Source organism: Asparagus officinalis, chromosome 5, assembly GCF_001876935.1.
Source record: "Asparagus officinalis chromosome 5, Aspof.V1, whole genome shotgun sequence".
NCBI lineage: Eukaryota > Viridiplantae > Streptophyta > Magnoliopsida > Asparagales > Asparagaceae > Asparagus > Asparagus officinalis.
In genome coordinates, this window is record NC_033798.1 from 51,012,891 (window position 1) to 51,084,979 (window position 72,089).

Genomic DNA, 72,089 nt, shown 5'->3' on the forward strand with positions numbered 1-72,089 from the left:
AAAAGGTTTTCTAGTCATTTTACCAGTTAAACAATGTTCACATAGTGGCAATTGAACATTAGATAGTGCAGGAAGCAAGTTCATTCTGATAATTTCTTTCATTTTTGAAATACTAGCATGTCCTAGTCTAGAATGCCACAATTTAGATTCAGAAATATAACAAGACAAGTAGTTCAAATTCGAAATTTTATTATCAGAATTATTAAAAACTACTGGAAGAATGCATAATTCATGCTCGGGCACATATTTACCCATAGCATACACTTTATTATTCTTGCCTATAGAAACCCTATTATTATAGAACGAACCTCACTTCCAGTCCTTTCTTCATCAAGCTGGGAACAGAGATCAGATTGCGTCGAATTCCTGGCGCATAGAACACATCTTTGAGGACAAGAATGCTGTCCCCAAGATCCAATCTATATAAACCGACACCTTCTACATAGAGATATGTATTATTTTTCATATAGATTCTCTGTTCTCCTTTCTTCAGCTCGGTGAATTCTACGACTCCATTCTTGTCCTTTGCAATATGCCTAGTCGCACCGGAGTCGATCCACCAACCACTGATATCCGTCATCACAGCATTACATTCCGTCACACCGACGAATTCTCTTTTGCTAGTACCCCCTTGTTCTGGATGCTTATAGCCTCCTTTATTCTCCTGCTTTTCACCTTGTGGGCAATTGGGTTTGAAATGCCCGAACTTTCCACAATTGTAGCAGGCTCCGCGGGGTACTTTCTTTCTCTTGAACTGCTGCGATTTCGGTCATCGTGGTTGTGGTTTACTAGAACCAGGGTTTTTATAGCTTCCAGCATTAAGCCACTGGCGGACATAATTCAGCTCTTGCTGCACCATATTCAGTTCTGGTTCCTTCCTACTGGCTATTAAGTCCTGTTCTATCGCTAGGTGCATAGGAAGATCAGTGACAGACTTAATGGCAGGATTCATTCTTAATGTGGTGGCAAAGTGAAGGGGAAAGACTATTCAAAATGGTTGCTACTTGCATTCTTTCCTGGATTTCGGTCCCAGCAGTGGATAAGTCCTTAGCCATGACAATCATTTTATTTATATGCTCTACGACATTGTCTCCCTCTTGCATACGACAAGAATTATACTTATGCAAGAGTAGTTGAATGTTAACTTCAGAAGCAGTGTCGTATTTTTCTTTTATTGCATTCCACATGTCCATGGAAGTCTTATAAGTTTCAAAAACTTTGATTAAGTTATCTTCCATGAACATGAGCATAAGACTTTTCGCCTTTTTATCTTTTGACTTCCACTGTTCAAACCCTTTCTTTTCTTCAGGTGTAGATTTATCAGTAAGGGTTGGAGCAGTGGTTTCGATTATATCATCAATGTTGTCATGAATAAGAGCATATCCTATTTTTCTATGCTACATATCATAATTACTGCCATTAAATTTGTCAATTTTACCTAGTTCTGATAGAACGAGTTTACTAGCCATTCGGTAAAGAACTAAAACTAAATTCAATTTTAAATATTTGTATAAGGTTGATATTTTGACAATAATACTAAATAATAATAAAGTTAGATAATAAATAAATAAATAAATAAAAAGAACCTGATTGTTCCGAATTGATGAAAGAAGTTCCAATTTGAGCGAAATTGTCACTCAACGGTGTTGATTGGATCAGCACTTGTCGAAGATTCGGCGTCGTTTCTGACTAGATTTTGAAGAAGGTCCACTATGTGAAAACCCAACAGCAACCTTGATTTTCTCCTCACGCTCACTGATATCAAACCAACAGCAAGCCTTTTTTTTTATTTTAACAACCCAAAACAGGCCCAACAAGAAAAGGCCCAAGTCCAACAACTTTACAATCCGTGAGCTGGCTCACTTGATCTCAATTTCCTTTTATTATTCCCTCTTCTCCCCCAAAAAATAAATTTCTTTTCTATCTCAAAAATCAACCCAGATCTAATCGCTCAAAAAAAAATTTCGTCTTCACCTTGATCTCAAGCTTCCAATGGCCTCCGATCTCCACTTTCTCGAGCTCCAGCTTCACCTTCGATCACCTCTGGACTCCGATCTACTTCAGTTGCTGCAGTCTCGTCGTCACCATCGTTGATCGCAGTGGAGTCGTTGAGTCATCTTCATCGTCGATCGAAGCAGTAGAATCACAGCAGAGTCATCGTCGATCGTCGAGGCAGCCGTTGAGCGAAGCAGTTGACGTCGACGTTCGAACGCAGAGCTCGAGATGGCGACGCTCAGGGAGTTGAGGATCGAAGCGAGCTCTGATACCAGTGTTTGAAACAGAGAAGAAGAATAGATTTTGAGGGGCTCCGGTAATGGGTAAGGGTTTGATTTTGTTTCTGTGTTGCTGTGTATTTCTCAAGGAGATTACTCCTCTTTATATAGGAGCCAGAACCCATTAGTGAGGGCTTGAATGAGTCGGAGGTGTCGTCCTGCATGAGTCGAGACGATTGTTTTTTGGTCTAGTCTTGAGTGGGTGAGGGCAGGGGATGTTTGGTTTGCTTGCGGATCCGCTGGTGTAGGGGCAGATTGGTGCCATGATGCTGGTGGTGCATGGGCAGATTAATCAGCGGTGGTGGAGTTGTGATGCGCTCGGTGTTGTGCTGGCGGTCGAGGACCCAATTTTTCTCCACGTTCTTCTCAAACAAACGTTGATTTGGTCATCTTAGACCAGGTCAAGCTAACAATAATTTGGACTTTTGGGGATTTGTAGGATAGTTTTGGGGTTTAGTGGGGCAAAACAAAGTTCATGTGGGTCGTCTGGTACAATGTGGAAAAGGTTTGGGGGTGTTGTGAAGTTATACCGATTTGGAAATTATAAGCGATATAACTATATACGAAAGTGTCAAGTTCACTTATCCCCTTAAACTTCAGGAAATTTGCATACATGTTCCGCATGACTCATGAGCCACGTTTATTCCTTATAATCCTCCTCAACTGTCTCAGTTTGTGAGCTTTGATGGGTCACGTGAAGCATGTGATCGAAAAGGACATAAATATCTCTCCCTCAGTTTATTAAAATTGCTCGTGTGTCTTTTTTTTTCTTAATACCCCCCCCACCCCCACCCCACCCCACACACACACACATTCTTTGGTTATATTCCAATATGGTCAAGTGTGGTACACTCCAAAATCTAGGGGGTTAAGTGAAAGAAGCAGAGCCCAAGAATGCTATATTTAAAACCCTCAAAAAGTTAGCCAAATGGATTTATCCCTTTCCTTTTGGCTGAATGGCAGCACTACAATTTAAGCTTCTTTTTCCTCTCCTATATTTTTCCTGTTAGTGCGTGTTTGGTTTTTAAAAAAAGGCCCGAAATCCATTTCCCTCTCCTGACTCGACCTCGGACGTTTCACTTTCTTTCGTTTCTTTGTGCGGGTTTGGTTCGCAGAGAGTTCTAGGGTTTGTAGCAGCGGAAAACATCTTCACCTCAGCCAAATCGCTCTTAGCGATTTCCTCCAAAAACGAGCGGAAAACCCACGAAAACCCTCCTATTGTGTCCTTTTGTTAGATCTACAATATTTTCGGGAAATTTCTTGGTTGGCTAGGGTTACTGCCAAGTCCTGCCATTTCTTCTCTCTTCGCGCGTCGAATCTACAAAAGCTGGGGCTTGATGTTGTCCGATTTGTGCTGATTGCTTCTAATTTTGGGGAAATCACTGTGTTTCCTCAGATCTCTGTTGATTTCTAATCGGATTTTTCCTCAGATCTCTATTGCTTCTAATTTTGGGGAAATCACTGCGTTTTCTCATATCTTTGTTGATTTCTAATCGGATTTTTGTTGGATCTAGTAAAAAGGGGATTTCATCGGATTTTGGGGAAATCTCTGTCCGATTTGTGCTGGTTGCTTCTGATTTTGGGGAAATCACTGCCTTTCTTAGGAGATTTCATCGGATTTTTGCTTGATTTGTTGAATTTCGACAGTTACAGGTATAATTTCACCATGTTATTCGCTTTGTTTCTTTTTCACTTGGTTTCAAAACAAGTTAGAATTATTTAAACGCTATGATACTAAATCAATTCAAAACCTTGGATTTTACAAACATAATGGATACTTTATAGATCAAACTAGGACTTTTGTTGGAGGGGGAAATTAATATAGAACATATAAGAAATATAAATATGCAAGTTTGAATATTTTTCTCGCACAAACAATGTTAGTTTTGAATTGGACCTCATTTACATTACAAATATCTCATATTCATAAATTTATGACTAAACATTAGTAGTGGATGGAAGTTATGGGTTTTTGAAGTTATGGGTTTTTACGAACAAATCGTATGTTCATGAATTTTCTTCCTTTTCTTCTAATTTATGTGCTTTCTTAGACAATTCACTAGAAGTAGATAATGTAGACATTGTTAGTTAAGCTATCTTCTTGACGAGCATAAACATAGCTTGCACAAACAAAACATATACAAGTGTTACTTAGAAATATTGAAAGACTAGTCAATATGAAGAATGCAAACGCTCGGTGAAAATTTGAAGGTCATGTTCATGCATATGTGAGAAGATGAAATGGTGAATGTCCATGGTATTAATAGCCAGATTCTAACACTTGTCGTGCAATGAGAATACATTTCTAGCAATAAATATTGTAAATCCAATTGTTTCTAACCACTAACCAAACATTTGGATGAATTGGAAATTTGTTTCACAATAAAATGTAAATATCCAAATGACGGCTTTGAGATTAGTTTACTTTCGTTTTGAGTATGATGTTTTTTATGCTTACTAAATGTAAGGCGGAAGACAAGCTACGTCGCCATAACACCAGAAGGACTAAATGTGATTAAACCCCGACGCATCACCATGTAACTAGTAATTTTTTAGTTTTAATTTTGTATGATTTGAGGTAGTGAAACAAAAATAGTAGGATTATAATTTTGTTTGGTATTTTTTGCTATTTCTTAATTATGAGTTTGTGAATGATATTTGACTTGTTTATATCTATTTGTCGTACTTTTTAGCCATATTACTTATTTCATTTTGGTGTTTGTATCGTAGATGGATGGTGATGAGGATTGTATGGATGAACAAAGTTTTGTTAACATGATTCAAGGGGCTGCATTTGATACGAGTTGCCGTGCGAGCATCCTTTGGTCGCGGAATTACCAAAAGGTGGGTTGAGAAGAGGATGACAAAAACACAAGAACAAATCAGTTTGGCGAAGGAAAATACCTTCTCTAGATTATGAAGAACAAAAGATTACAATCTCTCCCTCACAATCTCACTCTAGAATTGAAGAACAAGCTCTCCAAATCTCAATCTAGAATCTAATCTCTCTTGATTAAACTCTCTGATCTAAAAGATGTTTAGAAACCCTAAAACAATCCCTTATATATGTGTACAAACGTGGATGGCAGTTTGGTAAATAACCATACCCAAAACCAACAGGAAAACGCGTGAACAGAATCCCAAACGAACCAGGAAACCATCGATGAGTCGACTCATGACTGAGATGAGTCGACTCGACAGAAACTGGAGAAATCTCAATAACCAGCGATGAGTCGACTCATGACAGTCATGAGTCGACTCAACCTGATGAGTCGACTCATAACAGTCATGAGTCGACTCACAGGCTGAAAACTGGGTACTCGATTCTTCTGCTCGTCGTCTCGTTCCACGCTTTTCTCCTGTGTTCCCTTATACTGTTTGACACCTCTATTCTCATGCTAGAATGAGAATCATCTATCCTTAAGCTCCCATGAGGATCGCTAAGTTCCGAAGAGAAGATACACCCGTATCATGTGTCCCCTCTTTAAGAACTTGAAGTCCCGTTCAAGTTAGAACTTCAGCTGAGGAAACTCTCGAGCTCCTCCATCTTTTATGCACCACCTGGCCTTGCTAGGAATCCGGTGTTGACGTCCGATCGGAAACAACTCACTCGTCCCGCGTCTCGTCATAGTCACCGTTCGCTCGAAGTTGCAATCCTTTGTCGATGGTTTTTCTGGAAATCTAATGCACAGCGAGACAAACTTCTTGCTTGCATTCACTAGTCTCTTCGCTCGCGTCACCGTCCCCAAGCTTATTTCCTTCGGAAGAGATGCTGAACGAAATATGAACTTTACACCATCCTTAGTGAAGGTGTACTTCTGAGCCAGCCTCTCGTAGATCGCATATCTATCCCATAAGTACGGATTACCCAGTATAATATGACAAACATCCAATGGAACGACATCGCATGTGACCTCGTCAATATACGACTCGTGGAGCGCAAATCTGACAGTGCATTGATCAACTACACTCAGTTTCTCCTCCTTCTGAATCCACCCCAATGGATAGGGCTTCGGATGCTTGACCGTCTTCAGACCCAGCTTCTGAACCAATGCCTCGGATATCAAATTCTTCTTGCTGCCCGAATCAACAATGGCATCAACCAAACTGGTCTTCACTTGCAACTTAAGAACAAAGAGTTGCTCTCTCGGGTCGTCGTCCTCTTTCGTGGCCTGCTTTCCCGTCATAAGATTGAGACTGCTGTTGGGCTCTGTCATCCCCGGGACTTTCTTCGGACCTTGAGCTATCATGTATGCCTTTTTCTCCTCCTTCCTCTTTAACACTCTTGGTTTCAGATGAGGATACTTCTCCCAGCACCGATCAGCTTCGTGCCCTGTCTTCTCGCAGTGACTACAAATCAGTCCTGCTTTCCCTGGATCACCCTTTTTCTTCTCCTCCTTAGATTGAGAACCACTAGACTCGCCTCACATATGTTTGGAGTCTCCCTTAGCCTCGTTGCCCTTCTTTTGCCTACCCTCAATGGCAATTGCCTTCACGCTCGCCTCTGCAATTGATTCCACCGTGAATAGCCTCATCTCCTTTCGGATATGATCGCTCAATCCCGCCATATACTTCATAAACACGGAATATTCCTCTGTCACAATGTTGAGGACCATCGCCTGCTGCTGGAACTCCGTAGTGTAATCTTGAACGGTTTGATTGACCCTTTGGCGCAAGCCGTACCACTTGTACCAACGTTCTTCAAGGAATCCCACCGGATAGAACTGCTTCCTAAGTAGCTCCTTGAACTTGTTCCACGACACCGCCTTCTTCTCCTGCTTGCAGTAAGATTTCCACCACGTCAACGCGTGCCATGAAAGCTTCAAAGTCGCGAACACAATCTTCTATTTCGACGAATAACCATAAAGAGTAAAATACGTCTCCATCCGCTCGATCCAGTCATCAAGCCTCTCAACGTCAACACTCCCATCATAAACAGGAATCTCCACCTTAAAGTCAATCTTCAGGTTCTGATAAGAATTCTTACCACCTTGATGCAATACAGTCTTAATGGTCTTCTCCTCCTCGTCGGAATCTAAATCTACCCTTTCCACATCGGACTCAACAATTTTCTTCGAAGAAGATTCACCTTGTTTGCCACCTCCATGGATAAGACTGACGAGTTGTGTGAGAGTCGAACCTATCGTCTCGATCTGCTTCTCCAATGCATCAATCCTCGTTGAATTGTCTCCTTCAGCCATCTTCTTCTTCCTTAAAACTCGGACTCCTTCCAATGAAATAAGGATCTCGCCAAGCTCCTTGTATTGCGAACGAGTCAGGACCATGCACAGGATGCCCCCTTCGTAGGATCTGTTCGCTCTGATACCAATAACCAGACCCAAAACCAACAGGAATTCGTGTGAACAGAATCCCAAACGAACCAGGAAACCCTCGATGAGTCGACTCATGACTGAGATGAGTCGACTCGACAGAAACTGGAGAAATCTCAATAACCAGCGATGAGTCGACTCATGACAGTCATGAGTCGACTCAACCTGATGAGTCGACTCATAACAGTCATGAGTCGACTCACAGGCTAAAAACTGGGTACTTCGATTCTTCTGCTCGTCGTCTCGTTCCACGCTTTTCTCCTGTGTTCCCTTATACTGTTTGACACCTCTATTCTCATGCTAGAATGAGAATCATCTATCCTCAAGCTCCCATGAGGATCGCTAAGTTCCAAAGAGAAGATACCCCAGTATCAGCATTATCTGTATTTATTAAAATATTTATGTTCATAAGAAGAATGCAAGCTGGATGTAAATCAATTCGTAATGGTCCAAGTGAGGAAAAAACAATACAAGAAAAGGCTAGAATTGAACATATAGAGCATATTTATAATGATTTTAGTGATAGTTGTGTAAACTACATTAGAATGCGGAGTGGTGTTTTTGTTAAATTAGCAAGTATAATGAGGAACAATATGCTGCTATTAGAAAGTATAATGAAGAACAATAGGATGCTAAAAGACTTAAGGAATGTAACAGTAGAAGAGCAGCTTATCATGACACTAAGCATTCTGGGTCATAAATCTAAAAACCGCATTGTGAGGTCTCATTTTATAAGATCAGGCGAGACAGTCAGTAGATATTTTAACAAGATATTACAAGCAATTATTTTCCTACGTGGATGCTACACGAGACAAGCTCCTAATGACGTTCCCAAGAGATCAGTAACAACCCGTTATACTACCCTTATTTTAAGGTATATCTACACTTTAAGCACATGAGTCTGTAAATTTAATGAAAATGAATGTTAACTTAGTAATGTGATACACGTATTATAGGATTGCATTGGTATGATAGATGGGACTCATGTTGAAGTAATTCTACCGATTAATCTTGTTGCATGATTTAGAAGCCGCAAAGGTGTTACACAGAATATGCTTGCAGCTTGCACCCCAAAAAACCTGTTCACTTATGTTTTAGTAGGTTGGGAGGGGTCTGTAAATAATTATAGGATTCTCTAGGATGTATTATCTAGACCACAACTTCATGGATTAAGAGTCTATGATGCATTAATTATCTATGCATTGGACTGAGAAGTTATCCACGGTCCTATATACTCAATCATAAGACTTTAGCATTGATAAGCTAGATGCATATTACCGTCATCTCTTTTTGAGCGAGAATGAATCAAGACTTTTTATGGGCATATATTCAGTTAGTCAAAAAGAGATGATCAATGCATTCCTCAATAATGAGGGTTGAAGAACAATATGAATATGGGCTCATGTGGTATTTTCTGATTCATACTTCTAACATACTTGTTAAATCAACTTACTTTTGGTGCAAGACAAGTCTTGCTTAATTTAGGGAAGTTTCATTTGATTTTGTACTATATATTGATATTATTTTATGTGCATGTGGAACATTATAATGATGAACATATTATTGTAATAGGTAGTAATTATTTGTATGACTTTAATATTAGTTGTGCTTCAACTATAAACCTATGGTTTCATGTGCAGATTTACCAACATTATGTGATGATTGTAGAATACTAATTTTACATTAAACTTAAGTTTGCAGGAACTTTATAAGTCACCATATACATGACAACTAAAAAAATTATATGTAAGCAACTTACAATGTATCTACATTGTATTAGATGGCTACTAATGTGGGTTATTAATGAAAATATTGTTATGTCATGAGTTTAGTTGGTGATTTTTTTACTTTTAGGTTATGATGATTGTCAAATATTCTGAGATTAGCAACCTACAATATTTATTGATATTGCATTAGATGGCTAACAATGATGATATTAACTAAGTTCTGAGCCCTCAGCAATAGAATTCATAAACATGTGGCTGGTATATTTTATGTGATATCAACAAATATTGCCACATGATTTTTTAGTCATGAAGTTCATTCAAATTAAAACATGCATAAAATAGCATAGTAGTACATGATAATAGCAAAGTAGTACATGTCATTGCTTTTATTTTAGCGATTGTAAATAGATTTCTAGTCCACGATGCTCTTCAATACAATCCTTACTCAGATTGCCAACAGTTTCATTGTAACCAACATCATGCGCATGTGTTAGGAGTTGATTTTTGTTCCAGTACATGTAGGGTATATCTTTACAGTAAGTACACTTCCAATTTTCGTTTCCATCTATAACTTTTACAGCATTAGCTCTTAACATAATTTCTGCTAATTTCATGATATCACACATCTCATTTTTCTCTCGATCTGCATCTGTATAGGCAATCCATTCTTCAAAGGTTCGTTTAGGTTTACAAATCCTTACACGCTAATAAAAAATATAGTAAATTGATATTTTAAAATAAATAACTCTAATTTAATCATAAAAAATATATATATTCTTACCTTTGCTAATGGTGCAGATGAAGATTCATCAATATCTTTACTTTTCTTACTCAATTTTTTTCCTGGTTAACATTTTGTATAGAAACATTGCGTTTTATAGATGTATATGGAGTGGTACATTTATTTGGTCGTTGGATGTTGAATTTGATAGTATTAATTTGGATCAGTAAATTTTCTGCAGGTTTTGCCCATAGTTTTATAGCGCTCATGGTTTCGAAACCTAACTGGTTTTGTTTCTTGTAGTACAGTCCCTAATTATCTACATGTATGGTATTTCCAGGTTTGAAGTGATTTTCAATGTCATATAAATATTTATGACTAATCAGGTTGATTATAGGTTTTTACAGGTCTCATAAGAAATTTTCGCTAATTCAGGTGCGTATTTCATAAATTTATGAATAATCATGTTATCACAGGTTTCGTGTGTATTTTTATTCCTGTCAAACATGTATTTTTTATGTCAATCAGGTACGTAGTTCATAACAATTAAAATAATTATGTTATTACATGTTTTGTTTGATTTTTTATGTCAATCAGATATTTTTGATGAATTTGGTTATTTACTGGTTTTTCATGTTATTATTTGCACTTTTATTTTTTGGTAAGATTACCTCCATTAACGATCACAAACAAATTTATCTTTACTTAGCGATAAANCCCACACACTTTAATACCAACCAAACACAAGAAAAGTGAGAAATGTCTAATCACTAAAAGTTTTCCTCTTTTTTATGCCAACTAAATACAAAAAGTGTATACATTGGTTTGCCATCATGTTTTATGTGTGAAACAAAACCAAACAATCTATTTCTTGAAAAAGTGAAAAAAAACCCAAAACTTGAGTTTCTTTACATAGAATGGTATTTTCCAATACATGGGAAACGAACCAAACAGCCCCTAGCAGAGAAATATTTAGGGGCTGTTTGTTTTACTTCTTTTGCTCCTGATTCCCTTGCTGTCAGTTTTGACAGCTTTTTTGTCAAAACGCCCCTAAAAAAAGTATTTTGACAAGAAAGCTGTCAAAACTGACAGCAAACTGTTAGTTTTGACTGGGAATAAAATAAACCAACCAAACAGTTTGACCGGGAATAAAAGAAACCAACCAAACAGCCCCTTGATTCTCGCCCTCTTCTCTTGTATCTTGTAACGTCCAATCCGCATCGCCCTTTCTACCCGCTGTCAGTAGCTTTGGTGCGCGTAGACCCTCCGGATCGATATCCGAGAGCGGTGGCTGGTGTGGTAATTAAGAAGAAAGAGCGGGTGCCTAATTAAGCGGAGAGCAATAAAATGGAGCCGCCCAAGCTGACCGTCCTAATACAGAGTAGCGTGCCACAAAAGGTAAAATAAGAGTCACGGGTGCGCTGGTCGAATGGGACGATGGGATAAGGATGCGGATGGGGTCTGCCGTGGCTCCGCCAGCGTCACCTCCTGCGCGTTGACAGCTCGGATGGCTGATAACAACGTTTGCCCGGTCTTCTGCCAAAAAAAAATTGCCGATTTTGTCCGTGTACTTTTTTTGACACGTTTCCTTTCAGATGCATGCACGCTGTTTTATTAAGCGTATTCGTACGTACCTGCGGAATCCTGATGGCCACCGAAATAAAGCTACCCTCCATATGGTGCACGAACCCATCTCTTTACGCGTGTCCTAGCTAGCTATGTGCGTTGTTGCAGATTTAGCTCTGGCATGATTTATCGACCTAAAACACTTCTACTAATCAAAAAAGATTTTTTTAATTAAATGCGTAAATATGTCGTGTCACCGTACGTACGTGTTGCTGGTTCCACACAGAGCTAATTATAAAATGGGACCTGGACTACTCCTCCCCGTTCATAACTTTCAAGTTTTGATGTAGGGGTTTTCGAAAAGAATTTTTAACATGATTTCAGGTCAACTTAGATTGAAATTTTACTGATCACAAGTTTAACACCAAATTTTAGAACTATATATACAGTTGTGTCAGTCCATAATTTGTTATATGAGAAGGACTTTCTGTTGGATTTAATCTAATAAATCTATTTGTGGGCACATATGATTAATCAATGTGTATTGCTATCTTTCAGGATAACCCAATAAAGTGATCAATTAAGTTGGGTTAATGGGTATTTAAATATAATCATGGGGTTATATGTGCAGATACCAGGTTGTAATTGTGATTTATTGAGGGGCTAAATTACAAAGTACAACATCTATAAATAAGGGGTTATGGTCCCTAACTTAGGGTTACATTCTCTAATTTTCTTCACCCCCATCTAAGAGAGAAATTCGGATTTAGAGAAACCCTAAGGTTAGAAGATCCAAAACTCATCTCAAGGTTCATCCATGGATTCAGGTATAAGCTTTCGCTCTTTTGATTATTGTTAATCTCTTTGAACTAATCATGGCTATATGGTTTTAGATCTCAAGTTTTATGATTAAGATCTAACAAGTGGTATCAGAGCCAGGTTGATTAATTCCTAGGGATTTAAGTTTTATTGGGTTTTTTATCTTAAATCTCTAGTTAAAGATTCAATTTTTTGTTCGGATGAACAGTAAAGTTTTTTTTGTTCGGATGAACAGTGGCGAAAATTTTTCAGGAGAACAGTAAAGTTTTTTTCGGATGAACAGTAACTAAAAAATCTCCGGTAAACAGTAACTTTTTGGAATTTTTTGGATTTTTTCTTCGATTTTTCCTTTAATTTTTTGGGATCTGGAACAAGAAATCATCTTTTACTTTTCCGATTCTGGATCTGATTTTGAAAATAAAAATCGAGGAATTTTTTGGGTTTGGCGGCGGCGGTTTCAGTTTGAAACCCTAAAGGGTTCATGGCGAAAATTAAGGTGGTGGTTACTTCAAACGAACCTCGCGTTCGTTCTCAAACTTAACCGAACTTCGCGTTCAGTTCTCAGTTGAGCATCGCGCTCAAGTTTAACGAACCTCGCGTTCGTTCTTAAGGTAAGCCTCGCGCTCAGAATTAAGGTGAGCCTCGCGCTCAAGTTTAACGAACCTCGCGTTCGTACTTCAGACGAACCTCGCGTTCGTACTTCAGTCGAACCTCGCGTTCATTTTTTAAACGAACCTCGCGTTCGTTCCCAAGTTGAACATCGCGTTCTTTTATCAAACGAACCTCGCGTTCGTTCATTTTCAGACGAACATCGCGTTCGTGCTTAAGTGAGTCTCGTACTCAATACAGTCGAACCTCGCGTTCGAAGTTAAGGGAACTTCGTGTTCATTATGGTTAAGCCTCGGCTTTTCATGGGTCCACTTTGGTATACTTAATTTATTCAATTAAGTTATGGGCCCTAATTAAGCTGTGAGACCCCAATTAAGTTTTTGGAAATTCAGTTGATTTAAATTTTTTAATTTAAATCTAATTCGGTTTTTAATCAATTATTTAATTCAAATATTATGACACTAAGGTATTAAGGTTGTCTCTCACTCCAATTGATTAATTGAAACAAGAAGTTGCCAAAGTAACCTCTCTTGTGTAGATTGTTCATGAGGAATGTGAGATGTTTGTGTATATGCTTTCGTGTAAATATTTAATCGGCCCAAAGGAAGGTTAATATTTATTTAGACTGTATACACATCTGCGATGATAAGCGTGTGACAATTATAAGGTTTACATGTGAATAATGAATCGATCCAAAGATAGTTTCATTATTTGACATGAGTTATTGTCAATGTTTGATCATTGCAACAATGTATCACTTATAAGTTAATATTACAGTCCAAAGACTTGATATTAATGTTGTGCCCGATATCTTGGATGAGGATTGTCATTATTTGAATTTTATTGATTATGGTTATTGATGTGAGCATTTTTTGTTTTATTTCAGCTAATGCACTGCTTCAAACAATTTCTGCTAACATCAACTCAATTCCCATGCTAAATGGGACAAACTTTAAGGTTTGGAAAGAGAACATATTAATTGTTCTTGGCTGCATGGATCTTGACTATGCATTAAGAACTGAACAACCCCAACCTCTCAATGCGGAAAATACTCCTGATGCAAAGAAGGAGCATGAGAAGTGGGAGCGTTCAAATCGCATGAGTATTATGATCATTAAGCGCGGCGTTCCGGAAGCCTTCAGAGGCATAAAATCCGAAGGGATTACTAAGGCTAAAGATTTCCTTGCCGAAATTGAGAAGTGTTTTGCGAAAAACGATAAGGTAGAAACAAGCACGCTTTTAGCTCGCTTGATTTCAATGAAGTATAAGGGCAAAGGAAATATCAGGGAGTACATTATGGAAATGTCTCATATTGCTTCAAAGCTTAAGGCACTTAAACTCGATCTTTGTGACGAGTTATTAGTGCATCTGGTTTTGTTGTCTCTTCCTGCACAGTTTAACCAATTTAAGGTCAGTTATAACTGTCAAAAGAAGAAATGGACTCTAAATGAGCTCATTTCATACTGTGTGCAAGAAGAAGACAGGTTGAAGCAAGATAAGACAGAAAGTGCTCATTTGGCCTATGCCTCTAAGGATAAGGGAAAGAAAAGGAAGAATGATAAGGAAGCTGCTAATGGTCCAGTACAACATAAGGATAATCAGGGTTGTTTCTTCTGTAAGAAGCCTGGACATGTAAAGAAGGACTGTACAAAATATCACGCCTGGCGTGATAATAAGGGTACGTTCCTTGCTTTGGTCTGTTCTGAGGTTAATTTAGCTTCAGTACCTAGAAACGCTTGGTGGTTAGACTCTGGTGCTACTACTCACATAAGTGTTTCTATGCAGGGTTGCCTGAACTACCGAAAGCCAAGTGACGTTGAAAGACACATCTTTGTGGGTGACGGACAATCGGTAGATGTGGAAGCAATTGGGCACTTTAGGTTGTTGTTAGGAACTGGTTATTATTTGGATTTAAAAGATACTTTTGTAGTACCGTCTTTTAGACGGAATTTGGTTTCTGTTTCTGTATTGGACAAATCAGGTTATTCTTGTTCATTTGGAAACAGTCAATTCAGTTTATCTTTTAATTCAAATGTTGTGGGAACCGGTTACTTGAGTATTTATGACAACCTATATTTGCTTGATACAATTGCTTCTTACAATGAATCCTTGCATGTGGAATCACGTGGTACTAAGCGTAAATTAAATAAGGAAAATTCGGCGACATTATGGCATAAGCGCTTAGGTCATATCTCAAAAGGTAGAGTTGAGCGTCTTGTGTCTGATGGCATTTTGGATTCCCTTGATTTTTCGGACTTCGACGTATGTGTTGAATGTATCAAGGGAAAACAGACCAAAGTGAAGAGATTAGGTGCCAACAGATCTTCGGATGTCTTAGAATTGATACATACGGATATTTGTGGGCCATTCCCTACGGAATCCTGGAATGGTCAACAATATTTTATATCATTCATAGACGATTACTCACGTTATGGGCACCTATATCTTATTCATGAAAAATCTGAGTCTCTGGACATGTTCAAAGCCTATAAAGCTGAAGTTGAGAATCAACTCAACAGAAGAATTAAAACCGTCAGATCTGATCGTGGTGGTGAGTACTACGGTAGATATGATGGTTCAGGTGAACAACGTCCAGGACCATTTGCTAGATACCTAGAGGAATGCGGTATCGTCCCACAGTACACTATGCCGGGTTCACCTAGCATGAATGGTGTAGCTGAAAGACGAAACAGGACTCTTAAGGATATGGTAAGAAGTATGATTGCTCATTCTTCTTTACCAGAGTCACTCTGGGGAGAAGCACTTAAGACAGCAGCTTACATTCTGAATAGAGTACCAAGTAAAGCAGTTGCTAAAACACCTTATGAGCTTTGGACTGGTCGAAAGCCCAGTTTAAAGCATTTACATATTTGGGGATGTCCAGCTGAGGCAAGGCCTTATAGGCCAAATGAAAAGAAATTGGACTCCAAAACAGTTAGCAGCTACTTTATTGGGTACCCTGATCGCTCTAGGGGCTATAAGTTTTATGATCCCACTATAAGGAATATTTTTGAGACGGGAACAGCAACATTCTTTGAGGATGTTGAGTTTGGGGGGAGAAATAAGGTTAGAGACATTAGTTTTGAGGAGGAATTGGCTTCAGATCCAATCCATACAGTTACTTTTGACAATATTCAGGTTCCTATACCTGTTGTTGCTCAAGAAGTAAATCCGGAACCTCAAGATGATAATGTTGAACAACTCCCTGTTCCAGAAGAACAAACTCAACAACCTCAAGAACCAGTGCCACTAAGGAGATCCACGAGAGAAAGGAGAAATGCTATTCCAGATGATTATATTGTATTTCTCCAAGAACATGAGGAAAGTAGTGGAATGTTGGAAGATGATCCAATCAACTTCTCTCAGGCGATGAAAAGTTCTAACTCTCAACAGTGAATTGATGCCATGAATGAAGAGTACAAGTCTATGCAAGACAATAAGGTTTGGGAACTTGTCCCATTACCAGAAGGTGCAAAACCAATTGGTTGTAAATGGATTTTTAAAACCAAGCGGGATGCAAACGGTAATGTGGAGAGGTATAAGTAAATGGATTTTTAAAACCAAGCAGGATGCAAACGGTAATGTGGAAAGGTATAAGGCACGTTTTGTGGCTAAAGGCTATACTCAAAAGGAAGGCATTGATTATACAGAGACTTTCTCTCCGGTTTTATCGAAAGACTCTTTCAGAATAATCATGGCACTTGTTGCTCATTATGATCTTGAGTTACATCAGATGGATGTTAAGACTGCATTTCTCAATGGAGACATTGATGAGATGATTTATATGGTGCAACCAGAAAACTTTGTGTCAGGAGACCCAAAGAATATGGTTTGCAAATTAAGGAAATCCATCTATGGACTCAAGCAAGCTCCTCGTCAATGGTATCATAAGTTTCAACAAATAGTTATCTCGTTCGGTTTTGAGATGAACATTGTTGATGACTGTGTATATCACAAGTTCAGTGGGAGTAAGTATATTTTTCTGGTTCTGTATGTCGATGACATCTTGCTCGCCACTAATGATATAGGCATGTTGCACGAAACCAATAGATTTCTATCAAAAAATTTTGAGATGAAAGATCCTGGGGACGCCTCTTTTATATTAGGGATCCAGATACATCGAGATCGCTCTCGGGGTATTCTTGGATTATCACAAAAGAGCTATATCGATAAGGTACTTAAAAGGTTTGGCATGCAAGATTGCAGACCAGGTGACACCCCTGTTGCTAAAGGAGACAAGTTTAGTCTCAATCAGTGCCCTAAAGGTAACCTTGAAATTCAGGAAATGCAGAAGATTCCTTATGCTTCGGCTGTAGGAAGTCTAATGTATGCTCAGGTATGTACGCGTCCGGATATTGCGTACATTGTTGGGATGTTAGGCAGATACTTAAGCAACCCTGGTATGGATCATTGGATAGCAGTCAAAAGGGTTATGAGGTATCTTCAGAAAACAAAAGATTACATGCTCACATACAGAAAATCAGAGAAATTAGAGGTCATTGGGTATTCGGACTCTGATTTTGCTGGATGCCAAGATAGCAGGAAGTCTACATCAGGCTACATTTATATGTTAGCAGGAGGAGCTATATCATGGAAAAGTGTCAAACAAACACTAGTAGCTTCCTCCACTATGGCAGCAGAATTTGTAGCTTGCTATGAGGCATCCAATCAGGGAATATGGCTGCGAAATTTTGTCACGGGACTGCGCATTTTGGAAAATGTTGAAAGACCACTAAGGTTATATTGTGACAATAAATCTGCAGTAATGTATTCCAATAACAACAGGAGCTCAACTAAGTCAAAACATATTGACATTAAGTTCCTGGTTGTGAAAGAAAGGGTACAGAGTGGACAGATATCCATAGAGCACATTGGGACAAACTCCATGATAGCTGATCCTCTTACTAAGGGACTGCCACCTAAGGTCTTTCATGAGCATACTGCTCATATGGGTGTGGTATTATTTGAGGATATTATGTTTTAGTGGGAGTTTGTAATTGTGGTGCTTTATGTTTGGTTGTATTGTCTGATCAGAATAAAGTATTCAGTTAAGACACTCTATTACATTATGTTTGGTTTTGACCTCACTAAGGAGGACCAGTTGAAAATAGACATGTACTGATCACATTGCATGTAATTTTCATGCTGCACATCCATGATTGATCTATGTCATTTGATTATATTGGTATATGTGACCATTGATGGGTCGAGTCACGATAAATGTGACGAAGACCGCTTTGATCCTATATTGATATAGTCAATGGACGAGATTGTTCGGAAATACTCTTTCAGTGATAGTATTTTTTGAGCTCATAAGGTTATACACAATTTAAGGAATCATATGGTGCCCAAGTGGGAGATTGTTAGATTTAATCTAATAAATTTATTTGTGGGCACATATGATTAATCAATGTGTATTGCTATCTTTCAGGATAACCCACTAACGTGATCAATTAAGTTGGGTTAATGGGTATTTAAATATAATCATGGGGTTATATGTACAGATACCAGGTTGTAATTGTGATTTATTGAGGGGCTAAATTACAAAAGTACAACATCTATAAATAAGGGGTTATGGTCCCTAACCTAGGGTTACATTCTCTAATTCTCTTCACCCCCATCTAAGAGAGAAATTCGGATTTAGAGAAACCCTAAGGTTAGAAGATCCAAAACCCATCTCAAGGTTCATCCATGGATTCAGGTATAAGCTTCCGCTCTTTTGATTATTGTTAATCTCTTTGAATTAATCATGGCTATATGGTTTTAGATCTCAAGTTTTATGATTAAGATCTAACACTTTCAACTTGCGAAAGATGTTATTATGTAAAGTTATTATAAATTTGTGAAAATTTTAGCCTTTTAGATCTTTCGTATGTAATTAATGAATGAGATGTTCACCGCCATCGATGAGTCTGCTTTGATTCCGCACTATCATACACTTCTGTCATGAAAAAGTCAATCAAGAATGGGATTCACACACATACATAGAGTATTTTGAGTGGACTTCGAGCAAATTAATTGCTAAAGAACGAAATATACGCAAAATAAATGTTGTTCTCATGAAAATGAAACTAGTGAAAAACAATACTGAAGTATAATTTACCAGGTAATTACAAAGTACAACTAGCAGGCTGTTAGAGTAGGTAGAGATCCTCTACACCCTCGCTCGTGAAGAAACCTTACAATTCACCTCTTAAATTTTCTCAATCAATGACGATGAATGATATTAACGAACTAAATTATATAAAAACTTTAGATTGTGGGAGTCATTTAGATAAATAAAACATTTGTCCATGTAACTAATTGTAGGCTTTCACTGCAATCAAGATTATAGAGAATCCGGACCCAGCCTCATCCAGGCAAATTATCATTGTGGTCGTGAGCTAATTAAAGAGAACAACGGGAGTGAAACACCTCTGATCGGTATATCTTCTTTGATGTTGATGCGGCACCGACTGGCACGATCAATCAAGCACGCACCAAAGAATTTTTTAAATAGAAGAGACTCTACACAAGCACCATTTTCATGCAAATTAATCTATACACATGAAGAATAGACGGTGATCGGTAGGATTATTTTCCAACATCACACCTCTGATTCTTAAGCCAAGATATTGGAGAGATTTTCAGGGTTATAGTTGTGCATATCCTCTTCTCCGGGCGGAGAGTTCTTTTTTATTTATTTAAATATACGTCTTAATGGGTGAATGCTTTCGCATTATCGTTATATCGAGCTCATTGTGAATGACTAAAAATTCGAAGCTCATATTGCTTTGTTAATCCACATGGTAATGGCTATGTTTGAATGCATGTAGTTATTGTTTAAGTATCAAAAGTTATAGGTTAATATTCAAATTTTCTGAAGTGCACATGCAACATCTTTCTTCCATGTATTGTTATGTTGGGGATTATGAGATGGAATTGAAACTCAAACACGAAAGAATCAATCTTCTCCTTTTATGAAAGTTTCTTCACAAAACAAATTTGAAACCGCTTAAAAACTCTTAAACAAACTTAAACCCCTTTGTAACTGTTGGGGATTCGAAACAATCAAATCGAACCATTGCCCTTCCGAACCTTATGTTGAAAGTAGGAAAGTAGGAAAATTCACCTCAAATAAAGATCAAAAAACTTGTAGAAATAATAAAGTAGACGAACACACAGATTTAATGAGGTTCGGCAACGTGCCTACGTCCTCGAGAGCCACACCACACAATTCTTTTGATTAATTGAAGAAGAAATACAAGATCTCAAACTAGGATTTTATCTCTCTGAGATTCTCTCTTTTTCTGCTGTCAAAAACTCTCTTTTTCCGTGCGTATACAAATACAAACCCTAAAAACGTTTAGGTATATATAGAGTCCTGAAAGAAACAGAATCCAAAACAGTTTAGGAAACTGTTTGACTGCGTCGTGGTCGACCGTGGCGGTCAACCGCGCAGGTATCGCGGTCAACTGCGGTGGTCGACCGAACCACTTTCCCGAGAGCAGAAAACATTACAGTGTTGGCGCGATCGACCGTCACGGTCGACCGAACTGATTCCCGAGACCAAAAATCCCTACAGGGTTGGTGCGGTCGGCCGCCTTCAGCTTCAGCCTCTTGTCAGCTTCTGTGCACGTTCGCGGTCGACCGTCACGGTCAACCGGTGCAGGCCTCCTCCTGTTTTTCTCGATTTTCTCCCTCGTTTTGATTCCAAATTTGGCTTCAACTTTGGGTCTATACTTTAGACTAATAATCTCCCACTTGGAGACCAAAATGCCATCAACAAGTTCACCCCAACTCTCCCATTCTTCACATGTATCTTCTCCTCCCTGGAAAAAAAAAATCCTTTCTTCAATCAACAATATCCCGACGATTTCGCCGATCCTCGTAGTGTGGCTCCGCCTTCGTCTTCTACTCGTGAAGACCAACTGAAGTTACGCATAACTCCAGTTTCTCAATGGTGACTTCCTTTGTCAACATGTCCACTTGATTTTGACTCCCCAAAATCTTCATTAAGTGTAACTTTCCGTCTTTAACTAGCGAGCGTATAAAATGATATTTGACGTCGATGTGCTTCGTTCTGGCATGATATACCGGATTCTTAGCAAGATATATAACGCTCTAGCTATCACAATAAAGAACTCCTCTTCCTTGCTTCAGATCCAATTCTTCCAATCACCCGTTCAACCAGATCATCTCCTTACTTGCTTCGATCACCGCGACATACTCAGCCTCGGTAGTAGATAAAGTCATAATCTTCTACAGACGTGAGATCCAGCTCACTGCTGTCGACGCTAAGGTATAAACATACCCCGTGGTGTTTTGCCTCGTATCATGATTACCGACGAAGTTCGCATCCACGTATCCCTACAGCACCAACTCCTTTCTCCTGAAACATAGTGGTTTGTTCGTTGTTCCCCTCAAGTACTGCAATATCCACTTCACGGCCTCTCAATGCTGCTTCCCTGGATTGCTTACAAACCTGCTCACAGCTCCCACTACATGGACGATGTCCGGTCTCGTGCAAACCATCACGTACATGAGACTCCTAATGGCCGAAGAATATGGCACACTGCTCATATACTCTCTATCTGCATCTGTCTTAGGTGATTGATCATCAGATAGCTTGAACTGACTTCCAAGGGGCGTACTAACAACTTTAGCACTCTGCATGTTGAACCTCTGAAGTACCTTCTCAATGTATTCAGCTTGGCTCAATCTCAACGTTCCTTTAACTTCATCCATACTGATTTGTATCCCTAGAATTTGTTTTGCTACACCCAGATCCTTCATTACAAACTTCTTAAAATTGTTTATATCTTCTAAACACGGTCCTGCTACCAACATGTCATCAACATATAATAACAAGATAATGAAGCAGGACTCAAACCTTTTGAAATAACAGCAATGATCCGAATTGTATCTTTTGTAGCCATTGTTTTGTATGAAGTTATCAAACTTCTTGTACCACTGTCTCGGAGCCTCTTTTAAACCATATAAGCTCTTCTTGAGCTTGCACATCATCTCTTCCTTTCCTTCTTCAATGAAGCCAACATGCTGCTTCATGTAGATTTCTTCATCCAAGTCACCATGAAGAAAGGTAGTCTTCCAATCTAATTGCTCAAGAAAGAGGTCTTCTGCAGCTACTAAACTCAACACCACTCTGATGGTTATGAGCTTCACAACAGGGAAAAATATCTCCGTGTAGTCCACTCCTTCCCGCTGTTAAAACCCCTTCATTACTAATCTGGCATTGAATCTCTTGCTTCCATCACTCTCCTGCTTGACCCGGTAGACCCATTTGTTATGTAAGGCCTTTTTCTGTGCAGGTAGCTGGGCTAACTCCCATGTCTTATTAGTGAGTAGAGAATCTGTATCTTCCTGCATCATATGCTCTTACTGCTGAGATTCTCTCACTTGCATTGCCTCTTCATAGCACTCCGGTTCACCGCTATTTGTCAACAATAAGTAATCAAGAGATGAAAGATATCTGGGATTTGGTTTGGGTACCCTGTATGACCTCCTAAACTCCACGTCCTGGGTAGTTGCTTCTGCACCTGGAGCCTCCTCCGTTCTATGCTCAGAACAAACATCACCATCCTATCTGAAATTTCCTCTAAATCCATGTACTTGGATCCATCTGCATCCGTAGTGCTGCTCCCACTACTTTGGCTATCCTTGATATTTTCTCTATTCTTGTAGATCACCTCCTTATTGAATATCATGTCCCTGCTTCTGATGATCTTCCTGCTCTTCTCATCCCAAAGATGATACTCGAACTCATCAATGCCATATCCAATGAATGTGCACTTCTGTGACTTAGCCTCTAGCTTGTTTCTGACATGGTCACTGATATGAACATAAGCCACGTAACCAAATACCCGCAAGTATGAGAGAATTATCTTCTTTTCACTCCAAACCTCCTCTGGAATCCCAAAATTCAATGGAACTGATGGCCCGTGATTAATAAGGTAAGCTGTCGTATGCACCGCATCTGTCCAAAATATCTTAGGCAGACCTGCATGTAATCGCATGCTCCTGGCACTCTCCGTCAAGGTTTTGTTCATCCTCTCTGCAATGTCGTTCTGCTACGGCGTCCCTGGAGTAGTCCTCTCTAACGAATACCATTCGTAGCACAGAACCTCCTGAACTCCTCCAGCTCGTATTCTCCACCATTATCCGATCTCAGACACTTCACCTTCAGATCTGTCTCATTCTCCACCATGGTCTCCCACTTCTTGAAGACTCCGAACACCTTTAACTTGTGCTTTATGAAGTAAACCCACACATTCCTTGAGTGATCGTCGATAAAGGTGACATAGTATCTCGAACCGCCAAAAAAATACACACTGGCTGGACCCCATACATCTGTATGAATCAACTCTAGCTTCTAAGCCTTAGGTGGCCTTCCACCCTTCTGGAAACTAACCCTCTTTTACTTCCCAAAGATGTAATCTTCATAAATCTCGACTTTCACGGAGTCGATCCCAGGTAGCTTTCCCTGTGAATGTAAGATCTTCATCCTCTTCTCGCTCATATGCCCTAGCCTATTGTGCCACAAATCTGTACTCTCTTTGCCAGCTGCAATTACGAGGGTTTCACTCGTATATAAGGTGAGGTAGAGAGTTTCTAGTTTGTTACCTCAAGCAACTATCATCGTACCGTTGGAGATCCTACATGAATCCCTTGTGAATGTCGAAACATAGCCTTCTGCCCCAAGTTATCCAACCGAAACAAGATTCCTCTTTAGTTTCGAAACGTGTCTCACGTTCTTCAAAGTCCACTTAGAGCCCTTCATCTGAATCTGCACTTCACCCTTTCTAACAATATTACATGGCTTATTATTCCCCAAATAAAACTGTTCAAAGTCCCCTGCTACATAATTCTGGAGAAGCTTTCTGTTAGCAGTAGCGTGAAAAGAGGCTCCGGAGTCGATGACCCAAGAATCCGAGTCGTTATCCATAGCAAGGATCAAGGCATCCTGCACGATATGAGCCTCCTGCTCACCCGCATCCTTCTTTGGACTCTTGCAGACTGAAGACATATGGCCCTCCTGGCCACAGTTCTAACACTTTTCTTTAATAGGCCTAACCTTCGAGTTCGACCTCTTCTTCACTGATTTCGATCGATTCCTATTCTGGTTTCCTTTCTTCTGGCTTCTGCCTCTCTGCTCGAAACTTAGAGCTAAACCTGAACCTTCTGATTTGGACGATTTCCTTCGTGATGTCTACGGAGATAAGCTGATCAACAATCATGTTGAACTCGTTGATGTGCATCGTGAAGGACCGTCCTTCTGCCATCTTGAGGTTGAAAAGAGTTTTGATGAGATGCACCTTGTTTGCTGCCGACGGTTGCTCGTACATCTTCACGAGCGCTTCCATAAGCCCCACTATTGTCTTCTCCTTCAAGATATTTGTGGGCTACTGATTTGACGAGCGACAACCAGATTTGCCCTAGAGCCTTCCTATCTAGTATCCTATCTAGTATCTCCCAATCATCATCTGACTCCTCTTTCTTTTGTCCCTTATCCTTGCCCATCAACGGGTGATACAAGTCCTTCTGGTACAGATAGTCCTCCATCTGTGACATTCAGTAGGCGAAGTCTGAGCTGTCAAACTTCTCGATCTTAGATTTGATTTCCTCTGCCATGGCTTTCACACAAATTGCTTAACGAAGCTCTGATACCAGTTGTTAGGGGATTCAAAACAATCAAATTGAACCATTGCCCTTCCGGACCTTGTGTTGAAAGTAGGAAAGTAGGAAAATTCACCTTAAATAAAGATAAAAAACTTGCAGAAATAATAAAGGAGACGAACACACAAATTTAACGAGGTTCGGCAACGTGCCTACGTCCTCGGGAGCCACACCACATAATTCTTTTGATTAATTGAAGAAGAAATACAAACTCTCAAACTAGGGTTTTATCTGCCTGAGATTCTCTCTTTTTCTGCTTAAAAAACTCTCTTTTTTCGTGTGTATACAAACCCTAAAAACTTTTAGATGTATATAGAGTCCTAAAAGAAACAGAATCCAAAATAGTTTAGGAAACTGTTTAACTGCGTCGCGGTCGACTGTGGTGGTCGACCACGCAGGTATTACGGTCGACCTTGGCGGTCGACCAAACCACTTTCTCGAGAGCAGAAAACATTACAGTATTGGCACGGTCGATCATCACGGTAGACCGAACTGATTCCCGGGACCAAAAATCCATACAGGGTTGGCGCGGTCGACCGCCACGGTCGACTGTCTTCATCTTCAACCTCTTGTCAGCTCTAACCTCTTGTTATCTTCTGTGCATGTTCGCGGTCGACCGCCACGGTCAACCGTGCATGCCTCCTCCTGTTTTTCTCGATTTTCTCACTCGTTTTGATTCCAGCTTTGGCTTCAACTTTGGGTCTACACTTTAGACTAACATAAACTTGTTTTAAAATTTTCTTCATATTTTCAGAAGTTAAAGGGTATGGGGTGTATGATCAAGAAACAAAGGCCCAAAAATTAAGAAAATATCACAAAACAACAAAATCTGGAAACTAGCCGTTATTGCAATGATCATCAGTTTAGTTAACCGGATGATACTGGTCGGTCGACCGAAGGGTGTTCATCTGTCGACCGAAACAAAATTTTCAGTCGACTAAGGAACCCTGAGAAAAAATGGCTAAAAAATCATGTTCTGGTCGGTTGACCGACAGGCCTTATGCGGTCGACCGAAAACTGACATATGACAAAACTGCTAAAAAACTTATTTGAAACGTCTTTAAAAAATATCAAGTAAATTCAAAAAATTGTAAAACTTGGGAAAATATTTATAAACATGAAAATGAACATGTTATAAAAGAACAAATTGTATTTCCCATTTGTGAAAACTAGTCGTTTTGCAAAAACTCAGAAATACATGTTTGCATGAACACTTAATTTTGACATATGACTTAAACTAAGTTATAAAAACATTTTGAACTGATTTATGGACTATATATAAGATGTATACAAAGATTATTTTGTCCATAAGTTAATAATACAAAAATTACTTAAAATTACCCAAATTGTGATAAAAATAAGAAATGTGTATGTGTATATAATTGAGCTTAAAACTATTGACACACAAAATATATATATTCTACACTAATATACCATATGGATTGCATATGAAGTTCCATCGTGGATCTTGACTTGACTTGTATTTGCTCCATTTATAATATAGCTCTTGAATCATTCAACTTGGGTTAATCAATCAAAATTAAATACTAGAAAACATGTTATAAATTATTTGTTAAATCATCAAAATAATATTAGAGAAATAGGGTCACCACATGAGTCCTAACAATCTCCCCATTTTTGATGATGACAAACAATTTCTCAATATATCCATAAAACCAATGAACACCATATAAAAAACATATAAACAACGTATACTCACAATTTTCTCCCCCTTTGGCAAAAAAAAAAAGGGGGAACATAATAGAAAGAGAGCTAAAAGCCCCCCTACCTATAAGCATGAGTGAGTATAAGGAGAAATAAGGGTTGCTCCCCCTATTAAAAAGCCTCACACACACATGAAAGCTATGTGAGCAAAAATATAAAGCACCAACCACATAATAATATACATGAAAGCGCAAGCTGAAGTGCATAAATACCAAAAGAATTTACAATGAGCTCATACATTGTTCTCATCCCACTAAAATAACATAAAACCAAAGTTCATAGTTCATTCAAAGGATCAAATATCAAGTTTAAATACATAGTTTCAAGTGAACAAAGCTGAATAAAGTTCTCAGAACTCGTCAGAGTCACCGTTATAACCCGAAGGAGAAGGAAGCCTGTCTAATATCTGATGTTGAAGCCTCATAATCTCTTCAACATTAAACTCGAGCCTCGCCATCCTATCCTCAAAATTCTAACAAGAGCTTGTTCATGGTAAACATTCTTTCATCATTTTTACTCCACTTGGATTACTCCGAAGTGGGTACAATATAAGTACAATCAATTATTTCCCACAAATTAAAGTGTCTAGATCTAACAAAAAGTTTAAATCTAACACACCATTGAGCATAGGGGAAACTATCTATTCTAGGAGCAATATTAATGGCATAACCTAAGCTAGGTGCATCATGCATATCCATGATAATTATGCAAGCAAGATGAAAATCAAAACTAGATTAACAATATAGCAAAGCGAGGATCTTTGACTCTAGGCGGTTAAACCTCAAATCAAAGAGCACCAAGCTCTGATACCAAATTAAATTACCCTAGAGGGAGGGGGGGGGGGGGGTAAATAGGGTATATGCTAATCTAATCCAATATTAATACCAAATTAAAACTTATTAACAATACCCTAGCAATTATGATATACACCAAGATATATGAGCAAGGATATGCAACTAAACTAAGGGCAATATAAACATGAACAAACATGCAAATGAGTGTAGGCTGTCTAAAAAAGATAGTTGATTCCCCATCAAATACCGATGATGGAAGTTACAACCTGACGACTTCCAGAAGGTTATCTTTAGCAACACTCTGACAGAAAGAGATTACAACTTGACGATCTCTTCAAACCAAGACGTGGAAGTCCTCCCTGCGTACTATCATCAAGACACAACACCAATTCAATCACCTACCGCGGCAAACACAAATGCAGCTTCTTATGTGAGATGATTGATCTTGATGGCTGCGACAACAACATGACTAATATTATATTAGCAACTATCAGAGGTGCTGATGAGCAGTGTAATGATATTCGACACACTGAAGAGCACATGGTTAAACCATGCAAAGAAATCTTAGTGGAGATCGTGACCTGCAGTTGATAGAGCGTTATTGAGATGCCTCAATTGTCACAAATGGCCTGAATAAGACCTCCTTTACTGGTCATTGGTGTCATCCATATATAAAGACAGAGAAACCTGCTCTTCACCCACGATTTGAGGAATGGCTTACGTGGGTTGTTACACCCGATCAATGGGGTAACTAAGCCCCCATTTAGGAGCGGATTATGGGGGGCAGTTACACCCCTAATCCCCCTATAAATATTAACAAACTCAACAGAGTTAGGGGATCTCTTTTTGGATTGCTTAGATCGGATTTTGGATAATCAGATCAAGGGACGGGATATCATTGGAGATCAGATCTTCTGGAGAGAATCTTAGAGAGAGAGTTGGAGAATTAACTCTTTATACATTCTGGGGAATCAACATCCATTGAGAAATCCAGACGTTAGTTACTTGGCTTATTAACCGAATCATTTTCGGTTCAAACAACTCTTTTTATCAGAGTTTGTTATTCGTTCTGAATCACAAAACTCGTCAAGAGTCATCGACCAGACAAGATCGTTGTTCCAGTGAGCATAGATATTCGGATCGTCAACGAGAAGCAAACTCGACGCAAGCACTCGAGGGAGGCATCTCATCGCCACCAAGAAGAACCCAGAATTAAACTAAGGAGAGAATCCAGATCATTCTCTTCTCTTTTGTGATCGGGAATTCAATTGTAATTGAGAGTGGAGAGAGTTGTAATCATTCTTTTTCTAAACAGTTAGAGAGAATAAAATCAAATACAGTTCTTTCATTCATTTTTTTATTACAAAATTTCCAACAAACAAAAGATGGCGACTCCGCTGGGGACTAGCTTCTCTGACGAAGAAGTGGTGGCGCAATCCGACGTTCACCTCACTGGAACAACCGTCGAAACTCTCATTGTGGAGTTTGACCAAGCCAAGTACGAGGAGGCCCTCTCCTCTGGATCGTTTAGTCCCAAGGTTAGGCGAGATACCTGTCAGAACTCTAAAGAGGTTTTAACTGCTGTTGAGACGCCAAAGAAAGTCCTCTCCTTTGGCCAAAGCCTCAAACTTGCTCTGCAATCTGAAGATCCCACACTCATTTCGACACAGCGTGTACTTGGGTGTAAAAGGCCTATGACAGAGAAAGGCACGATCAACGCCGACGACATTGCTGCTAAAGCTTTGAAACAAGCCAAGAAAAACGCCGCTCGAAGACGGAGAAGATCCATCCGACGAGCATATCTCCGAGAAAATCGATCCCTGGTCCAACGCAAAGATTGTGTTTCCGAAGCGCTGCCCAAGCATTGCGTTCATACTCCAGAACACACACTTCGAGGTAACGAATCCAATTATGAACCTCGGGTGACTCAACTTAAACGCGACCCCCAGTGGTGCGTTGTCCAATCAAAACACAGCCCTGCTAAGGGAAAACAGACGCCTCATGAGTGCGTCCAAACAAAACAAGACCTTAAGGGGTCTGTTTCATCGACTGAACGCAGGCCAAGGCCTGGTGTTTATAAATCACAACGCGACCCTCGCACTTCGCTTCCCGAATACGATGTGGTCCGCCAAGTTAAAAAGAATCGAAGTGGACTCAAGATTCACGTCCACCAAGAACCAGTCTCGCCCCCTCAGAAACAGAGGGTCCTATCTCCGATGAAGAGTCAATCTCAAAGCCCCGACTTGCGAGAGTTACTCTCTAGAAGAAAACCAATACAACAAGCAAATCATTCTTGCCATTGTGAGAGGATTATTTCAGCAGTCCTCTCCGAGTGCCAATGTTGCGCACCTGAACCCCGACAATCGGTGTTCGACAGATTGGCGGATGTCGTCAGGCCTACCAAGAGACGACGCCATCATAAGAAGAAAGATTCTGAAGCCGAGTATCCTCAGGTTACTATCAACATGACCGACAGAGGGAAGATCTCGTATCCTAGTTCTGATGAATCAGAAAGGAGCCATTCCCCGACTGTTCGAGAAATTTGTGACGAGTTCGAAGGAGTGTATCGACATACTCGGTCACGGACCGGAGCTATACGACCGGTTAATTATCAAAGGTTAGCCAAAAGGATTACAACGAGTGATGAACATTCGGCAATAGCTGAATCTCAATCTTCAAGCTCTGTTGGAGCACAAATAGACGAACATCATGTCATGCTCCAGGCACAACAGGAAACACTTCTCCAATTGAAGGATATGTTGGCCCAGGTCCTGGCAGAAAAAGGTCAAAAACCTGAATCTTCCCGGAAGACAATATCAAAGGGAAAGCAAAAAGTACACGAACATTCAGATCGTGAGACTCACAACCTGGGATCCTCGTCGGAAGGTGAGAAGGAGGTGGAAAAAGAGCTATATCTTCAGTCAACCAAAGTAGATGAGCTAGAAGCCCGCCTTAATGCAATGGCCAACAGAAGCAAACTTCGCGAGGAAGGAGTGATACGACCTTACCCTGCAGAATGGGATACAGCTCCCTATCCGCCAAAGTTCAAGGCCCCTACCTTGCAACCGTTCGATGGCACAGGATCGCCAAATCAGCACATCTACTACTTCAAGTCTCAGACTGGAGATGTAGTGGCAAACGACGCCATTCTGACCCGGCTATTCATCGGTACTCTCAAAGGTGTCGCATTTGAATGGTTTATGAAACTGCCTGCTGGATCTATTCAGAAATGGGTAGATTTGGAAAGGCTTTTCTTGGCCAGATTCTTTGAAGACGACACAGAGGTCTCCGTCCCGACTCTTCTCGCCACTAAATAGAAGAAAGGAGAGTCTATCAAGACCTATGTCGAAAGGTTCCGCAGCATGGCATTGCGATGCCCATCAGGTATGACTCAATCAACTTTGGTTGAAACTTGCAGGCACAACTTACAGACCCAACTTCTTGCTCAAATGGGGGTAGCAGAATGTCGCTCCTGGAGACAACTGGTGTCGCAAGGAGAGCAAGCTGAAGAGATTGTAGCTTGGATCAAAGCTGAAGAAGAGCCACAACCCAAGCCGCAGCAGCAACGCAATCAAAACAATGCCCAGCGGTCTAAGGGAAAAGAGACTTTAGCAACTGACTACACGCAAGTACCACCGCCTACTAAGCAAGGCAAGACACCTAATCAGCAAAGAGCGCCCAAGCAGTATTCGTTCAAAGAAGAGCATGTGGACACTCTGTTCCAACTACTTCGGAAGAACAATAAATTGCAGCTCCCTGAAATCAGAAAACCAGATGAAGCAGGAAAGGTAGATGACCCCAATTACTGTCGCTATCATAGGTTCTTGGGACATCCTACTAGAAAGTGCTATGTCTTCAAAGACATCTTGCAAAATTTGGTGAACGCTAACGTACTTACTCTGAAGCCGGAACAAAAGACTGTAACCACTAACCTGATTGCGGTCCAGTTCGGTGATTTTCCCCCTGTAGCTGCTGCAGATGGTGTCATTCCCATCCATAAAGGGGAAATGCACTTGAAGAACACTGACTTACACAACCAGAAGGGTAGGGGGTTGGTACCCCTCACTATTCCAAAGGGAGAGATCATGTGGGTCCATCCAGACCTAATTGAGGATCAGCAATGGACGAACACCGCATTCAAGTATAAAAGAAGCAAAGCTAAGTCATCCAACATGATTAGCCCCTCTGTTAATGAGAATAATGACTATCTCAAACCTCTCACCGACTCAGAAGAAGAGAGGATCGTCCTAGCAGCATACCCAGAAGGTAACCCCGGTACTCGGTCGGGGAAAACTTATTTGAGGAATTATGACCAGAACGCTCAAGAAGCTGAAGAACAGCCCCAAGACGCTGGGGGTTCTGTGCCAAAGAAGCCGGTTGATAAAGGGAAGCAAAAAGAGCTCCGGTTCAACAAAAATCTTCACCAAGATCTTGGCGAAACAAATGCCCCTTACCAATTTAATGTGATGGCACAGTTGGCCAACATACCAGCCAGGATCACCCTTTACGAGCTCTTGAAGTTGTCCAAAGCCACCAGAGAAGCTCTGATTGAAGCTTTGAAGAACACGGAGAGCTTCATTACCCAAGTTACTCCAATGCCCGAAGCATCTAAAGATCAATCCTGTCTGCAGTGTTTACAAGTAGTCAGAAGCCTGCCCTGCATATCATTCACTCAGGAAGATATGCAAGTGAAACATAAACATGACACACCCCTGTATTATACAGGATATATCGGGTCATCAGAAATCAGCCGCGTTCAGGTCGACCCAGGCTCGGCACTTAGCATCATGCCATACAGAGTCATGCAAGTTTTAGGGATTCCCTTACATCGATTACATGCTACCCAAACCACCATCTTCGGATTCAATGCTAACAGCACTCGGCCTATGGGAAAGATTAAGCTCAGATGTCAAATCGGAGATCTCAGATCCGAAGTGGCTTGTTACATTATAGATGCAGACACGTCCTACAATCTGTTATTAGGACGACCATGGATTCATGCAAATCGTGTTGTCCCATCCACATTGCATCAAGTTATGAAGTATGTCAATGATGAAGACGAAGTTCGAACCCTGATTGCGGAGAAATACCCCTTCAAGGGAGTGGAAAACTTCCACACCGATTCAGTCTTCTACTCAGAGTCGCAAGAGGAAGAAGACGTCGACAGTGGTAATGAGGCAGATGTCGAACCAGACCCGGAAGGGAATTGCCCATGGGAGCTGAACTTTAATGTAATTGGTCCAGTCGAGAACAATAATAATGTACCGAGTGAGGGCGAGTGGTGCATTAATGAAGATTTTATTTTGGCGTACTTGTCTGATGAATCTTTTAAAGTTGGACAAATAGAGAATAATCATAATACAGGTACCAGCTCATGGCATACATTGCGTGCAGAAGCATGCCTCACATTGCCAATTAAGTCATCCTTCACTTCCGATGAAGAAGTAGAAGATGCACAAAAGGCTTTCTTCGAAGTCCCGTCTAAAAAGAAAGGGCAAAAGCCAATCTGTCTCGGTAAAGTTAAATCCACACCACTCCGACGAGGAAGCTCGGAAGAAGATGATGGTGTCCCTCAATTTCATTACCATGAACCCAATGCTATACATTTAATGAAAAGAATGGGATATAACTTTAATGAAAAGCAGGGCTTAAACTTCGGGAGAGGAAGGCGAACACCAATTCGGATGTCTCTCACTCCCGAAGGAAAACCTCCGGATTACTATCAAAAAACCGGAAGAGGCGTGGGCTACGTCACAACCCCGTCAGCCTCAGAAAACGAAAACAGCAACTACCTGCGTTACAACCATTCCTCCGAAACATCTTCTTGCGAATCCGACGTCATTGTTGGGCCTTTCTTTAAAAGCCTAACTGTGAACATGGTTTCGACCAGTCATCCAGATGTAGACGCAGGGGGTGACGAAGAGTTAGTCGAATCAACCGATGATCCTTGGATCAAACGTCTTAACATCCTGTGGGATATGCGCTTCGAACAACGCGAACCACCCACTGAAGATAAAGTGATTCAGGTCAACATGGGAAATGAATCTAACCCCAAGCCTATTTTCATAGCTGAAGACTTATCATCATCCGAAAAAGAAGATCTTATATCTCTCATCCGAGAATATATAGATGTATTTTCCTGGAATTATGAAGACATGCCTGGTCTTGATCCAAAAGTGGCCATGCATCGTCTCAACATCGATCCGGATGCCAAACCTGTTAAACAACAGCAACGTCGGTTTCGTCCAGAGATCATGGAATCAATTGAGTCAGAAGTTAAAAAGCTCATAGATTCGGGTTTCGTTAGGGAAGAGCAACACCCCGACTGGGTGGCTAACATCGTCCCAGTGCCCAAGAAGAACGGTAAAGTCCGGATATGCATTGACTTCCGTGACCTTAATGCAGCTTGTCCAAAAGATGAGTTTCCGCTTCCTATCACCGACGTCATGATCGATAACACCTGTGGATATGAAAGGATGTCTTTCATGGACGGGTTTTCCGGGTACAATCAGATCAAGATGCACCCAGAAGACGAAAAGCATACCGCTTTTAGAACACCACTAGGGGTATATTGCTATACAGTGATGCCATTCGGCCTGAAAAACGCGGGTGCAACTTATCAACGTGCAATGAATGTCATCTTTCACGAGCACCTACGTAAGAAGATCGAGTGCTATGTTGACGATATAGCAGTAAAAAGCCAACACAAAGGTGATCATCTTACAGATTTGAAGACAATGTTCGATATCATGCGAGCACATCAATTGAAGATGAATCCGACAAAATCATTCCTTGGGGTATCAAGTGGAAAATTCCTAGGATTTATTATTACCTCCAAGGGAATTTCTCTCGACCCGGAAAAAGTGCGTGCCATCCAAGACATGCCGCCTCCGAAGAATCTCAAAGAGCTCAGAGGTTTGCAAGGCAGACTGGCCTACATTCGAAGATTCATATCAAATCTCTCAGGACGCTGTCAACCTTTCTCTAAGCTCATGAAGAAAGGAGTATCTTTTGTCTGGGATACAGAATGTCAAAAAGCATTCGAGGAGATTAAAGAGTACCTTACTCAACCACCAGTTCTTGTGGCCCCAAAATCAGGGAAACCATTCCTGTTATATGTGAGAGCCATGAAACATTCTCTCGGAGCTCTGTTAGCCCAGAACAACGATCAGGGTCAAGAGCAAGTCATCTATTACCTAAGCAGGACTATGATGGGAGCCGAACACCGATACAATCCAGTTGAAAAAGAATGTCTCGCCTTGGTATTCGCAGTTCAAAAGATGCGACATTACCTGGTTGGACAGACAATTCATGTCATCTCTAAGGTGAATCCATTGAGAGTTTTAATGATGAAACTATCATCTCTAAATTGCCGGCTCGCAAAGTGGGCCATTCTCTTGTCACAATATGATATGCAGTTTATGCCCTAAGAGGCAGTGCAAGGCGGTCAAGCGGGTTTGGGGGATTCTTAGCGCTGGATTCACCGGGTCAGGCCGACCATCTTAAGCTTTGTATGCAAGGCAGTGCCCGATGAAGTCACTAAAACTTGCGTTACTCTGAAGAAACCACGCATGTGTGGAAACTATTCTTCGACGGGCATCTAGAGCAAACCCTTCACGGGAGCAATCACTGCAAAGGAGTGGATGTCGTACTCATTTCCGTAACACAGTCACGTAATCCAAGGGGGTTCTCCCCTAATCGAAACCTTGCACCAACAATATAGCGAGTATAATGCTCTACTATTAGGAATGCAATTTGCCCGAAGAACTTAATGTTCAGCACCTCGAAGCTTACGGTGACTATCAGCTCTATTGTGAACCAACGTCCGAGGGGAGATACTAAGTTACGCGCGATTTTGAGGATCCTTTATCCCGTATCATATTTTTTTCCAGTGCCTAAAACAAAGCTGGTGAAGTTTAAAGGTTTCTTTATCGGCATATATTCCACCGAAACTCAAAGATGCTTACGCAGACGCTTTATCCTCGCTGGCCAAACTCATTTAGCGTATACCTCCCGGGGCCTTGAAACTACAATCTCAGTTGCAGGACGCGAGTTATACTGTTTTAAGATTCCTATGGAGGAAAGCTCCGATGAGACGATGACAGGGGAAGTCTGTACAACCTCGATGGAGTTTGAAGCTAGAGATTGGCGATTCCCGTATATCGACTATGCCATATACGGAATATTGCCTGATGACCCTAAGGAAGCGGCCACTATCAAACGAAAGGCCCTCCAGTTCTATTATGATGCGGTTTCTCGAACCCTATATCGTAAATCACACGACGGAGTTTTGCTTCGATGTCTCTCTCGAAAGGAAGCGAAGGAGGCCCTTAAGGAAGCTCACGACGGAATGTGCGGGGCTCATCAGCCCGGAGCTAAATTAGGAGATCGTCTTCGACGAATTGGCTATTATTGGCCAAAGATGTTTTCAGACGCAGTCGACTATGCTAAACGCTGTCACGCATGCCAAATTCATGGAGATTTTATCCATCAAGCGCCAGGTAATTTACATCCTACATCTGCAACTTGGCCATTTGAGATGTGGGGCATGGATATTGTGGGACCAATTTCTCCTCCGACTTCCAAAGGACACCGGTTCATTTTGGCCGTGACCGACTATTTCTCCAAATGGGCAGAAGCAATCCCGTTGAAAGAAGTCAAGACTTCGAATGTGATCAAGTTCATTAAACATCATGTTGTCTATCGCTTTGGAGTCCCGAGATGAATAATTCACGACAACGGAATACAATTCGTTAGCTTTGGATTTCAGAGATTCTGTGATAAATTTCGCATCCAAAGTGTCGCATCTACGGCATACTATCCGCCAGCAAATGGTCTTGCAGAAGCTTTCAACAAAACCATAGTAAAGCTTCTCAAAAAGTTTGTTTCCAAAAGCCGACGTGATTGGGACGAAAGACTTGGCGAGTGTTTGTGGGCCTACCGAACAACAGTGAGGACCTCTATCAGAGCTACGCCATTCTCCTTAGTATACGGCTGTGAAGCTGTATTACCACTTGAGATCCAGATCCCATCTCTGAGAGTCGCGGTTACAACTGTACTGACAGATGAAGAGAAACACCAACGACGCTTGCAGGAACTCGAAGCTTTAGACGACAAGAGACTCCAAGCTCAACAACAGATTGAACTATATCAAGCTCGTATTTCCAAAGCCTACAACAAAAAGGTTAAGGAGCGGATTTTCAAGAAGGGCGATATGGTTTTGGTCAATCGACGACCCATGGTGATGACTCATAAAACTAAAGGGAAGTTTAACCCTAAATGGGAAGGGCCTTTTGTCGTTGAGACAGTCTATTCCAACGGAGCTTACCGTCTCATCAATAAGAAAGGCGACAGACTTATGATGTCAATTAATGGGAAGTTTCTTAAGAAATATTACCCGTAAGCTGCAAGTCTCTTGAGTTTAGCTGGGGGTTGCTTATCAAATGTTCGTTTGAGTAGAGAAGTTCTCTTACTTTGTATGTCGTCAAGTTAACATTACACCTCTGACGATTTAAGTTATTGAGAATCATTATAATAAAAGAATTTTCCAAAGTCTTTCAGATAACTATCAGCATAATCTGTTTGGTGAAAAAGTCCTAATTTTGACTGCGTCCAGTCCTCTTAAACGCAAGTCCTTTGACTGCGTTCAGTCCTCTTGAACGCAAGTCCTATGGCTGCGTTCAAAACAAGTCTACAGCGGCGTTTCAAGTCCCACGACTGCAAGACCTGACTGCGTTCAGTCCTCTTGAACGCAAGTCCTTTGACTGTGTTCAGTCCTCTTGAACACGAGTCTTATGGCTGCGTTCAAAACAAGTCTACAGCTGCGTTCAAGTCCTACAACTGCAGAACCTGACACTGCGTTCGTACCAACGAACGCACAACATGATCACTTCAACTTCCAGAAGATGTCCTCAATGGGCCTGCGTTCAGATCATACGAACACAAAGGAATAATTTGCAGAAATTCCAACATCACAACAAGACTGCAACATCCCAGACAAACACAGAAAAATGCAAGAAAAACAGCATCAGTTCATTTCATGCAGATAATAAGTGTTTGAGGAAGTACCAAAAAGTTATTACAGACTAAAAATTTACTTAATAAAAAAGGGGGGTTCCCGAAGAGAAAAGGATGCAAGGCGAGCTTTGGCTTGAGCTATACGTGCAACATGCTTGGCTCGGATCTCTGCTTCAGCTCTCCCCCTTAATTCTTCATCAGTGACAGCAGCAGCACCAGCTTCTGATCGCAAAGCCTGAAGAGCCTCCCCTATCTCAGGCTTCAAGTCAGCACTCTGCAGCTTCTCTAGGGTTTCCACAATACGTCTGAACAAGTGAACCTTCTTGGCGCAGTGGTCAGTCCAGCTGCGATTAAGGCATTCCAGCAAGTCCATCACATCAAAGAACGAATCTCGAAAATCTGAGAATGGGGCCCATCCTTGTTCAGAGATGAGGTATGCTTGCTTCACCATGTTCTCCAAGAGCTCTGTGAGGAAGTGCACACTCTCGAAGTCTGGGGTAAAAACTTTACCAGGAGGGACCATAGCAAGGGGCGCGTCAGATACGACAATGGGTTCAGCAGTAGAAGTCCCACCTGTCAACAAGGCCAGCACAAATTCAGTAAATCTTTTGGGCAACTGAATTCGAACGCAGAAGTTCAGACCTGCGTCAAAATCAATTTGAACACAAGGAATCTAGACTTATGTCCAAGATTAAGGGATCGACCCTTTGTCTTATCATCAAACACAAAAAGTTCTGTTTTAAGATCAAAATCCAAACAGTTCTTATCAATAAACACAGGAACTTTTCCGTATGTTCAACAGGAGGGTTTGATTCTTCTTTACAACAATGGACACAGAAAGTTCTTTCAGGATCTAAAGTCAAGAAGATGAACAGTTTTCACCAAGAGACATTGAAATTCTTTTCACATTCAAGATTGAAGAGACGAATTATATTCGTCATCGTCAACTAGAACTCATCTAAGGATGTTCAAGAAAATCAATCAAAGAAAAATGCTTAAGACAGCGAGACTTACTTCGATGTCCAGACGTCGGAGGCACCGACGACGGTCCGAAGGAGGATTCAGAAGCACCCTTCAACGGCAGAAGAATGTCCGCCATCTGTTCGTGAGATCTCTTGGGAGCCATGGCCAGACGACGAAACCAAATCACGGAAGAATTAACGAGAAGAAACTCGTTTCTGAGTTCAAGGGAGAAGTCTAAGCGTTAAGGCTTCTGACAAGACTAATCAAACCCATTTTATAATAATTAATAACGGTGCAGAGTTCCAAGACTCCCCGTTGAGAGAGGCCTCTTCGTCATCATTACGGCCGCTTCAGCTTCCTGTTAGACGCGGGACAAAGCCCTGCGTCCGTAAAAGTCGGACCAAACGCAATGATTCAGAGATGCGTTCCTTCAAAAATACGCAGTCCCACGCCAGGACATGAACGCAGGGGGGTACCCCTAGTCCTGGAATTGGAATTCTTGGGAAACATGCTGCTTATGTCAGCATTAAACCCATTATGGGTTTCATTGCTACAGAGTTTGAACTCTATTTTCCTCAAAGTTGCTCCAAACGCAACACTTCTAACTTATCGACTCTCGTCAATAGAGCGATAGGTCCTCAAAGTTGCTCCAAACGTAACACTTCTAACTTATCGACTCTCGTCAATAGAGCGATAGGTCCTCAAAGTTGCTCCAAACGCAACACTTCTAACTTATCGACTCTCGTCAATAGAGCGATAGGTCCTTAAAGTTGTTCCAAACGCAACACTTCTGCCTTATCGACTCTCGTCAATAAAGCGATAAGTCCTTAAAGTTGCTCCAAACGCAACACTTCTAACTTATCGACTCTCGTCAATAGAGCGATAAGTCCTCAAATTTGCACCAATCACAACATCTTCCACTTGTCGACTCTTAATAGTAGAGCGACAAGACCATGAAGTGTGCCACGGTAATATTACATTCCTGGCACTTACAGGATTCTTCTAGTATTTAAGACAAAAGTATAATACAAGAGGAATAAATAGTTGTTGTCGCAATATCAAACTGGTATTTCATTGTTCCATATCAAAACATGATATGAAAAAGAAACAATAAAAAGCCAAACGGCAGCACTACCTTTATTTAAAGGAAAACAAGGTGACCTAAGATAAGTGTTGTTCCTACCAAAAGAACGATACAAAAACAGGCTCATCAATTCATCAGATTAAATGAAACTAGCTGAGACTTAATGTCAGAAAGTTTTTCTTCATGGTCGGCCCGAACCAGCATCTCGGTCCGTTTCCAAAGCTCGTCCTCGCTAGACAGCATGACAGCTACCTCCTTCTTAGCCTCTTCCAGAGCACCAGCTTTGGCACAGTAATTCACCAGGGAAGTAGCACTTTTGACATTGAGCTCAGTGACAATAGATTCTTCTCGTTTGAATTGAGCCTTCATCCTAGTCAACTCCACTTCAGCGGCAGCGATCTTCTCTCGCAAATTCTCCAGAGAAGTATTCGAAAGTGTCAACTCAGCTTGTTTTTGAGTGTGTAGCTGTTGCAGTTGTTCAACCTCAACCTCTTCCTCAGCTATATGACGTCGAGCGGCTTCATACTTATTGAGTTCTTCTGCTCAAATATCCTCAAAAGTAGATGTAATCTGCGCTTGGATATCAGCGCGACCCAAAGCCTCCAAGAATCTGAGTTGTCCCTCTAGATGTGAGATGGCTTCGGAACAGCGCTGAACAACGTCGACATCACCTACGAGTTTGAGGTTATTCAAACTGTTCGTAAGCATGGGCTTGAAGGTATAAAAAGTATCTCGTCCGGCTAGCACAACCTCAATTATTTTCTTGGTAAGCCCTCCCAGGTAGTCAAGGGAAATCTTGACAAAATCTGGTACGTCTGCAGGGCTCGAAACAGCAATAGGCGACGGTACAGAAACTTCTGAACACGCGAAGCCAAGTAAAAGACCGGCAGGTGATTTCGGTGTAGTGGCTTGTGAAGGAGTGCCGATATCCAGCTGAGATGGACTCGATTGCAAAGCCATCAGTTCCCCCATTTGAGATGACCTTGGCACGTCTACAACTTCCGTAGAGGCTAAAGAAATCGTCAATAAAGTCGTCGGTGGGAGGACCGTCGTCGAGGTCTCCAAGCGAGGTGGCTCTGACACTTGAGCCGGCGCTAGCATAAGTTGTTGCGTCGAAGGAGGGGTGACAGTATTTGCCTCATGTATCATAGGATCTGCATGAGAAAATCGTTTAAATACAGATTAAAGATTAGTCGCAAGCCGAAATAAACGACACTTACCAGTGAGAGGTAGAGGAATGTAGGCTGACGCTTTGTCAGAAAAAGAGGGTGGTGGAATATCCCAGTCGTCGGGATCATCACTGTCATCACCCAGGTTGTCATTGCTCCCTTCATTCCCACGCTGGTCGCCTTCATCATCTGCGGCATCTGCACCTTCGCTGTGATCCATAGGTTCCTCTTCGCCTACAGAGGGAAATGCTGGCGCATCTCCGGCGACAGTAGGCTTTGCTATGATTCCAGTAGTAGGACGGGGACAAACTCCGCACCCCCTGCAAAAGATTCATCTCCATGCTCTTCTTCATGCAATGAACGAGCAGAAGGATCATGGCCTCCTAAAGCAGGACTAACTGTGGGGAGAGTAGGCTGAGGCGAGAGTTCCAGAGCAGTCGATTCTTGTTCTTCTTCTTCAGAACGCCATGTTTTCTGAGCGTCCGACATAAGTTTGGAAGCAGGGGGTTCAAGCGTTAACTTCCGACGAGCTCTTTTGTCATACTTGGCTTCTTCGACCGCCCCCAGCGCCCTTTTTCCCGTGGCACTCTGACTCCGGGTCAGAACTCTTGAAGGTTGTACCTTGTGGGTATCCGGTATCCTGATCTCTTCCTGAGCTCGCTCTGGTGACTGTTGCCGTTCACCCTCCGTAATCGACTTTTCATATGACAAATATTCATTGGCACCCCGGGCACGGAACCGCTTAGCACTCTTCTTTGAAGCATACCATTTGCGGATGTCTCTTAAGCAGGAGGTATTCATGTGGTAAGCTGAAATCTGAGAAGCGGCCTGGTACCATGTACAGAAGCTCAAAGAAGTACGAGCATTGGGCGTCTTATGTGGTAGTCGGAATTTTGCTCCGGTACAACCAGCTACTGAGTAGTACCAAGCTCTTGCTCCTTCATACACATTACCTGTGTATGCAAGAGTAGGGTTTGGGTTCCCAACATAGAGCTGATCATAGCCAAATTGCCGAGAAAAACGATAAGGCTGATATGGTTCAATAAAGCATTTCCTCCCTTGTTGAAAAATAAGATAGCCCGGACGAATGTTTATGAGCCACCAAAAGGCACCCCTGCTAAGCATGGTGAAAGAATTCGGTCCCGGAGTGTCTTGATGAAGTTCTCCATACGCGCCGCCCTCGAAAGCGGGAAACTTGCAAGCAATCTCGTAATTATAATCCCGTCTTAATATTCCGTCTCAATATTTCACGGAATCTAACTTGATACCAACCGGCCCATTCAGAGGTTTCTAATTGCTGAACAAGAGGAGTTGAGGTGCCACTTGATTCAGGAGTCGTCATTATCGGAGGGCAATGCAACACAAACCAAGACACCAAATAAATGTATGGCATTGGTACTCGAGGGGTTGGGGTCTGAATGATAGTCTTCCCGTCGGAATCCACTTTCTTGACAGCAATAAACTCAGAAGATAGTTCCCGCAAGCCACTTTGTAAGCAGCACACCATGGCTGAAAGAAGATTCAAGGGTCGTCCATAAGCCAATAGAACGGCGGGGTACAAAACTTCTACTGTAATAGCATCCACTGGCCTTGTGGGGACCACACAACGCTTCAACCAAAGAGTTCATGTCGGAGATTGGGACTTCTGCCTGATAATGGAAGCTCTCAAATGTGGTGAACGCTGGGAAAACATCCTCTTCTACCTCACAAGTGTAGTGAGAAGTTGCATCATTGATGCGTTCCGCGATCTCCTCAAGAGTACTGGCGGCTAAGCGAGTCACATCGGCTTCTTTGTCCCATAGATTGCGAAAAAGATACTCCGACCACTGTCCCTGTTTTACGTCGCTTGCTCTTTTCCCAGTAATTTGTGCACATATCTGGAAATGGCACATCAATTCCCAGTAAGTGTCGTAGATTTCGGGAGCACCATTTTTCAGGATCTCTAATTCCCTGCTTCCGGGAACGAACTCCTCATAAGGTAATTCCCCAAAAGACAGTCCAGAAATCTCAAACATTTCGTGGAGAGCGAAGCCCAGCTCACCAACTGGAGTGAAAAAGGTGCCGGTGTGAGGGTTGTAGAATTCCAGCATAGCGAAGAGTCCGCTGTAATTCGGAGGAATACCGTATCGAGTGGCTGTTATAGGAACTCTCAAATCCGAAATTCTCAAAGGTTCTTCTAGTTCCTCCAAGACGAAATTTATCATCCGGGCCCACCAGTCCGCGTCACTGGAGTGAACCCAAGTAGGGGCCCTGAAATCCCGAGCAGGGAACTCTCCTTTGACAGAAATAAATGTTCTGATAAACACCTCCGCTAACTTAGCAGACTCTCCGACAGGGTGCTCTTTTTGGAATAAACCTGGCTTCAAAGCCATGAAATTATTGAAACCAGCGGGATGAGTACCCCGATGAGTGATGTGCCCCGTAGCAACACCGCCTTGGTCTTGAACAAGTTCCCAATTCATCGACCGCGGAATAGAAGCGCACTGATAATAAGAAATCGGCCACATCCGCTCCAAATTGGGAAGGAAAAGACGACGGTTGTTGACTACCTTCAGCCATTTGTAATTCCCCTCGGACATCCGCTTGGGGTCCATTTTTACAGAATCCCCGAATAGGAAGGACGGCTTCTTTAAAACCTCACGCTCTGCGGTTTCGAATTTGGCATTTGTAACCAAAGACCTGAGAGTCTCAGGAAAGGCTTGAGTGATGAGCTTCGACCGTTCTTTGTGGGTGTTCTGAAACACTGGATATTCAAAGGCGAAGCTGAAGATTGTATTCTTCTCCGCACCTCCCGCATGACCGAAGTAGTGGTTGAAAGAAAGAGGCTCTTTGGAGTAGCATACTGCAAATAGAAAAATTAGTCATAAGAAGTCTAACTCAAGAATACAAGGTTCAAACCTGCGTTCGGGGTCTTGAACGCAGGGTCTCAACCTGCATCCAAAATTCTAAACACAAGGTTCAGACCTGCGTCCAAAATTTTTTAAACGCAGGGTCTGAACCTACGTTGAAATTTCAGGAACGATGGAACTAGCCATACGTTTAATTGGAATACGGATCGCCAATCAAGGGTCGAAAATGAGAGATCTGTCAAATCGACTTCCAATGGGTCAATCTTACCATTGGTTGAAGGAACTAGCGACGAAGGCGTGAGAACTTGATCATCCCCGGAGGCTCTAGCCGAAGAAGCACCCTGAGCTTCGGCGATCTTCGATTTGGAAGCCATTTTCTTCTTCAGGCCCATGGCAACCGTGGCAAGGAAGACGAAGACAAACGAAATATTCGGGAACGGATCTTTTCCTCCGTTGAAGCGCTGGAGAAGATGAACAGGAGTTCTGTTAAGAAACTGAGTAAAAAAGGAGAAAAGTCGAATGACCTTTTGATTTGACCTCAGTAGTCTATTTATAAACAGCTGTAGCTGTCAAATCGAAACGAGATTTTAGGTAAAATCTCACCTGAAACGTGATTCTCGCGTTTTCAAAAAGAGGGGCTTCAGTTACCGAACGCACCCTCACGATTCAAACAGGAGAACGCAGGATATAGGCGTGCGTTCTGCCAATCTCAGCACATCATATAAATAACCCATTCAAAGGGGTTAATATTCCAAGTAATGGCGCTATGATCAAAAGAGAAGATAAAGCGAATTCCTCTGAGCCGCTTGCTCTTTTCCCAGTAATTTGTGCACATATCTGGAAATGGCACATCAATTCCCAGTAAGTGTCGTAGATTTCGGGAGCACCATTTTTCAGGATCTCTAATTCCCTGCTTCCGGGAACGAACTCCTCATAAGGTAATTCTCCAAAAGACAGCAGTCCAGAAATCTCAAACATTTCGTGGAGAGCGAAGCCCAGCTCACCAACTGGAGTGAAAAAGGTGCCGGTGTGAGGGTTGTAGAATTCCAGCATAGCGAAGAGTCCGCTGTAATTCGGAGGAATGCCATATCGAGTGGCCATTATTGGAACTCTCAAATCCGAAATTCTCAAAGGTTCTTCTAGTTCCTCCAAGACGAAATTTATCATCCGGGCCCACCAGTCCGCATCACTGGAGTGAACCCAAGTAGGGGCCCTGAAATCCCGAGCAGGGAACTCTCCTTTGACAGAAATAAATGTTCTGATAAACACCTCCGCTAACTTAGCAGACTCTCCGACAGGGTGCTCTTTTTGGAATAAACCTGGCTTCAAAGCCATGAAATTATTGAAACCAGCGGGATGAGTACCCCGATGAGTGATGTGCCCCGTAGCAACACCGCCTTGGTCTTGAACAAGTTCCCAATTCATCGACCGCGGGATAGAAGCGCACTGATAATAAGAGATCGGCCACATCCGCTCCAAATTGGGAAGGAAAAGACGACGGTTGTTGACGACCTTCAGCCATTTGTAATTCCCCTCGGACGTCCGCTTGGGGTCTATTTTTACAGAATCCCCAAACAGGAAAGACGGCTTCTTTAAAATTTCACGCTCTGCGGTTTCAAATTTGGCATTTGTAACCAAAGACCTGAGAGTCTCAGGAAAGGCTTGGGTGATGAGCTTCGACCGTTCTTTGTGGGTGTTCTGAAACACTGGATATTCAAAGGCGAAGCTGAAGACTATAAAACTGAAGATTGTATTCTTCACCGCACCTCCCGCATGACCGAAATAATGGTTGAAAGAAAGAGGCTCGCTGGAGTAGCATACTGCAAATAGAAAAGTTAGTCAGAAGAAGTCTCAGACCTACGTCCAGATCATTTAATGCAGAGCCTTAACCAACATCTAATTTTTTTTTTGAACGCAAGGTTTAGACCTGCGTTCAGATTCTCGAACGCGGGGTCTTAACCTGCATCTAATGTTGAACGCAAGATTTAGACCTGCGTTCAGATTCTTGAACGCGGGGTCTTAACCTGCATCTAATGTTGAACGCAAGATTTAGACCTGCGTTCAGATCCTCGAACGCAGAGTCTAAACCTGCGTTGAAATTTTATGAACGATGGAGCTGGCCATGCATTTTCTTGAAATCGATTACCAGCCCAGAATTATCTCTTGAGCTTAAATACAGATCGTCAATCAAGGGTAAGGGACGTGAGATCTATCAAACCAACTTCCAATGGCTCAATCTTACCGTTAGTTGAAGAAACCAGCGACGAAGGCGCGGGGATTTGATCGTCCCCAGAAGTTCTAACTGAAGAAGCACCCTGAGCTTCGGCGGTCTTCGATTTGGACGCTATTTTCTTCTTAGGACCCATGGCAACTGTGGCGAAGAAGACGAAGATGGGCGAAGTATCTAGGAACGGATCTTTTTCTCCGTTGAAGTGCTGGAGAAGATGAACAGTAGCCCTGTTTAGAAATCGAGTAAAAGGGGGAAAAAGTCGAATGACCTTTTGATTTGACCTCAGTGGCCCATTTATAAACAGCTGTAGCTGTCAAATCAGAGCGGGATTTTAGGCAAATCGCACCCGAAACGTGATTCTCGCGTTTTCAAAAGAGGGGGTTTTGATTTCCGAACGCACCCTCACGTTCAAACAGCAGAACGCGTAATTTAGACATGCATTCTGGTGGCCAATCTCAGCTTATCACGTAACTAACCCTTTCAAAGAGGTTAATATTCCAAGCAATGACCCAGACAAAATGATCAAGAGAGAAGATAAAGTGAATCCCCCTGAAGCTAGTCTCCTGACTAAGCTGGGGATGAAGTCCTTCTGATACAGGCTTGTGGTTTTCTCCATCTATGACGACAGATCTATCTTAAACCCAGAAATGTCCAACTCCCCTGAAGATGATGAAACTAGTCAAACAAGCTTAAGCCCAAGTCATTACGGGTGAACCAAAAGAGAATGAAGAAGTCAACGAAGATGCTCCACTCCATCTGCGATAAGATACATTTGATCAACAAAATTTTTGGGTTCCAAAGTGTTTCGAAAATTCGTCCCAGTCAACCGCGAACTTTCAAAAACTTTGGAGGGGGTTCTGTAGGCTGTCTAAAAAAGATAGCTGATTCCCCATCAAATACCGATGATGGAAGTTACAATCTGACGACTTCCAGAAGGCTATCTTTAGCAACACTCTGATAGAAAGAGATTACAAATCGACGACCTCTTCAAACCAAGACGTGGAAGCCCTCTCTGCGTACCATCATCAGGACACAACACCAATTCAATCACCTACCGCGGCAAACACAAATGCAGCTTCTTATGTGAGATGATTGATCTTGATGGCTACGACAACAACATGACTAATATTATATTAGCAACTATCAGAGGTGCTGATGAGCAGTGTAATGATATTCGACACACTGAAGAGCACATGGTTAAATCATGCAAAGAAATCTTAGTGGAGATCGTGACCTGCAGTTGATAGAGCGTTATTGAGATGCCTCAATTATCACAAATAGCCTGAATAAGACCTCCTTTACTGGTCATTGGTGTCATCCATATATAAAGACAGAGAAACCTGAACACAGCTTCAACAAACAGCTCGAACGCGGCTCCATCGCTGCCCAACGCAGCTCATCATCGCTGCCACTTACGTGGGTTGTTACACCTGATCAATGGGGTAACTAAGCCCCCATTTAGGAGCGGATTATGGGGGGCAGTTACACCCCTAATCCCCCTATAAATATCAACAAACTCAACAGAGTTAGGGGATCTCTTTTTGGATTGCTTAGATTGGATTTTGGATAATCAGATCAAGGGACGGGATATCATTGGAGATCAGATCTTCTGGAGAGGATCTTAGAGAGAGAGTTGGAGAATTAACTCTTGATATCATTGGAGATCAGATCTTCTGGAGAGGATCTTAGAGAGAGAGTTGGAGAATTAACTCTTTATACAGTCTGGGGAATCAACATCCAAGTTGGAGAATTAACTCTTTATACAGTCTGGGGAATCAACATCCATTGAGAGATCCAGACGTTAGTTACTTGGCTTATTAACCGAATCATTTTCGGTTCAAACAACTCTTTTCTATCAGAGTTTGTTATTCGTTCTGAATCACAAAACTCGTCAAGAGTCATCGACTAGACAAGATCGTTGTTCCAGTGAGCATAGATATTCGGATCGTCAACGAAAAGCAAACTCGACGCGAGCACTCGAGGGAGGCATCTCATCGTCACCAAGAAGAACCCAGAATTAAACAAAGGAGAGAATCCAGATCATTCTCTTCTCTTTTGTAATCGGGAATTCAATTGTAATTGAGAGTGGAGAGAGTTGTAATCATTCTTTTTCTAAACAGTTAGAGAGAATAAAATCAAATACAGTTCTTTCATTCACAGTTAGAGAGAATAAAATCAAATACAGTTCTTTCATTCATTTTTTTATTACAAAATTTCCAACAAACAATGTGATAGTGCGTAAATAGACAATACAAACACACGATGTGATCACGGAGTTCGGTCACTCTCGACCTATGTCTCTGCTCCCCACTTACGAGGAGAACTCCACTATCTCAAAAAGTACTACACAATCGGTTTTCAACGCTCACCGACAAACATTTACAATACTCACAATGCAATCACACAACACACCCTCTAAGTGTTGGCCTAGCCCGTGTCGTCTTCCTCAAGTGCTTGGATTTACAACCTCTCTAGGCTTTACTACCGACGTCACTCCTCTTGGAATCGACCCTGTCTCTCACCACACACTCTTCTCTGTGTACTTGTGTATTACAAAGTGAACTCTCAACAATTAAGTACAAATAAAATGATTTGTTCTCCAATATAATTTGAGAACGAAATAAAGCTCACTCAATCACACTCACAACCCAAATGTATTATATGTAAAAATACTTAAGCTCAAATATGGGTGTGTGTGTGAAAACAATATGAACAATAATGAAAACTAAACTCAATATAAAATCTAGCTTAAATAAAATTGATAATCAACAAATAAATATATAAAGCTAGAATTGAGTTTCGAGAAAACTTCTCTGAAATAATAAGAGTGAGAAAGATGAAATTGAAGCTCAAACACGAAAGAATTAATCTTCTCCTCTTGTGAAAGTTTCTTCACAAAACAAACGTGAAACCGCTTAAAACTCTTAAACAAACTTAAACCCCTTTGTAAACTTGTTTTAATTTTTTCTTCATATTTTCAAAAGTTAAAGGGTATGGGTATATATAGGATCAAGAAACAAAGGCCCAAAAACAAAAAAATATCACAAAACAACAAAATATCAAAAGTTAAAGGGTGTCCATCAATCAACCAAAACAAAGTTGTCGGTCAACTGAGTAACCCTAAGAAAAAATGGCTATAAATCATGTTCTGGTCGGTCGACCAGCAAGCCTTGTGCGGTCGACTGAAAACAGACATATGTCAAAATAGCTGAAGAACTGAATTTGAAACATCTTTAAAAAATATCAAATAAATTTCAAAAATTGTAAAACTTGGGAAAATGTTTATGAACATGAAAATGAACATCTTACAAAAGAAAATTTTAAATTGCATTTCCCATTTGTGAAAACTCGTCATTTTGTAAAAACTTAAACATACATGTTTGTATGAACACTTGATTTTGACATATAACTTAAAATAAGTTATAAAAACATATTGAACTGATTTATGAACTATATATAAGATGTATACAATGATTATTTTGTCCATAAGTCAATAATACAAAAATTACTTAAAAGTACCCAAATTGTGATGAAAATAAGAAATGTGTATTTGTATATAATTGAGCTTAAAAGTATTGATACACAAAATACACTCCCTACACTAATATATGTAGGCTGTCTGAAAATCACAACAGATAGCCAATCCCTATCAAACACCGATGATGAAAGTTATAATCTGACGACTTTCATAAGGCTATAATTTGAAGACTTTCATATAGATCGATGAAGGTTACAATCTGACGACCTTCACAACAACTGATGAAAGCTCTAATCAACAGCCTTCACAATCAACATCGGGAGTTACAATCTGACGACTCTCATATTTTTAAGGAGCTAAGATGAAGATTACAAGATGACGGTCTTTGCAACGCTCTACAGAAGAAGTTATAAGTCATTAAGCTCCTTCTAAAACGCGGAATTCACCTTCGTGTTTCAGTTCTCGAAATGTAGGCGACCCCCGCGTTTCTAACCTTCAGCAAACAAAACGCAGGCGACCCTCGCATTTTCAACCTTCAGACTCCAAAACGCGGACGACCCTCTCGTTTTTCAACACCCAACAGGTACCCAACTCCGCGTCTCCAGTCTAAAACGCGGAGTTAGGGTCCTGAACGCCAAACTGGACGTTGTTTGACTCATTCAACATGAGCTGAACGGTTCTAAAACCGTTTCCCACGATTTGGGGGCGGTTACACCCCACTTAGGAGCTATTTAAGGGGTAGTTACACCCCTTAATCCTCTATAAATAACTAAAAATCAATTCAGTTTAAAGGTTAGAGCGGAGGGGATTTGGCTCTCGGTTTTGGTTGGCTTTTCAGATCTAGAGGGCAGAAAAGGGCATCTCCAATTCATCTTCTCTTTCAGCAGCAAAGAAGAAGTCTCTCGAGCAGATCATCGTGGAGCTTTCATACCTGGCTTGTCAAACCGATTTTCGGTTAAATCAACTCTTTTTCAAGAGTTTAAACTCGATCTGAGTTATCAACTCGTCCAGAGTTTCAAACTTGCTTTGCAAGTTCTCCACAGCGTCAAATCGTGAGGAGGAGATACCGTTCCAGTGAATCAAGACGTGCGGATCGTTAACGGAGAGCAAACTCGACGCGAGCAATCGAGGAAGACACTCCATCGCCACCGTGAAGAACCCATAATTAAACAAATGGGAGAATCCAGATCATTCACCTCTCTTTTGTAATCAGAAAATCTAAATTGTAATCAAGATTGAGAGAATAAAACATTTAATTCTTTCATTGTCTTTTTACTACAAATTTTCCACCAAACAAAAGATGGCGACTCCGCTGGAGAATAGCTTCTCTGACGAAGAAGCAGTGGAGCAATCTGACGTCAATCTCACTGGAATGACCGTGGAAACTCTGATCATCGAGTTCGATCAAGCCAAGTTTGAGGAGGCCTTCTCCTCTGGGTCCCTTAACCCCAAGGCTATGCGTAAGATCCACAAAGTTTCTAAGGAGACTAAGGCTCCAGTTGTGGCTGACTCATCGAAGGACTGTCTCCCTTGGGGGTTGCACTATTCATACAGTCCCCTCTCTAAAGGAGAGGACTTAGCTTCGACACAACTCCAAAAAAGCCGATCCTCCAATCAACGTGAGCTCCGAGTTTGTGAGCCTCAACACGAGCTCTGCATAAGCCAAGCTAAACACAGCCCTCAGGGGTGCGTTTCCTAAATAAAACGTAACCCTTAGACGTGCATTCCAACATCAAAACGCAGACCTCAAAACTGCGTTGATCTAGCAGAACACAACTCTCATGAGTGCGTCCTAGAACCAAAATGCAACTCTCAAGAGTGCGTTTCACAAACTGAACGCAACTTTCGGGTATGCGTTTCAGAACCAAACGCAGACTTCAAGACTATGTTTCATCAGCAAAACGCAGACCTCAGGACTTCGTTTCACCAGCAAAACCTGGAGCTTAGGCATGCTTTTGGGTGACGAAATCCAATACAGAACCTGGTGTATACTGTGGAGCTTCGGGGAGCTGCCCCGAACCCCGCCGGGGGGGGGGGGCCCTGGACCCCCAGCTCACTGACCGGTCAGCGAGACCCTCGAATATTCTACGTAGCACGATGGCGTGTCGCCCCCTGGACCCCCAGCTCACTGACCGGTCAGCGAGACCCTCGAATATTCTACGTAGCACGACTAGATTAAGGGGTGGATATAAGAAGTTTATGGATTCAATGCATCTTAACCTGATTCATATTCACCAAGAGCCAGTCTTGTCCAGTCATGGACTGAGGTTCCAATTCAAACCTCGCGATCAGCGAGTAATTCCTCTCGAGTCTTCGAAACAGACTTGAGAGTGTTCATATCGAGAGAAAGACCGATGCAACAAGTCATTCGTTCATTCCAATGTGAACGACCGATTCCTATAATCCTCTCGGGATGTCAATGCTGCTCATATGAGGCCAAACCATTGGTGTTCGACCAATTAACGAACATTGCTTTGCCTAACCAATGACGACGTTCGTACAGGAATAAGTCTCCAGAGACCGAGTATCCTGGAGTCACTATCAATGTGATCGGTACAGGGAAAGCCTCCGGTCCTAGCTCCGATGACTCTGAGACAAGTCGTTCACCGACCGTCAGAAAAATCGCTAATGAGTTTAAAGGAGTCTACCGATACACTCGGACTCGAACAGGAGCCATTCCCCCTGCCAACTATCAAAGGCTAGCCAGATGAACTAATTCTGAGGATGAACACTCAGCCATTGCGGAGTCTCAATTATCAAGTTCCTTCGTTGAACATGAGAGCTTCGCCCACATGGCAGAAAATTCTGAAGATCTCTCAAAGAGGGTTGCTGAGCAGGATGCCATGCTCAAATCACAGCAGAAGACTCTTAATGAACTCCTAGCCCTGTTGACTCAAATCGTCGTAGACAAGGCCAAATCCTAGAAGACAGATTCACCACCTAGGCAAGAATCTTCTCGGAGAGGAAAAGCGTCTTCAACCCGACTTCACACAGCAAAGGGAAGAGAAAAATGGTTAATGATGCTGCCTCTGACTAAGAAGCCCACAACCTGGAATCTTCCTCTGATGAAGGAAGAGAGACTGAGAATGACCAGAATCTCCAATCTGCCAAAATAGAAGAATTGGAAGCCCGCCTCAATGCCATTGCTAACAGAAGCGAGCTCCAAGACGAGGGAGTTGTCAGTCCCTATCATGCCGAATGGGATGCAGCCGCTTATCCTCCAAAGTTTGAGGTCCCGACACTATAAACTTTAGACGGCATGGATCACCAAACCAACATATCTATCATTTTAAGTTACAAACTTAGAATTTGATATCAAACGATGCCATACTGGCTTGATTGTTCATTGGCACCCTCAAGGGAGTTTCCTTTGAATGGTTCAGAAAACTGCCTGCGGGATGTATCCAAAAGTGGATGGATCTAGAGAGACTATTCTTGTCAAGATTCTTTAAAGAGGATACAGAAGTCTCCATCTATACCCTTCTCGTCACTAAGCAGAAGAAGAGGGAGTCTGTCAAAGCCTTCGTCAAAAGGTTTCGAAACATGGCTTTGCAATGTTCGTCAAGTATGACACAGTCTACCTTAGTGGAGACATGTCGACACAACTCGTAGACCAACCTTCTAACACAAATGAGGGTTACAGAATGCCGTTCCTAGAAACAACTAATCTCTCAAGGTGAACAGGCTCAAAAGATTATTGGCAGGATCAAAGCTGAAAAACAAAGTAGGCAGGATCAACCTGAGCAATCGGACTAAGCCCAATCTTCTCAGTCAGAAGAGGAAGATACTACAGTCACTGAAGCCAATCCTCTTCAGTAGGATGGTGGGTCCAACAACTATCACGTTAACAGTTACCTCTGATAGTCAATCTCGTTAGATAGTGGCCCACTAGGCGATGTGCCATGTCTATCCTTTTTCTCCCCCTGCACTTATTCAAGACTGGGGGTTGGTTTATTTGTAGTTCATCGGATTATGAATAATAAATTTTTTTAGTTGTCATATTCAATAGAATACATCTGTCAACCATGAAGTCTACCAAAACTATCACGTTAATGATCACCTCTGATAGTCTGTTTTCTTCCAAATTCCCCCGCCAATCCTCTTCAAGAAGGATGGCGGGTCCACAAAAACTATCACGTTAATGATCACGTTTGATTACCTCTGGTAGTCCATAAACTTGCCAATCTTCTTCAATAGGATGGCAGGTCCACAAAACTATCACGTTAATAATTACCTTTGATAATCCATCAACTTGCCAATCTTCTTCAATAGGATGGCAGGTCCACAAAACTATCATGTTAATAATTACCTCTGATAGTCCATCAACTTGCCAATATTCATTAATAGGATGGCAGGTCCATAAAACTATCACGTTAACAATTACCTCTGATAGTCCATCAACTTTCCAATCTTCTTCAATAGGATGGCAGGTCCACAAAACTATCACGTTAACAGTTACCTCTGATAGTTAAACTCATCAGATAATGACCTACCAGGTGATGTGCCTCTATTCCGACTTCATGGATAATGCCCCACTAGGCGATGTGCCTTGTATACCTCTTTTTATTCCCCTGTTAAGTCTTAATCAAGACTGGGAGTTGGTTACTTGGAATCTATTGGATTAAGAGTAACGAATTTTTCACATCGTCGAGTTAACATTATACTTCTGACGATCATCACCCCACGGAGTATGAATTCAGTTTGCATCACTCCCAATTTGTCACGTTAATAATATACCTCTGATAATAATCAATTTATCAATCATTGACAATAGAATGATAGGTCCTCAAAATTGCTCAAATCATAATCTTCCCCAGCAAGACACTAAGTCTTCAAAATCTTATCACAAGTATCAAAGTTCATCGCTTCTGGTGATAAACTCACCTAGCAAGTTTTCCCAGCGAGACGCTAATTCCCAAAATCTTGTGCAAATCACAAGTACAAATTCCCGTCATGTTAATATCACACCTCTAACAAATCAACTTATCAATAATCTCTAATAGGATGATAAGTCCACAAAGTTGCTCCGATCATAATAAATTCCCGTCATGTTAACACCACACCACTGACAAATCAACTTATCAATCCTCTCCAATAGGATGATAAATCTTCAAAGTTGCTCCAATCGCAATACAAATTCCTATCACGTTAACACCACACCTCTAACAAATCAACTTATCAATAATCTTTAATAGGATGATAAGTCCACAAAGTTGCTCCGATCGCAATAAATTCCCATCATGTTAACACCACACCTCTGACAAATCAACTTATCAATCCTCTTAAATAGGATGATAAGTCCTCAAAGTTGCTCCAATCGCAACACAACTTCCTGTCACGTTAACACCACACATCTGACAAATCAACTTATCAATCCTCTTCAATAGGATGATAAGTCCTCAAAGTTGCTCCAATCGCAACATAAATTCCTGTCACGTTAACACCACACCTCTGACAAATCAACTTATCAATCCTCTTCAATAGGATGATAAGTCCACAAAGTTGCTCCGATCGCAATAAATTCTTATCACGTTAATCTCACACCTCTGACAAAATCCACTTATCGACTCTCCCTAATAGAGCAATAGGTCTTCAAAATTGTCCTGATCGTAATATTCAATCTTTTCACGTAATATCACACCTATGACAAAATTAACTTATCGACTCCCCTCAATAGAGCGATAGGTCCACATACCCGTCAAGTTCATATCATACTTCTGACGACCAAATCAACTTATCGACTCTCTTCAATAGAGCAATAGGCCTATAAAATACTGTTAGGTTAACATCACACCTCTAACAATCAAACCCTCTCTAATGAACTTGTTAATCATTTTTTAACAAGAATAGCATGTTTTCATCATAAAATCCCCAGTGGATTAAAGATTTTCTATAATTATTCTAGTGATAATAAAGAAAATTTCTGAATTTTACTCTAAGTAAAAATTCATGCCAAGTTAATACTACACCTCTGACGCTTCCAACTTTCTTTCAGTGTTTTAAGTAACACATGAAGAAACATTGACAAAGTCTACATATTCAATATCGTAGCCAGTGATTATCATTAAATTAATAATCTCTGAATCCATACCTTACAGGTATGGGGAATTTTATCCTGAATTCTAAGTAAGGATAAGTCAACACCTAATACGCGTTGCCGGTTAGTCTTTGACCGTAAGAAGGAAAAAAACCCACATATTCAACATCGTGCCAGGTCGTTATTAATAACGCCAAAATCCATGCCTTACACCCATGGAGGACTTTATCTTGATCCCTAAATTGAGATAAGTCTGCATCTAACACATGCTGCCGGGTAGCGCATTCTCGTGAAAATAACAAAGCCCACGTATTCAACATCGTGGCAGGTCATTATTAATAACGCTAAAATCCATGCCTTACACGTATGGGGGACTTTATTTCGGTCCCTAATTAGAGATAAGTCTACGCCTAACACACGTTGCCGGTTAGTCTTTTCTCATGAAAATGACAAAGTTTATGTATTCAAAATCATAGCATCAAGTCTAAGATGGTTCATTCTCTTAGCACAACGTTACATGTGAAACAGATTCAAATAATTCACATGCTAGCCCGACTCAAACGGTAGTCGGTAAAGGCTTATCAAATCCATTGATGGCTGAGGGTTTGCTAAAAATTCTATGTATGTTTACAGGCTCATCAGCTTAATGGATGTGAGCCGAGACTTGAAACAGATGAGCTAAAGACAAGTCTCAAAGACTTAGTTAAAAAATACATGAGTGCCACCTCCGCGTCTCAAGTCGAAACGCCAAGGTCAGACCCGCATTGCAAACACCAAAACGCCGAGGTCACACCCGTGTTCCAAATTCAAAATGCAAGGGTGAGACCCGCGCCTCAAGTTCAAAATGCAGGGGTCCACCCCTATATTCCAGAAGCAGGATTATGACGCATACCTTCACACAGGTCCTACGTGGCAAATCCCTTCAACCAAGATGCCTTTGAAGCGAGTGCAGAGAACGACTCTTTTATGACAAGGAATCAACAGCTCCAAGATCAGAGTTGAGATCCAAAGTATTCCGAAAATTCGTCCCAGTCAACCGCGAACTTTCGAAAACTTTGGAAGGGGTTCTGTAGGCTATCTAAAAATCACAACAGATAGCCAATCCTCATAAAACACCAATGATAAAAGTTACAATCTGATGACTTCTAGAAGGCTATAATTTGAAGACTTTCATATGGATCGATGAAGGTTACAATCTGACGATCTTCACAACAACTGATGAAAGCTCTAATCAACAGCCTTCACAATCAACATCGGGAGTTACAATCTGACGACTCTCATATTTTCAAGGAGCCAAGATGAAGATTACAAGATGACGGTCTTTGCAACGCTCTACAGAAGAAGTTATAAGTCATTAAGCTCCTTCTAAAACGCGGAATTCACCTTCGCATTTCAGTTCTCGAAACGTAGGCGACCACCGCTTTTCCAACCTTCAGCAAATGAAACGCAGGCGACCCCCGCATTTCCAACCTTCAGTCTCCAAAACGCGGACGGCCCTCGTGTTTTTCAACACCCAACGGGTACCCAACTCCGGGTCTTCAGTCTAAAACGCGGAGTTAGGGTCCTGAACGCCAAACTGGGCATTGTTTAACTCAATTAACATGAGCTGAACGGTTCTAAAACCGTTTCCCATGATTTGGAGGCGGTTACACCCCATTTAGAAGCGATTTAAGGGCTAGTTACACCCCTTAATCCTCTATAAATAACTGAAAATCAATTCAGTTTAATGGTTAGAGCGGAGGAGATTTGGCTCTCGGTTTTGGTTGGCTTTTTAGATCTAGAGGGCAGCAAAGGGCATCTCCAATTCATCTTCTCTTTCGGCAGCAAAGAAGAAGTCTCTCGAGCAGATCATCGTGGAGCTTTCATACCTGGCTTTTCAAACCGATTTTCGGTTAAATCAACTTTTTTTCAAGAGTTTAAACTCGATCTGAGTTATCAACTCGTTCAGAGTTTCAAACTTGCTTTGCAAGTTCTCCACAGCGTCAAATCGTGAGGAGGAGATACCGTTCCAGTGAATAAAGACGTACGGATCGTCAATGGAGAGCAAACTCGACGCGAGCATTCGAGGGAGGCACTCCATCGCCACCGTGAATAACCCAGAATTAAACAAAGAGGAGAATCCAGATCATTCTCCTCTCTTTTGTAATCAGAAAATCCAAATTGTAATCAAGATTAAGAGAATAAAACATTCAATTCTTTCATTGTCTTTTCACTACAAACTTTCCACCAAACAATATACCATATGGATTTCATATGAAGTGTAGGCATCGAAAATTGCCCATAGGTCTCCACGAACAGCTCAGTGTTAAAGAACGACGATGAACATCACTATCCGATCCACAGGAGTTCGATTGATGTCGGTGAATGATTGAAGTGAACCGACGAACTACGTGAGCTGACAGAATTTCGGGATAACGAAGGCACGGGCTAATCGAGAGCCCCGCGATGTTACAAAAAGAACGACGCCCTTCGTGTCTCGTTCGTTCTATAGATAATCCAACCATTGGAGCTGATAGAACTCTTCGTCGGACTTCCAACGCACTTCGAATCACTAAAATCCGAGTTCGGACGAAGAATTTACAGCGGAAACGGACAAATGCACCTCAACGGAGCGTCTCGGTTAATGCGAGACACCCCAGGGGTGTCTTAGATTTTCTGAGACACCCCAGGGGTGTCTCGGATTTTCCGAGACACCCCAAGGGTGTCTCGGATTTTCCAAGACACCCCAGGGGTGTCTCGGAAATTCCCCCAGGGGTGTCTCGGAATTTCCGAGACACCCCGGGGGTGTCTCGGATTTTCCGAGACACCCCAAGGGTGTCTCGAGTTTTGTGAGACACCCCAAGGGTGTCCCGGATTTTGAAAGACACCTTTAGCCCGTTTTAACTGCTCCGTTATCCTCTCAAGCCTATAAATACAAGCCTTAGGCCTCATTTTTTGAGATCTGGAATTTTGGAGAAGAGGCGAAGCCCTGCCGGAGTGAAGAGTGATCGAACACTTCAACGCACGAGAGTTTCTTCGTCAGATCTACATCACCCGTACCCGATCCTTAGCATTACCCCTCGTCGGTAATCCTAAGAAGAGCAAATATCTCGCTTTATCCGAGATAGGCGCTTCAAGTTTCTAGATCTCCTCGCGGATCGACGAAGCTCTGAACCAGATCTGATTGCCAGGTGGTCCACGGATATCGACGTCCCCGTCACAGGCTAAAGACCCACGCAAGCAAGAGACGACGAACGGATCTTGTGTTTATTTTCAAGAAAGTTGTAATTTTTATTTCTTTGTTGTTTGAAATTCATTTGTAACGTTTGAAGTTTCTAATGAAATCAATGATGAAGGCAACTTTTGACGAAAACAAACTGGCGACCACAGTGGGAGCCAACGGCCTCGCTGCCGAGGCCGTCGTGACGCAACCGGCTTTCAAGATCCGGGTGAATGAAGAGATCGAATACGAATTCGATCAACAGAAGTTTGAAGAGTTCCTCTCTTCCTCTTCCTCCAGATCCGCCTCTCCAAACAGGCGCAGGAAGATTTCATCTTCCAGAAATGCTCGCGGGACCTCCGACTCGAAGATCCGAGATCCCCTCACTGTTGCATCTGCTCCCCGCGACGTTCCTATGGGCGATCAACCAACTCCTCCTCCAAGACAGAGACGAACGAATGGATTCGTGTCAAGAGGACTCGCTCAACCCTCGAAGAGCAAATCAAGAAACGCCGCGCATTGCTTGCGCATGCCCGAGTCCTTCTGCAGAAAGCGGAAGAGATGCAGAAAGAAGAGACGGTAAAGAAGCCGTCAAAACACAAGCAGATATGGGTGCCAAAGGCAAAGCCGGCGCCAAAGGCAAAAGTGGATGGAATCGCCGTCCAACCTTCATCAAATCCAGATCCCGCACCTCCGGCGGAGTCAGGTAAGAACATGGGTCCTTCTAGATCCAGGGTTCCTTTGAAAGGTCGTCTCGGTCCCTTACCGGAGAACCGAGGTAAAGCACCTGTCAAGGAGCGATTGGGACCGTTGAAAGGTCCCCAAACAATAAACCAGACTGGGGGTCGTGCTAATCCCCCCAAGAAAGATAACAAAGGGAAAGCCCCTGTTACCGACCGCATTGGATTGCGTGTCGAAGTTCAAGAGCCCGTTAAGTTTTCACGCTCGCAAAAGCGTAGACTTGAACGAGCGACTTTTGAAAACGCTAAAAAAGCATCATATCCCCAGAGGGAAACACATTCGTCTGATGATGATGGTGTTATACCTGGGAAGTCATGCCAACACCCTATAGGTTGCTCCAGTTATCAAACTGATGAGTTGTACTATAGAGCTGGGGGTGCGAGTAAGTCTCGAAAGAGAGATTCTCGAGACACGGAATCTCACTGTCCGTGTGCCAACATAATCAAGGCGGTACTGTCAGAATGCTGCTGTACTAAAGCCTCAAGGAGAGTTTCGGTGTTCGAGAGAATTTCCACCGGAACGTCCGAGACCAAGCCAAGGCGTTTCCATAGGAAGAAGCCTGTTCGCCAAGAGCACCAGTTCCTAGAGGTGTCTGCTAATATGACCGGCAGAGGGAAATCGACACGACACTCTAGCTCAGATCAACTTGCCGAAGCAGCCCAACGCATGACTCGATTGCGGTCAGGGATCAATAGGCGAAAGAATTACCAAAGGATGTAAAAGGGACTTCCTTTGGAAGAGGAGGCGTCAGATGCTGGTTCAGACTCCTACTCGGCTATAGCATCCGATGACATGGCGTCTAGTGCGGGACAGCCTTACGAATCACTTATGATCAGCACCGAGCAAGTAAGCAAGATGCTTGAAGATGCCCTGACTAAGCAGAAGGAAGCTTTCAAGTTCGAGATGGAGATGGCCATGCAGCAGATGAGAGAGATGCATGACCAGCAAATCGCGGCTCTGACAACTCACCAAGGAGAACCCAGTCGTCGCAATAATCCGAATCAAGATGAGAATGAACGGGAAGAGGAAAATCCCAACATGAACATCCCTCCCGTCAATAACAATAATGGAGGTGGTCCCTCGGATGATAATATGAAAGAAGATCACGTTACCTCTCCCCGAAACCACTCGAAGACAGATACGAGTGAAGACAAGAAAATGAAGGACTTGGAGAGCAAAATCAACGCGTTGATGAATGCTCAAGAAGTGAAGAGGTCTGGTATACCATGTCCATACCCAAGGGAGTGAGAATCAATTCCATATCCGGCAAAGTTCAATTTAATCAACTTTACGCCGTTTGATGGAAAGGGTTCCCCTACCCAACACTTAATATATTTTAAGTCCCACTTAGGAATAATCTCCGGGAATGAACCCTTAATGGTGCGGTCATTCGTTGGCACTCTTCGCGGAGCGGCCTTCGATTGGTATCGTCGCCTCAAACCGGGGAGTATCAGCAGTTGGGATGACATGGAGGACATGTTTCTAACGAACTTCTTCGACGACGACACCGAGATTTCAATCGGCACACTATTTGACGAGAAACAGAAAAATGGTGAGACAGTCGAAAACTTTGTAAAAAGGTTTCGAAATAAAGCGATGAATTGCAGGGACCCGGTCAGCGAGGATTTCATCCTTGAGACCTGTCATAATAATCTTTCATTGGACATCCTTGAAACCATGGGAATGGCACCGCCAAAGACCTGGAAGGATCTGAAGGTGCGAGGAGAACGAGCCGAACGATTCCTTAAAAGGAAGAAGGCAGAAAGGGGCCAAATAGCAAATAATGCTCCGCAACAGAACTTTGTCCCTAAGGGTAAGGGAAAAGCACATGCGAATGCTGTGGATGCGAATCAAACGTTCGAGGTGCAAGCACAACCGCAACAGCAGCAACAAAAGGCGTCTCAACAATCAAGGTGGCAACAGCAGACCCAGAAGCCAAAAGCTTCGGAGCCGAAGTTCCCAAAAGTCTATTCGTTCAAAGAGGATGAAGTCCCCGGTATCTTCAAGTACCTCATTGAGAATAACAAGATCAAGTTGCCTCCGGTCCAGGATCAGGAAGATGCTAAGAGAATCAATGATCCAAAATACTGCGCATTTCATAGAGCGGTGCACCATCCTACCAAGGCGTGCTATGCCCTTAAAGACAAGATCCAAGCTCTAATCGATGTCGGGGTCATTACTATGAAGCAACCTAAGGAGAAGAAGGTGGGTGCAAATGCAGTTTCAATTAGTTTCGGTTCCGTTCCCTTGAACTGGTTCCAACATGAGCCGGTAATAAAGGCAGCAGTGCAGACGGTGAACGATGATCCTCACAGGCAGCGCCAGAAGGGACTTGTACCACACACAGACCCGAATGGTGAGATTCTTTGGGTTCATCCAGATTTGATTGGAGATGAACAATGGATTGGAGCCTCTTCCAAGAAAAGGCCGAAGGGAAAAGGTAAGTCTTGTTATGGAGCTTTTGCTATTCCAGGAAAAGACGACGAGGAAATCCCAGCCTTCCCGCTTTCTGAAGACGAATAGGAGGCCTTTGTAACACGGAGCGGGAATGAATATCACTACAAATATCCGGATGTTTCTGAGCAACTGGGACCAAACAAAATCGTTCCCTCAAAGACGCTGGCAGAATTGGGAATTGTCGCAACTCCCCTAGCACCTGTAGCTACGGCGAAAGTCCAAAAAGAGAAGGGGAAAGAGCCTCTACACCAAGAAACCCAAAACCCGAGGCAGTCTCGATTCAATCATCCGATTGGGAGAGACAAACCGGGAAATGCAAGCTCTCCGCCCCATTTTGACATCATGGCGTAGTTGGCCAATATCCCGGCTAGGATAACCCTATACGAGCTGTTGCGTCTTTCAAAGGATACGAGGAAAGCATTACAAGAGGCCTTGAGCGACTCTGAAGCTTTCTTGACTCGAATCAAGCCATCTCCTGAAGGACCAGAGCCGTCATCTCAACACTGCAATCTCGCGACGCATCATTTTCCTTGTATCTTTTTTACCAAAGAAGACATGCAGACAAAGAACTCAAAGCATGATCGGCCTTTGTATTTCACCGGGCACATTAGCTCCAGCATGGTCAACCGGATCCAAGTTGATCCGGGTTCTGCTGTTAGCATCATGCCATTCCGACTGATGCATCATCTCAGAATTCCGACTAGCAAGCTAGCCTCCACCGGCACAAGTACGTGGACTCAAATAATGAAGTCAAGACGGTGGTCGCGGATAGGCAACCGTTTAAGGGATTGGAGAACTATTTCACCGATTCCCTTCTATACGGTGCTGAATCCGATACTGAATCACCGGCCCAAGGAACGGACAGCGGAGATGAAGCTGATACCGAAGCTGGGTTTGATTATGATGGTGGTTTTGTACTTAATGACATTGTACCCATTGTAATCAATCTTGACGATGATAAATCATCGGAAAGTAGTTGTAATTGGCAACTTGCCGAAGAACTATCAATAAATGATGATTTAGAGTACTCGATGTGTCTTGATAATGTCACTAAAAAGCTTTATGATAACCCTGATTTGTATATACCTCTTCAATCATTTTGTATGACGAAAAAACAGGTACAAGATCCATGCGGAGCGACACTTGTCATCCCCGCGGGGATAGGGGGTGGAAAAGAAGTCGTCTACGGCAAAGGAAAAGAAGCTCCAATACCCGATCACTTCTTAGAAGAGGAAGATGATGATGATGATAAACCTGCTCCTCACTTATTCAGGTATGACGCAAAAGTGCGCGATCTAATGGAGAAGTATGGATATGACTTCACATTCGGAGAGGGTCTTTGCTTTGGTCGAGGTCCGCGAGTTCCACCTCGGATGGCCTATGTACCAAAGGGAAAACCCGATGATTATTATCGCTACAAAAGAGGTCTGGGTTATGTCTCCTCATCCGACGATGAGTGTTGCTGGCAAATCATCGATCAAATTGCTAACAAAGCTAGAAGTAGATATTCTTCTGACTCTTCAGCTTGGGATTCCGATAGTAGTATCGGTGAGATGTTCAAAAAGTTGATGTCGAATATGGTTACGGTCGATCCTACCACCATAGAGGAAGACGACCAGATGCCGACATGGGAAGATCCTTGGGTTCATCACCTAAACATGCAGTATGGTGATAGGTTCGAACAAAGAGAACCTCCTACCAAGGATCAAGTACTCCAGGTAAATATGGGTAGCGAAGATAATCCGAAGCCTATATTCATTAGCGACAGCCTCCCGCCGGAAGAGAAAGAAGAGTTAATCTCTCTTATCAGGGAGTACATCGATGTGTTCGCCTGGAATTATGAAGATATGCCGGGGCTCGATCCAAACGTAGCTGTGCATCGCCTCAATATTAAGATTTATATCGACTTTAGAGACCTCAACGCTGCCTGCCCAAAAGATGATTTCCCCCTTCCCATCACAGATGTCATCATCGACAATACGTGCGGATTCGAGAGGATGTTTTTTATGGATGGTTTCTCTGGTTATAATCAAATAAAGATGCATCCAGATGACGAAAAGCATACCGCGTTTAGAACACCCCTTGGGGTTTTCTGCTACACGGTCATGCCCTTCGGTTTAAAAAACGCAGGTGCCACATACCTGAGAGCCATGTCGAAGATTTTTCAGGAGCATCTTCGGAAGACAGTCGAGTGCTACATGGATGATTTGGTTGTGAAAAGTCGTGATAAGAAGGATCACATTAAAGACTTGAAGACCATGTTCGACCTGATGCGAGCCCATCAATTGAAGATGAATCCTACCAAGTCTTTCCTCGGAATGTCCAGTGGTAAATTCCTGGGATTGTTCGTCACTACCAAAGGTATTCACATCGACCCTGATAAAGTAAAGGAAATTAATGAATTGCAACCTCCAAGAAACCTCAAGGAGCTCAGAGGATTGCAAGGGCGGTTAGCTTATATCCGTCGGTTCATCTCGAACCTCTCAGGAAAATGCCAACCATTCTCCAAACTCACGAAGAAGGGCGTGTCATTCGTATGGGGCGACGCTTGTCAAAAGGCATTCGAGAGTATTAAAGAATATCTCTCAAAACCTCCTGTACTCGTCGCACCGAAATCAGGCAAACCGTTCTTGATTTATGTCAAGGCGACAAGCCACTCATTAAGTGCATTACTCACACAAGATGACGATAACGGTCACGAGCAGGCAGTGTATTACTTGAGCCGAACCATGGTAGACGCTGATGCCTCGTTTTAGTGTTCGCTATTCAGAAGATGCGGCATTATCTGGTCGGACAGACCATTTATGTTATCTCTAAGGTTAACCCAGTCTGGATATTCATGACTCAACCAGCTTCCATGAATTGGCGGTTAGCGAAATGGGCCTTACTCTTGTCCCAATATGACTTACATTTTAAACAATAGAAGTCAGTAAAAGGACAGGCCATCTATGATCTCCTGGCAGCTTATCCAACTACGGACACCGCTGAGATATATGACGATCTACCCGATGAAACCCACGAAGTAAACGGAACTTCGCACCAGCAAGTATGGCGTTTGTACTTCGATGGCGCTTCACGAGCAACTAATGTAGCAAGTGCTCCTGGAAGTTCTAAGATTTCTTCCGGAGTTGGAGTTGTCTTAGTTTCCCCCAGGAAAGCACGTGATGCCTCGAGCTTACTCGTTGACGGAACCGTGCTCAAATAATGTAGCCGAATATAATGCATTACTCATAGGACTCAGTTTCGCCAAAGAACTAGGGGTTGAGTACCTCGAAGCCTTCGGCGATTCTCAACTGATAGTTAAACAAGTTCAGGGAGAGTACGAGGTCCAAAGCCAAGATTTAATACCATACCATAAGATGGCGGTGGAGATGGCAGAATCATTCGAAGGATTCTTTATCGAACATATTCCACGGCTACAGAACACTTACGCAGATGCGTTAGCCGCATTGGCCGTATCTCTGGCACAACCTCCTGAAACAGAATAGTTTGTTACAGTGAGAACTCACCAACTCCTAGTGCCGATCTACAATGAAGATAGCGAAGAAGAAGAGATTAAGGAAACACACTAAACCCAAATTGAGTTTGAACCCCGAGATTGGCGTTTCCCCATCATCGATTACGTCCTGCATGGAATCCTACCAGAGGATATGAAGGAAAGAGAGTCAATCCGACGAAGGGCACCAAGATTCTACTATAATACGGAGAATCGAACGCTATACCGCAGGGGGTATGATGGATTGCTGGCACGCTGCTTATCGACTAAAGAAGCTGAGGAAGTCCTTAGAGAAGCACATGAAGGAGAGTGTGGTGCACACCAACCTGGTCCCAAACTTTATGACCGCATCAGAAGAATGGGATATTTTTGGCCTTCCATGATGAGTGATGCAATCGCGTATGCCCGAAAGTGTGATGCATGTCAAATACATGCGAATTATATGCATCAACCTCCGGAGCATCTGCATCCTTCGGTTACGTCATGGCCGTTTGAGACCTGGGGAATGGACATTGTTGGTCCTATAAATCCCCCGTCAGTCAAAGGTGACCGGTTCATCCTAGCGATTACCGACTACTTCTTCAAATGAGCTGAGGCAGTTCCACTCAGAGAAGTTAAAACGCGCAATGTCATTGCATTCATCAAGCACCATATCATCTACCGGCATGGTGTACCAAGACGAATCGTACATGACAACGGTCCTTAATTCGTCAGCAACGCCTTCATCAGGTTTTGTGAAAAGTTTAAAATTCAGGACATCTCTTTGACAGCTTACAATCCCACAGCGAATGGACTGGCTGAAGCCTTCAATAAGACTATCATAAAGATTTTATCAAAACTCGTGAAAACTAATAAGCGAGATTGGGATGACAAGCTTGGCGCGGCTCTATGGGCCTATCGGACCACGGTGCGTACACCCACGGGAGCAACCCCGTATTCACTGGTATACGGATGTGAAGCTGTTATTCCATTGGAGATTCAAATCCCGTCACTTCGAATTGCCCTCGCGACTCAAATGACGACCGAAGAGCAACATCAGAAGCGCCTTGAAGAACTTGAAAGGCTAGATGAGAAGCGTTTAGAAGCTCAACAACATATCGAATTTTACCAAGCCAGAATCTCTCGAGCTTTCGACAAGAAGGTTCGACAACGAAGCTTCAAAGAAGGGGATTTGGTTTTAGCTGAGAGGCGGCCTATGATCCTTAACTCCAAAAAGAAGGGCAAATTTGAACCCAAATGGGAGGGACCATTCGTAATAGAGACAGTCTACTCGAGTGGCGCATATCGTCTAGTCACCAAGGACGGCGACCGGCTTATGATGCCGATAAATGGCAAGTTCCTGAAAAAATACTATCCTTAGTATCTTCAGGATAACTAATGTATCGTGAAGTTCCCGGAAGAATACCACATGGGGTGTTCTTAGGGATAACCCAGTCACTGTAGAAGTGATGAATAAGAAATCCGCGTTCGAACTCTGAATCTTGGAATGTTTCTTATTATTATTAAAATTCTCTAACTCTTATGAGTTATGTTTGTGAGATGAGATCCAATCCTTTGATAAGTTAATCTTTCCTCACCAAGCCATCTGCTGTTCAAATTAATCGACAGTGGATTCACCAAAATTTCTACCCGCCAGTCACTGGCAATTCTCAGACTCGATATGTTAGGTCCTAATCACCTAGCATTAAAGTCCTCCTTTGGGTGATAATACGAGTTGGCATTTTCATCGCTGCCTGTATTCCACTCTCTTTGCTTTCAGGTCAAACCTATAAAAGTTAGGGCCAAAGCCAAGTTCCTCTCTCGATTCTTTCCATGAACGAGAGGTCCACTTTCAATTTGAACAATCATACCTATAAAAGTTAGGATTGTTCCCGATCTCACTTAGTCAAACCTACAAATAGTTAGGACTAAGACCGAGTCATTCCTTTTCGATAGATGAAAATCCGCCTTTGTTCCTTTTTTCCACCAAACCTATAAAAGTTAGGGTCGAAATTGGGCTTTCTCCTCAATGAATGAGGGATTCTTTTGATTCAAATGACCAATCCTATAAAAGTTAGGGCCGTTTGAACTTTTCCGATTCTCGGAGTGGAGATCCCACTCTTAGTTTCATCTTTTCGGATTCTGGGGGGTGGAGATCCCACCTTGAGTTTCCTTTCCGACTGTAGATAGAATATAAAATTCTTCCTCTTCAGTCCCGGGAGATAGAATATAAAATTCTTCCTATCCTGTTTCCCAATCCGTCTTTATTCTGATAAAGGACACAATTTTCAATTTCCAATCCGGGCACTTTGTGCATGGGGAATTTTATCTCAACTCCTAAATAGAGATAAGTCTACGCCTAACACGCGTTGCCGGTTTAGTCTTTCACCGATTGAAAAAGACAACAAGGTCTAAGCCTGGGGAATTTTATCCCGAAGCCTAAGTAGGGACGAGTCAACACCTAACACGTGTTGCCGGGTAGCCCGTTCCCGTAATAAAGGCGAAGCCTATGTATTCGGCATCATAGCACAAAGTCTCAGAGAATTCACTCTCTCAGCACAACGTTACATGCGGAGCGGATTTAGACAATCCGCATGCTAGCCCGATCCAAACGGTAATCGGTAAAGGCGCATCAAACCCGTTGAAGGCTGGGGGTTTGCCAAAAATCCCAAAGTCTATGTCTAATACACATAGCCGGTTTAGTCTTTCGCCGATTGAAAAAGACACCAGGGTCTAAAACTGGGGAATTTTATCCCGAAGCCTAAGAAGGGATAAGTCGTCGTCTAATATGCGGCGCGGGGTACCTTTTCCCTATAAAAAATGGTTAAGCCTATGTATTCAAAATCATAGCATCAAGCCTAAGAAAAACGATTTTCTTAGCACAACGTTACATGTGAGACGGGTTTTAATAATTCACATGCTAGTCCGATTCAAACGGTAATCGGTAAAGACATATCAAACCCGTTGATGGCTGGGGGTTTGCCAAAAATCCTGTAAATCTTATCATCGCTGAATTCAAAGTAAATAAAGAAAAGTCATAAAGGAATCAAAGGCTGAGTTTCTATTAATAGATCAAGCTAAAGCATACAATAAAAAGCTCATCATCCTGAAGACAGTCGGCGGCTAAGAACATGAGATTTTAACTTAGAAAGCTTGTCTATATAACTCTGTTCTAGTTCTACTTGCAGGTCAGCTCGGATGGATTCTTCAGAATTGCTCAAGATCCTCGCAGCTTCATTCTTCAGCTCCATCAATCTCGCCTGCGTAGGTCCTAATCTCTCAAGCATCTGCTCGCGAGACCTCTCTAGTCCAGCCAACTCTTCCGCCATAATACCAACAGATTCCTCGGCAAGCTTCAAGGCCTTCCTCAATTTATCTACCTCCTCACGCTGAGAGCCCAAAGAATTGAGTAACTCGGCTCTGTCAGTATCCTTCCTGGCAATACCAGCCATCAGCTGTGCGACGGAATGCTCGTATGACTGAAGTTCATGACCGATGGAAGATCTCAAATCATGCCACTGCGACAACCTATTCTCCAGCTGAGAAGACACGAAAGAAGAAGCTCCGCTAGTCTGTAGCTCCTCCAACTCCCGGAGTTCAGACTCCAGGACAATAAAATCAGCAGCGAGAGAGTCAGCTAACTCCGAGTATCCGTCATCTCGGATCATCGTCATGTAGCGAGAAAGGGAACGTCTGTACTGATCAAAACCATATCCTTGGTGAAGAACCTTCTCAATCATGCTGTTAAAAAAGACAACGAAGGAGTTGAGATCCATCCGGAATATGTCTCTGCGAGGATCGGAATCAGACAAGATGGCAAGGATGTGATCATATGGAGAAGGCCGAGATCCTACAAACAACAGTATGGAAAGCTAAGAAATTATTGAATACGATAAGGAAATTTAAAAGCAAATTCCGAACATACCAATGTCAACGGAGGCCCCCTCGGGCTGAGATCTGACAGGCTCCGAGATAAAGGCAGGAGCAGTCTCGGTCATACCTCTCGGCTGTGGCGGGGAGACACCGCTCTCAGGCAAACTATCAGTCCCAGAAACTGTAGTGGCATCAGGCACAACGGCTGGTCCTATAGTTACACTTCTTTATTAGTCAAAATGAAAATTTAGACAAATAAGGAAAATCGGGATGATGAGATCATATGCATACCTGCAAGTCTATCGTCCTCAGATGCAAGAGGGATACCAGAAGTCATAAAGGTATCAGTCCCAGTGGCTGGTCCTATGATTACACCCCTCTATGAAAGGGAACACGACATCCAAGGGTCGTCTGCATACCTGCAAGTCCGTCACTCTGAGGTGAGCTAGATATGCCGGGAATCGATATTGGGTTAGTCCCAATGTCTGGCACTATAATATTAATCCTTCATTAGTCAGATAAAAGACCAGGCAAAATGAAGGGAATCAGATATATACCTGTGAAGGAATCACTCTCAAAGGGTGGTCCCACAGTTCCTCTAGTGGCTTGTTCAGCCAACATGTCGGCAAATAATCCAGCGTCGGGTCCCGAGAAACCTGGTGCAGAGGCACACCTCCGTTCCTCGAAGCCCACATCATGAAAGGTCTGATCCTCAACTGGCTTTTCTATCACGACATCTGTAGAATAATTTAAGTGTTGAATATATATACAAGAAGATGGGAAAGAAGGAAAAGCTCAGAAGTACCTGCAGCCGGAACAGAAAATCCTGGTCCCCCAATATCCATGCTTGAGTTCTTCAGGAAATCTAAAAGAATGCGAGGCAAAAAAAAAGTAATGAATCCTGATTTCTCTAACTCTGCCAAATGCTACTCGATGAGGGTATCATCGGAATTAGATATACCTGGACATAGAGTGGTGGACTTGGCACTATTAGCCCGTACGGTGTCAAGGTTCGTATCAATACCCAGGGAACCATCCCGAATGGCGTCGCACATTTGCTGCATGAAGTTGTCCATATTATCAGAATCAGTGAATACGAGGTCCGGTGGAAGCTCACCCTCGTCATAGTACCCTGGAACATAAAACACGATTACGAATCCCAGAAGGTGAGATATCTTAAAGCAATGAAAACGACGAAATGTTACCTTCCTCTCCGTCGGCGATGTCTCCTAAATCCACTCCATAGGGACGCTGGCCGACGTGGGGTTTATGAGCAGTCTTCTTCTTCTTCGGAGTACCAGCCCTTGTAGAACCAACGGGTCATTCGTGCGTAGACTTGCCACGTGTTGCAACCCGTGTAGGAGCTTTGTCGCTAGGCCTGGGTCTCGCGTAACGAGCAGCGAACGACTCGTGCTCATCGGATGTCCTACCTGGGGTGATAGGAGTCATTTCGTTAGGACGGGTGAATAAGACATTTTGTTGATACCAATTGAAATTGAGAAAGAAGATCAAAGAGTATGACAAACCTGCATCAAGTTTTTCTTGGTCTGTATCTGTATCCGCATATTCCTCAGCAGGAGTCTCGTCGTCATCATCCGTAGGAAGGAGCTCTTCATCATCTTTGTCCGAGAAAGAAGGTTTGGCATGCCTCTTCCTCTGTTTCCGAGCAAGCTCGGCTTTACCAGCAGCCATCATAGCGATCTGGACCGAGTGCTCAGACTGTAACTCTGAAAGACTCCTCACATCTATGGATTCATTGGCGGAAAGGAACCACTTGCAACTGAGGAAAGTAATCATCGGCTGGCGTCTATATGAAGGAAGAGCAAAGTGGGCTCCGGTACAACCCACCATAGTCCATAGCCAGGCTCGTACACCGTCAATAAACCCTCCCTCAACCTTCAAACCACGGCTCGGATTCCCAACGTATAGTTGGTCATAGCCGAACTGACGAGCAAAACGACAGGGAAGGTAAGGCTCAATGTGGCAGCGGTTCTTCACCCGAAGAACAAGATACCCGACGCGGATGTTCACCAACCAGCGGAAACAACCTACGTCGAGAGCAGTCCGATTAGTTCTGGGCTTCTCCTCATCAATCAGCACATCACCATAGCGACCCGAAAAGTGAGGAAAACACTTGAAGAACTCCCAGCTCTTACGAACTTGAATCTCTCGTTGTGCATCGCTAAATTTCTTCCCGAGCCATCCACTCCTCTCCAACAGCTGCACGAAAGGAAAGGGGACATCAACAACGCTGGGCGCTGACATCAAGTCAGGGCGGTGAAGAACAAGCCACGCCATCAGATACGCATAAGGAAGCTCGACCTTTGGACAAATAAGCTTGGTCGACGGTTCAGAACCCACCTGTGTAAAATTACTGACCAGATACCTAAGCCCACAATGAATATCAGCGACCATGGCTGGGAGCAGGGAAAGCTCCCTCCCATAAGCTAGCTGGACCGCAGGGAAGAGCACCTCGAGAGGTAAGGCGTCTGACTGCTGATACGGAACGACGCACTTCTTCAACCAGAGAGCGAGATAGCCTGCTAGTAGAGTCCGGGGCTCAATGGACTTCTGTGCACGGCGAAGGAACGAACGAAACTTGGTCCCTGCAGGAAAAGCTCCCTCAGCACTGGCAATGGTGTAAGAACGAGCCTCGGCCTTCTCCATCAACTCATTAACGGCGGTAGGGGTCAAGACATCTAACTCACGAAGGGGCTCGCCGGAATCACCCTCCAAATTCGGGAACAAATAGACAGCAAACTGCTTCAAGCTGATCTGCTTTTTCCTCTTCGATGGAGGAGAAGTCTGGATCAAGGAGGTATGATAATGACAGGTGAGATCCCAAAGAGTATCGTGCATATCGGGAGTATCCTTCTTCAACCACTCCAACTGCTGGTTCGAGGGAAAGCACTCCTGGTATGGACAATCCCCCATCGGAAGACCAGAAACCTGATGCATCTCGTGTAAGGCCAACCCCAACTCTCCGCCGCTGGTCAGGAACGTGTTACTGTCGGGCATGTATGTCTCCAACAATGCAAATAAATGGCGGCAGCTGACCTGGAGTCCATACATGGTGGCTCGAATAGGGGCATACAATCCACTGCTCTTCAAATCCTTCTCCCAGCGTCCCAAGACATAACTGGTCATGCGTGTCCACAAAGCCCAACCATAACATCTATAATCTGGTGGAGGTAATCTCCTCCCAAGATGAGCCAGACGGTTCTTCACGGTAGGAGCAGCTGCTGATACCTCGCCCGGGGGTGCAGTATTAAGACCC